Source organism: Nomascus leucogenys, chromosome 3 (genome assembly GCF_006542625.1).
Source record: "Nomascus leucogenys isolate Asia chromosome 3, Asia_NLE_v1, whole genome shotgun sequence".
NCBI lineage: Eukaryota > Metazoa > Chordata > Mammalia > Primates > Hylobatidae > Nomascus > Nomascus leucogenys.
The window spans coordinates 154,667,861-154,739,447 of record NC_044383.1 but is presented as its reverse complement, the minus strand read 5'-3'; the positions used below and the strand labels follow the sequence as shown (position 1 = coordinate 154,739,447).

The window sequence follows — 71,587 nt, the reverse complement described above, 5'->3', positions numbered from 1 at the left end:
GAAATGTTTAAAAAAAAACTCAGTACTTTAAAGATGGGACTCTATTGTCTTCTTATTTACTTTGACTGTTTCTTAGAGAAAAGTCTTGTCTTAGCTTTGTTCTTTTGTACAGAATGCATTTTTTCCCTGATTCCTTTTAAGATTTTACCACTCATTTTAGACAATTCAATTATTATGTACGTTGGTGTAGTTTTCTTAATTTTACTTATGATTAGGGTTGATTTGGCTTCATCAATATGTTGCATCGTAATGTTCAAATTGTGGACAGTTTTTGCATTATTGTTTTTTGGCCCCTTTGGAACTCCAATTATAGGTATATGTCTGCTTGAAGTTATCCTGTAGCTTGTTAATGCTGTTTATTTTTCTTAAATGCTTTGTTCTCCCTGTGTTTTCTTATGGATAGTGGCTGTTGCTAGGTTTCTAAGTTCACTAAACTTTCTGCAATGTCTAATCTACACACATGTATTTTTCATCTCACACATTGTAGTTTTCATCTCTAGAAATTCTACTTGGGTGTATGTGATATCTTCAATGTATGTACTTAACCTTTAAACACATGAAATACAGTTATAAAAACGTTTTAATGTCATTTTGTGCTAATTCTAAAATCTGTGTTAATTCTGAGGCAGTTTCACTGGACTGAATTTTCTTCTCATTTTACATTCTACATTCCAACATCATTGCACACTTGGTAATCTATGATTAGAAAACAAGATATTGTGAGTTTTGTGTTGTGGAATGCTGGATTTTTTAACCTCTCTATACATATTCTTGTATTTTATTTTAGGGTTCATCTAAACTACTTAAAAACAGTTTAATCCTTTCAGGTCTTGCTTTTAAGATTCATGAGGTGGAATGAGTGCAGCATATAGTTTAGGGCCAATTATTCCTCACGATAGCCAAGAGCTTTCCAAGTACTCTCCTCAATCCTTTGAAACATATAGCTTTTCACTCAGGCCAGTGAGGCAGGCACGACTCCAGGTGCTGTATGAGCATGAGGCACCCTCTCCTGCAGGGTGTGATCTGATGCTTCAGATCTCTGCGATTCTCTCTGCTCAGCTCTGTCTTCTAAAGACCTCTGTCCTGTGAGTCCTCACTTCTCCGTCTCCCCAGGCTCTCACTTTTGTCAGCGCAATGCAGGGAGCCCACTGGGATTTCCCTGCTGCCTTCCTGCTCTGGGACCTGGAGACAATCTCCAGCAGTCCGTTGGGTGATCACAGAGCCCAGCTCACTTATTCCTCATCGCTATGGCTTTACTCCCCTTAGTTGTTGATATCTAGTATCTGGAAATTTGTTTCTTTACATATTTTGTTTAATATATTTTATACAGTCTTTTTGGGGGATGGGGGGGCTTCAGGTGGAAGGGCAAATCTCATTGCTGCTATTTAGTCTTCTTCTCTGTATGTAAAAGAGACCCTCCTATTTGTTGGTTTTTCTATCAGTGATTGGCCTTTGTGGAAGAATGATACTTTTTCAGGCACTATCTTGTGGGTAAGGAAGAAATAGTTCTAAAAAGCAAGAATAAAAGGACAAAATGTTTTTGGTACATGTTTTTCTAATTCACTCTGGACTCAGAGGAGTTGGGATGTATAGCCAAGTGGCTTCACTATATGTTCTACCTCTTAGGAATTGCCTAGTGGTGACTGTTTTTATCCTATCCTGGAAATATGGGATGGAATTTTGCACAGATTTAAGAGGAACAAATCTATTAAGAAAATGATTTTTCTGCCTTATACAGTGTTATAAAGTTGAATGAGCTAATGATTATAAAGCACTTTGAAAGTCATTGAGTTGAACTCTGTAAAATATTTGAAGAAATTTATCCTGAGTCAAATATGAGTGAGCACAGCCTGTGACACAGCCCTCAGGAGGTCCTGAGAACATGTGCCCAAGGTGGTTGGTGTGCATCTTAGAGAGGCATGAGACATCAATCAAATACATTTAAGAAATACATTGGATAGGTCCAGAAAGGCAGGCCAACTTAAGCCCGGGGCTTCCAGACTACAGGTGAATTTAAACATTTTCTGGTTGAAAATTGGTTGAGTTTGTCTAAAGACCTGGTATAGAAAGGGAATGTTCAGGTTAAGATAAAGATTGTGGAGACCAAAATTCTTTTGAAGTCTTATAGTGACTGCCCTTAGAGACAATAGGTGACAAATGTTTCCTATTCAGATCTTAGTTAATCTCTTTAGAATTGGGAGGGTCTGGAAGAAAAAGATGCAGCTATGTTAATAGAGATTCTTTACAGATGCAAATTTTCCCCCACAAAGAACAGCTTTGCAGGGCCATTTCAGAATATGACAAAGAAACATGATTTGGGGTAAAATGTTTTGATTTTCTTCTTTGTCTCATGATATTATGCCAGAGTCACGTTGGAAAGTAAAACTCATCAGAGGGCATGACTCCCCAGTCCCCTTAGATAGGAATTTGGGCAAGAAAAAAACATCAGTTTAGTCCTCAGTGTCTTGTACAGACAAGTCTAATAAAAGTGAGATGTAGGCTGGTAAAGGCAGATAACATTTTCTTATTTGATTTACACATTAGCCTGCGTTATTCTATAATTTCCTATAAGACCTTGGCACATCATTCTGAGGAAGAGGCTCTGGACTGCTTCGGGGACAGCACAGATAAAACAGGGTTTAGACATACTAAATCTCTTGTCTCAGGGCCCATGGCCTGTAATGTTTGAATGAGGAACTGACTCACAGATTTTGCTTCCAATTTCATCTCTCTTACAACCACAGCAATTTCCAAATTTTAACTTCTTTTCTAAGTTCAGCTACTTATTCTGGGATTTCTCTGTTGCTGTCAACTCCCACATCACGAGCAGAAGGCTCTTTCCAACCTCTGCTCCAGCTGACGTTCTCTCGCCCAGCTTACTTCCCACTTATTATAGTAAACAGGGTCCAGAGCCCCACCTGCCTCCGTCATTGCAAAACAACTGAGCTGGAACATGCATGAGCAAATCTTGGAATTCACTTATTTTGTTAAATTTTATCTCTACTTTTATGGCAGGCAATGAAATGAACTTTACTCTCGGCAATGACAGCAACAAGGGTGCGTGGCTCCATGCAGGGTCTCGGCGATGACAGCAACAAGGGTGCGTGGCTCCATGCAGGGTCTCGGCGATGACAGCAACAAGGGTGCGTGGCTCCATGCAGGGTCTCGGCGATGACAGCAACAAGGGTGCGTGGCTCCATGCAGGGTCTCGGCGATGACAGCAACAAGGGTGCGTGGCTCCATGCAGGGTCTCGGCGATGACAGCAACAAGGGTGCGTGGCTCCATGCAGGGTCTCGGGGATGACAGCAACAAGGGTGCGTGGCTCCATGCAGGGTCTCGGGGATGACAGCAACAAGGGTGCGTGGCTCCATGCAGGGTCTCGGGGATGACAGCAACAAGGGTGCGTGGCTCCATGCAGGGTCTCGGCGATGACAGCAACAAGGGTGCGTGGCTCCATGCAGGGTCTCGGGGATGACAGCAACAAGGGTGCGTGGCTCAATGCAGGGTCTCGGGGATGACAGCAACAAGGGTGCGTGGCTCCATGCAGGGTCTCGGGGATGACAGCAACAAGGGTGCGTGGCTCCATGCAGGGTCTCGGGGATGACAGCAACAAGGGTGCGTGGCTCCATGCAGGGTCTCGGGGATGACAGCAACAAGGGTGCGTGGCTCCATGCAGGGTCTCGGGGATGACAGCAACAAGGGTGCGTGGCTCCATGCAGGGTCTCGGGGATGACAGCAACAAGGGTGCGTGGCTCCATGCAGGGTCTCGGCGATGACAGCAACAAGGGTGCGTGGCTCCATGCAGGGTCTCGGGGATGACAGCAACAAGGGTGCGTGGCTCCATGCAGGGTCTCGGGGATGACAGCAACAAGGGTGCGTGGCTCCATGCAGGGTCTCGGCGATGACAGCAACAAGGGTGCGTGGCTCCATGCAGGGTCTCGGCGATGACAGCAACAAGGGTGCGTGGCTCCATGCAGGGTCTCGGGGATGACAGCAACAAGGGTGCGTGGCTCCATGCAGGGTCTCAGCGATGACAGCAACAAGGGTCCATGCAGGGTCTCGGCAATGACAGCAACAAGGGTGCGTGGCTCCATGCAGGGTCTCAGCAATGACAGCAACAAGGGTCCGTGCAGGGTCTCAGCAATGACAGCAACAAGGATCCATGCAGGGTCTCGGTGATGACAGCAACAAGGGTGCGTGGCTCCATGCAGGGTCAGTATCCCACAACCCATCTCTTCCACCCTTGGTTCCTGCACCAGCAGTTCTTAGCCCTTGGTTTGAGGAGTTGAGCCTGGACTTGCAGCGAGAAAGGCAGCAAGATTCTGGCCTTCCGGGCTCATTTTGCAGAGGGTATTCAAAATCCCTGGGCTTCTGTGATTTATCTGCAGTTAATGATCTACTGTACAGGGCAGATACAAAGACCAGAATAAGAACGTCATGGGAAAACTCATTGCTGGTACTTAATGCCAGGCACTGTTCTAGGCCCTGGAAGAAAAGAGACTAAAATTCTATGTTCTCGTGGAGCTTTTGTTCTAATGCAGCAGTTCTTTATAAACGCCAAAGTTCCAAGTAACTATAGGCAGTAACATTTAATCCAATTAGACCCATGGGCCTCTCTGTAGTATCACTGAAATCCATAGACCTTCCCCCGAGAAAAACATCCACATATCCACACCTATATTTTCATTTAATCTCAGCAGTTTTAGTTGTTCGAACATTGATTCTACCCTAAAAGCCTCTTCACATCTAACTGCTCTTCTAAATGAGTGAAATAAAATACTAGACAATCAGAGAAATTTCCATCTTTTCCATTTTTCATGTCTTCAAAAATTAGAAGCCCACCAAAATGCATGTGATAGGAGGCACTTTCAGGATCAAAGATTTAAACTAAATGGGTTCCTTTTAAACCCCTCCTGCTATGGCTCATTTTTTATCCCCCCTCCCTTCCCTGAAGCTTTAAGGCAGTTGCTGGAGTAGTGAGTGTGTTCTTAATAAGTGTCATTGCATGGCTCATGACTGACCTGTGCTCACTGGGAAACTCCACTCAACAGAAGCCATCCGTTTGCTTTCTCTTCTTTTGGCTTTTAATTTTTGCTCATGTAAGATGTGAAGGTTAATTTTATGTGTCAACTTGACTGGGCCATGGGGTGCCCAGATATTTGGTTGAATGCTACTTCTGGGGTATCTGTGAGGATGCTCTGAATGAGATGAACTTTCGAATTGGAACACTGAGTAGAGCAGATGATCCTCCCCAGTGTGGGTGGGCCTTGTCCAATCAGCTGAAGGCCTGAACAGAACAAAAAGGCTGACCCTCCTCCAAATAAGAGAACTCCTGCCTGATTGCCTTTGAGCTGAGACATCAGCCTTTTTCCTTCTTTGGGGCTGGAATCAAAGTATTGGTTCCTCCAGGGTATTGAGCCTGTCAGCCTCCAGACAAGAACTACACCACAAGCTCCCCTGGGTCAACAGTTTGCTGACTGCAGATCTTAGGGTCTTGTCAGCCTCCCTAATCATGTGATCTGATTCTTCATACTAGATCCCTTTCTCTCTCTCTACACACACACACACACACCCACACCCACACCTACACACACATTCTATTGGTTCTGTTTCTCTGGAGAGCCCTGGGTAATACACAAGGTTTGCCAAGCACTTTTCAAAACCCTCCAAAACTGAGTAGAAACTGAAGGACCTGAGGCCTCTTTATGAGGTCATACACTTTAGGGAATCTTGCAAAATTTGGCCTCATCACTAACTTGCAATGACACTGAAAAGAAAGATACTCTAAACTCTTTCCATGATGGCCTTTTGCAAAAGGTTAAGCTTGCTCAATATTGGGAGTCATATTTACATCTGTCATGCTAGCTAGGGTATTTTATAATCACTGAAATTCTTCTGCCCTTTTTGACTAAATAATAAATTCCACAATAATAAGGCGCGCACATGCACACAGCAAGTGAGTGGTGAGCACACAGGCGATGGCAGAGCATCCTCAACTTCGTCTCCATGCTCAAATTCCTGCCTAATGACAAAAATATTGTGCAAATGTCAGTCACATGAATCTGTTTGTGAAAATGCCACGGCCATGTGTGCATCCTCCCAGGACACCACACAGAGGGTGACTCAGGACGAACATGTTTCCCTGCAGAAGACGAATATTGAGAAAACACCCCTGAAGTTAAGCAAATGAGGACAGAATCCTGCTGAAACGCGACATGAATGTTCATGCTTCTTAATCACATATGATGACAGGAAGTAGGTCCAACTGTGTCTAAAACAGCCATCCCCATTCCTAGATCTGGTTGGTGTGGCAGAACCTGTTTTTTTCTATATTATGACTAATAGGATGACAGCCTTTGGGATTTGTGAACAATAAAAGCACCAGGAATCTCTACCAAGTTAAACAAGATGAATGCATGCAAGTGGATCCTTGTTGAAGATGTGATGGAAACCCTTTCTTCTCACTGAACGAGGCTGCTGCTCTGCAGGTTCAATAGCCGATGAGACCTTATGAGTGTGAGCAGAGACCACCCAGCCCGGGTTCTGCAGGGAACAGAGATGGCTGCAGCCACCCCCAGAGGACCTCTCAACCGACCCCTGTGTATGGGAGTGACAGCACACCCCCTGCCCCACCCCCGGGGGCCCTGGGACACACGAGCTCCCACAGCGGAGAGAAGGGTATTGGCTTGTTCATAAGAGGAAGAGGTTTGCTCCCTTACTAACAACACGCACAGGATCCAGTCACGGGAAATGCCTTAATCTCTCTTCACTGTGGCTTATTCTTCCATCCCTGTGTTCCCTGTATTCTCCCAATTCAAGAACCTTCTAGAAATGGGGCCACCCCAAGCCCAGCCCTCCCCTTCTGCAAGGGTCCCTCCTGACCAGGCCGGATGTAGGTTTTCAGCCCAGCCCCAACACCTCCTGGTCCTGGGGCAATGCTTCTGCACACCCACAACTCCATGCATGAGCCCACCTTGGATTTTCTCTCTTGAACTTGGCATCCTCACTGAGCCTGGACCCTTTTAGAACCTCTGCTGGCTCCTGCAAGGCCCTGGCCCCCAGCCGGGCCTGTTTCTTACTCCCTTCGTCAGAGGAGCAGGATTGGATTCCTGGTCTCTCCCCAGATGTTGCTGCCAGGGCCCAGGTGACCTCAAGATTCTACTGTGGCCCCAACGTCCTCCATTGCACAGTAGCCTTGCAGAATTAAAGAACCCAACACCAGGGTTTGCCTCCAGGAAGCCTGTGTGCATTGGAGCCGGGTTGCCATGGGGTGTGGGCACCTGCCTTTCTGTCTCTATGGCCAGGCCAGTGTCTCCAGCTTCATCTGTTCAATTTCAGCTGCTTCTCCTCTCCCCCTCCTCCTGGTCTCCTTCTTCCATGGCCTGTTTAGCTGAGGCCTTGTGTGTGGCCCCTGAGCCCACACTGTTATGAGGCAACATCACAGAGTGACCACAGCTTAGAGATAGGAGGTGGGGAGCCAGGAGAGGCCCAGGTGGTGGGGAGACACTGCCCGGTGCCTTATGAGAACTCAGTCCTTCCCGAGGGCGCTGGCTGCTCCCCTGCTTCCGACAGACGAGCTAATCTTGAGAATCGCTCCCCTGTCCCTGCTGCTTTTCAACCCACTATCTGCATCCACGGGGCCACAGGCACCTGTCTGGGTTCCAAGACTCTTCCTTTGGGTGCCTTCACACTCTGCCCTAAATGCCATCCCAAGCCAGGATTAGCACCTCCCCTCACACGGGGGCTAATGCTATGTGTGTGGGCACTGCACCTAAAGTTCTGATTCCTGCCACTTCTTAGACGGGGGTTTCCCTGCACTTCCTTCCTCAAGTGCTTTCTCCGCCTCTATCTGGATCCTCTCCCGGAGCCCGATCCACTCTCGTGGCACTGACGTCTGCTTCTGTGGATGTTGCTATCAGTCAGCCCATCCTAATTGCAAAGCAGTTCCCCACTGCGCCCCCCGCCCCGCCTTTGTGCCAGCTTCAGCAGGAGGAGGAGGGCACATCAAGGGACCCCCACACCTTGAGGGAATGCACTGGGGGATCTCAGGGACACATTTGAAAATGGGCTTCTAGCCCTCCTATTTCCCCGAGGTCCATGCTGTGTTTTCCGCGGCATGCTGGGCCCTCAACCTGGCACCTTCACTAGTATTTCCAAGAACTCTGAGTATCCCAGTAATGTTTGGGGACAGGCACAGAGCTGGTGCAGGCCCAGCAGATGCCAGCAGGCTTTGCTGCCCTTGGCCTGAGCACATTACTTAGCTTCTTTGATTCTCAGTCTCTGTAAAATGCGGCCAATGATGCTCACTGCTTGTGAGGATCAGAGGAGATGCATTGAACGGAGGGTCCACACACGGCGGGCATTTATCCCTGTGGATGGCGTCTATCCCTGTGGATGGCGTCTATCCCTGTGGATGGCGTCCATCCCTGTGGATACAAAAAGTAGGTCCAGACCTACCCCTTCTCTTTTTGCTGTCAAGGACTCACCCACCAGCAGGCTGGGGTTCCCACCTGCATCCACCCCTCGGCCTCTGTTTGGGTACCTTGGATCCGTCTCTGACATTTCTCTTTCCTCTGAGCACCGACTGCTCCCTGCGTGCAGAGAGGCCTGGACCTGTGCTCCCGTGCCCATCCCTGTGAAACAACTCAGTGTTCACAGCACAGGACCAGGCCCTCTGCTCCCTCCGCCATCTTCAGAGCCCCTGCCCCGCTCTCTCCCACCATGCTGAGCAGCTGCCTTCTGGGGCCCACAAGGAGTGGGGATTCTGAACCTGTGACAGTGAAAGCTCTGCAGAGCCAGCAATGCTCACAGGAGATTTCCGGTAGCAGAAGCCGTCCTTCTCAATTCCAGAAAGTAGCTCAGCTCTGTTCCTTAGATTTGAGATTGACGTCTCAGATAAAGAACTCTGTAAGAAGCAGCCTCGAAACTCATCATTGCACTGCATTCTCCCTCCACAAAAGCAGGGTGCTGTGTGCTAGGTTCACAGCCGGCACCTGCTCAGGGTGCTGTGTGCTGCGTTCGCAGCCGGCGCCTGCTCAGGGTGCTGTGTGCTATGTTCGCAGCTAGTTCATGCTCATTGACTAGCAGAGACCTGGGTTTATGATATTTAGTAAATTTATGATTGACTTAACAAATGAACAAAGACATTCATTCATTCATTTCTGTGTGAAAACCAGAGTTTCTTCTCCTCTGAAGGCATGTGGTGAGCACCAGTCAGATTCTGGTCAGACCAGCTTGGCTACTTTCCATCTCTCTCAGCTAAACACCAACACCTGGGCTCACAGCCAAGCTCGGGCCCTTCCGCCAAGAGGCTCATGCCCTCAGCCAGTGTCCGTCGCTGGCTCTGTGCTGCGCTCTGCTCTGGGTGGGAGATGCAGGGCAACCGAGAGAGGAAGGTTGGGTGCTGGTCCCCGAGATTCTCTTCTAGAGGCGCTCATGCTGGTGGCAAGAAGCCGGATGTGTGTGGTAGATGGCCAGCAAGCTGACCTCAGAGACAGCCAGCTGACAGATGCTAAGGAAAAAGTGAAATGACCCAGAAAGGGACTGGGATGCAGGGTGGGGGATTTGGGGCCGGTGGTCAGAGAAGACCCTTGGAGGAGGATTTGGGCCTGGAGTCTGGGTGACTAAAGACCCAGCCTCTGAGGATGTGATGGGAGAAGGACAGTGAGCTCAAGGATGGCATCTGAGGCACAGAAAGGCAGCTGGGAGGGAGGGGAAGCCTGGAAGGGGCAGGGCCAGACTGTGGGAGGAAGCTGTGAGAGCTGGCTCTTACTAAGTGCACTGGGAGGCCCCTGGGGGCTTTTTCCAGTGGGGTGTCCGTCACAGATGTCCCTGTGGTTGCTATGTGGGGAAGGGCTGGCAGGAGGGTGGGTGCAGGGACGGAGGATTGGGATGTCTGGCACTAGTGAGCCACTGACCTCTCTCTGCTATTAGGCTGGGATCTGTTCTGAGCACTCTGTGGGACATGGCCTCAGCTCCCTAGGAGAGGGCCCCAGGCTCATCCCCATTTTACTATGATTGTGCTGGTCAGAAGGTGACTAGGTGGCTTCCTGGGGACCCTAAGTGAGGATGTCCACTGACCACTCACATGGCCAGGATCCAGAGGGAGTAGATGGTGGAAGCCTGGTTTTGCAGTAGTGGCTGCGGGGGCAGGAGGCTCGGAGGGGCCTGGTGGAACCCTGGCTTTGCAGTAGTGGCCATGGGTGCAGGAGGCTTGGAGGGGCCTTGTGGAACCCTGGATTTGCAGTAGTGGCTACAGGGGCAGGAGGCTTGGAGGGGCCTGGTGGAACCCTGGGTTTGCAGTAGTGGCTGGGGGTGCAGGAGGATTGGAGGGGCCTGGTGGAACCCTCGGTTTGCAGTAGTGGCCACGCATGCAGGAGGCTCGGAGAGGCCTGGTGGAGCCCTGGCTTTGCAGTAATGGCTGCGGGTGCAGGAGGTACAGAGGGGGCCTGGGCCAGGGCTGCGCTCTTGGGACTTGCAGGTGGATTGGACCCCAGTTCCAGGGAGGGATAAGAATCAGAGGTGACACAGAAGTCTTGCCTTGTGGAGCCTAGTGATCAGGACACTTGCTGGTTTGGGGAAGGTTGGGATGGGGCGGCCTCTGTTCCTGGGGAGCGGAGAGGAGTTTTACATCTGATGGGCGTATTTCAGTGGAAGCCAGATGGATGAGTCTAAAGCCTGGGCAATCCTTCGTTAGAGGTGATGTTTAAATCCATGGGCAGGAGACAGGTGAGTCCACTGGAAAGAGGGAGGCGGGGAGGGGCAGACGGAGCCCCAGGGCATGGACATCCGGCTGGAGCTGAACCACAGGTGTGGTGAGGGAGAGGGCTCCCTTCTGCCCCGGAAACTACTGCCCCTGAACCATGGTTTCCATTGTCTGATTGTGCATGGGCTGCGTCAGAAACAGCAAATCCTGGTGTGGCTCTGTCCCTTTCACAGTGACACGGGGAGGTTGAAAAGCAAGCGGACACATTGAATGTGCAGAGGCCTGAGCTGAAGAAAAGAGCACAGGCTGGGGACCAGGGCCAGGCACACTCGTCACAGCCCTTCTGACTCAGAGGTTTTTATATCACCTCCCCCTGCTCTTCTCTCTGGCCTGAACCTGCTTCCTAAGCACCCCAAGGTGATCTGGGGATACTCGCCGGATGGGCGCTGCTTGGTGCAAGAGGCCTAGCTTTCAGCCTGTCTCAGCTTTTGATACGCCTTCCTCACTAAGCTTAATCAGTTCTAGCTTTTGATTTGCAGTGAGAAATCAAACTCTCCCTTTCACTTGAACTCTCAGAGGCCATTGTAGGTTATTAATTGGCTTAATTTCAATATTGTTGCATCTCAGGGAACAGGGAGGCCTGAAGAGAGGGAGAGAGATGGAACGGCCGTTGGTGGGGAAGTGAGAGCACACACAATCCTCATGGATTTTGTTTGCCATCTTACATGGGTGCAACTGTTGATGGTCCCAAACAATTAAGGTAGTTAACACTGAAGTCACTGATCACAGATCACCAGCACAGACAGAATAATAATAAAAAATGTGAAATAGCATAAGAATTACAAAGCGTGACACAGAGCCACGAAGTGAGCACTTGTTGGAGAAATCACACCTGCAGACTTGCCACAGACCTTTAGTTTGTAAAGATGCAGTATCCATGCAGATTCATTGCCTGAAACTTCCATTATTCCAGAAGTTTCTAAAGGGGTCATGCAGTCCCAAGGATCCCCCGTTACAGTGGGAGTTGCTAAAAGAGATAGAACACTCTGAGCCCTGTGATTAGACAGGCTCTGAGTCCAGGGAGCAGATGCCTGCAGTGCTGATAACATAGGAAGGAGGGAAGGCAGGCAGAGGACAGTGATTTGAGAATGGTATGAGAAGGACTGTGGGCTGTGTGCACAGTCCTGGCCATGAGCATTCCCGTCAGCGACCAGTGCCGCAGAGGAGACAGCCAGCAAACTCGCATCTGTGGCAGCCCTGGAGGCAAGGTCAATGTGTGTGATGAAGGGGCAAAAGGTCTCAGCAGGTGGAAAAGGCAGCCCAAGCTAGTCGTCCAAATGGCCCATGCAGAACAGGAAGAAGCTTGCCTTCCAGGGGCACCAGACTGGGCCAGATCAAAGTCTCCACAATCTGGAAACCAAACTCCCCAAATGGAAGGCAGGTGAATGTAGGGGCTGAGAGGCAAAGAGGGGAAGTGAGGGAGACATTCAGTGTCGGGAACACCGGCACTTCCAGTCCAGCAGGGAAACAGGCATGATCCAGGAAATAAGGGGCTCTTGGGATAGGGAGGATGAATTGGGTGTCCAGAAGCTCAGTGCAAGAGGATGAAGTGACACACATCCACCTGCTCAAGCATGACCTCCACTCCAGGCATGATCTCCACTCCAGGGATGACCTCCCTCCACTCCAGGCATGACCTCCCTCCACTCCAGGCATGACCTCCCTCCACTCCAGGCATGACCTCCCTCCACTCCAGGCATGACCTCCCTCCACTCCAGGAATGACCTCCCTCCACTCCAGGCATGACCTCCCTCCATTCCAGGCATGACCTCCCTCCACTCCAGGCATGACCTCCCTCCATTCCAAGCATGACCTCCCTCCACTCCAGGCATGACCTCCCTCCACTCCAGGCATGACCTCCCTCCACTCCGGGCATGACCTCCCTCCACTCCGGGCATGACCTCCCTCCACTCCAGGCATGACCTCCCTCCACTCCAGGCATGACCTCCCTCCACTCCAGGGATGACCTCCACTCCAGGGCAGGGGATAGGGCGAGGGGGCTTGGGCTATGCCCACAGGAAGCCTGGGCCATGAACGCAGCCCCTGGGCCTCCTGATGTGGAGCGCATGGGCTCAGGTCCACGCTGGGTTTACAAGGGGAGTGATGGCTGGGCAGGTGAAGAAGGGGGTCACACAAATGTCCAAGAAGGCCCTGCCACTGCCTTGGAATGTTCGCACAACACCTGGGAAAGGGAATCTGTGGTTTCCAGGACATAATTAGAATTTATGCACAACAGAAATGAGCAGAAGATTCCTGCTCACCCCTTACGGCTGCCTGTGAGGCAGGAGGCTCCAGTCATACAAGACACAGAGCATCAGCTGGTGACCAGAGTTCCACGAGGCTTAGTGGGAATTCAATTAGGCAGCAGGCCGGGCTACATAGGAGCCCCAAAGGGCAGGGACCTGTTTATGCCTCATGTGTATACTGTGCTGTTTGTAGTGTCTGGGATGTGTTAGGTGCCACAGATGCTCAATGAGTATTTTTTGAATAAATGGTTGAGCAAACGGAGCCTTAAACAAATCGACAAACTGGCCCCCATTCCTTTTCCTGTGTATGCTCCAAGTCAGTGCAGCTTGGGTGGAATGAAAGCCAGAGGGACTGGCCTCAGTCCTGGCCCTGGGAATTCTGGGCCCCTTTCCAGGGAAGGATCCTGGTCCCGAGGACCCTAGGGGTTGACAAGGCAAGGCCAGGGCCAGGACCTTTGATTTCTCCTCTGTAGAATGGGTGTGACAACAAACCCATCCGAGGGTGGTGGCCAGGATAACAGTGCCCTGCTGAGTTCCCGTCACTAAAGTCTTGCTGCTCCAAGCGTGATCTTGGAGAGGGGAGCTTGTTCAAAACCCACCACCAGATTCCCCAACCCCACACCTACTGGGTCGGAATCTGCCTTTGGGCCAGGCCCAGTGTCCTGTGTGTGCATTTCAGCTGGAGAAGCCATGCAGGGGAAGTCTGTCTGCTTGCTCTTTTGATAATTTTAACAAGCTCCAAGCAGCGCCCATCCGGCAAGTATCCCCAGATCACCTTGGGGTGCTTAGGAAGCAGGTTCAGGCCAGAGAGAAGAGCAAGGGGAGGTGATATAAAAACCTCTGAGTCAGAAGGGCTGTGACGAGTGTGCCTGGTCCTGGTCCCCAGCCCGTGCTCTTTTCTTCAGCTCAGCCCTCTGCACATTCAATGTGTCCGCTTGCTTTTCAATCCCCTGCATCACTGTGAAAGGGACAGAGCCACACCAGGATTTGCTGTTTCTGATGCAGTCCATGCACAACACGACAACGGAAACCATGGTTCAGGAACAGGAGTTTCCGGGGCAGAAGGCAGCCCTCTCCCTCACCACACCTGTGGTTCAGCTCCAGCTGGAGGTCCATGCCCTGGGGCTCCGTCTGCCCCTCCCCGCCTCCCTCTTTCCAGTGGCCTCACCTGTCTCCTGCCTATGGATTTAAACATCATCTCTAGCCAGGGATCGCCCAGGCTTTAGACTCATCCATCTGGCTTCCACTGAAATACGCCCATCGGATGTAATACACACCATTGATAAGAAAGCAGAACAGCCTTATTGCTGATTGATAGGGAGAAAGTTTGAGTGTCCTGGAGAGAAAATCAAACCAGCCACTACATTCTCTGAAGCCAAAGCCTAATCTAAGCAAGGCTCTAACTCTCTTCAATTCTGTGAAGGCTGAGAGAGATGAGGAAGCTGCAGAAGAAAAGTTCGAAGCTGGCAGAGATTGGTTCATGAAGTTTAGGGAAGAAGCCATCTCTGTAAGACAAAAGTGCAAGGTGAAGCAGCAAGTGCTGATGGAGAAGCTGCAGCAAGTGACCCAAAAGATCTAGCTAAAATCATTGTGGAAGTGGCCACACTCAACAGCCGATTTTCAATGAAGATGAAACAGCCTTGTATTAGAAGAGGCCATCTCCAACTGTCATAGCTACAGAGGAGAAGTCAATGGCCTTCAAAAATTCAAAGGCCAGGCTGTCTCTTTAATTAGAGGCTAATGCAGTTGATGACTTCAAGTTGAAGCCTGTGCTCATTTACCAATCTGAAAATCTTCAGCCCTTAAGAGCTATGCTAAAGGTATTATTCTTATGCTCTTTAAATGGAACAACAAAGCCTAGATGACAGCAAATCTATTCTCAGCATGGCTGACTAAATATTTGAAGCCCACTGTTGAGACCTACTGCTCAAAAAATGATCTATTTTAGAATATTACTGCTCTTGGTCAATGCACCTGGTCACCCAAGAACTCTGATGGAGATGCTCAATGAGATGAATGTTGCTTTCATGCTTACTAACACAACATCCACTCTGCAGCCCATTGGTCAAGGAGTCATTTGGACTTTCAAGTCTTACTATTTAAGAAATACATTTCATGAGGCTATAGCTGCCATAGAGAGTGATTCCTCTGAAGAATCTGGGCAAAGTCAACTGAAAACCTTCTGGAAAGGATTCACCATTCTAGATGCCACTAGGACATTCATGATTCATGGGAGAAGGAAAAATATAAACACTGACAGGAGTTTGGAAGAAGCTGATTCTTCCAAATCCCACCATGAGGGATGACCCTGAGGGTTCAAGGCTTCAGTGGAGGAAGTCACTGAAGATGTGATGGAATGAGCAAGAGAGGTAGGGTTTGAAGCTGGGCCTGAGGATGGGACTGAATTGCTGTACTCTCATGATAAAACTTGAATGGATCAGGAGTTATTTCTTGTGGATGAGAAAAGAAAATGATTTTTTCAGATGAAATGTACTCCCAGTGAAGATGTTGTGAAATGCTTCACTCCTGGGGAAGATGTTGAGATGGCAACAAATAATTTAGAATATTACATAAGCTTAGTTGAAAAAACAGCAGCAGCATTTCAGAGAATGGACATCAATTTTGAAACAAGTTATTGTGTGAGTAAACTGCTATCAAAAACCATGACATGCTACAGAGAAACGTTTTATAAAAGAGTCAATAGATGCAGCAAACTTCATTGTGGTCTTACTCTAAGGACATGCTACAGACACTCCAACCTTCAATAACCACCACCCTGATCAGTCAGCAGCCACCAGCATTGAGGCAAGACTCTCCACCAGCATTGAGGTAAGACTCTCCACCAGCAAAAACATGACGACTCATTGAAAGCTCAAATGATGGTTAGTAGTTTTGAGCAATGAAATGTTTTAGAATTAAGATATGCACATTGTTCTCTTAGACATAATGCTACTGCACCCTTAATAGACAATAGTGGAGTGTAAACATCCCTTTTATATGCACTGGGAGAGCACAAATCTATGCAACTCACTTTATTGCAGAGGTGTGGAACTGAGCCTGTGGTATCTCCAAGGCGTGTCTGTGTTAGTTCCCTGGGCCTGCTGCGATGAAGTATCACAAACAACACATATGTATTGTCCCATGGTTCTGGAGTCCAACAGTTTTAAATGCAGCATGTGGCAGGGCTTCACTTCCTCGGAATGTTCTGGCAGAGGCCCCTTCCCTGTCTCCCACAGTTCTGGTGTTTCTGGCAGCCCTTGGTGACCTTGGCTAGTGGTTGCATCACTGTGGTCTCTGCCTCCTTTATCAAGCAGAGCTCGCCCTGTGTCTCCGTCTTCATTTTCTCTATTCTTATTAGAACACTAGCCATTAGATTTGGAGCCTGCCCTACATCAGTTCGACGACATCGGCACTTGATTTCATCCACAAACACTGTGGTATTTCCAGTAAGCTCATTCACAGGTTTGGGGTGGACGTGAACTTGGGAGGACATGATTCCACCTGCTGCGTGTCTGCCCCTCGTCCTCCCGCGCTCACACGTGATGATGCTTCCCTCAGCATCGCTGGCTTTCCCGCCGAGGCCTCTGACTGCTTTTTGTTTCATCCTCACATCTCCCTTCCTCCTCACCCCCAGGGGGCCGAGGGAAGATGCTGACCAGGGGCTGTCCCCTCTACTCTTCCTCTGGCCCCCTGCACGTGGGACTGTGAAGTCCCGCCTCACCCTGCCAGGAACCTCTCTGTGACTTCCACCGTCTATGAAGCCCATTCCATGCACGGGCCTGGGCGCTGCACCAGGAACCTGCCGTTCTCTACACCATGAACACCTACCCACTCTCTCTGCCTGAAATACTTTCTCAACCGGGGACACCTCATTCACGGCCCGTGTTCCAATCGGCTTACCTTCTGTCTCCTCTAACCAGACTTCCCTGATTCTGGGCTGCCAGATTTTACAGAAGGAGGCCCATCTTCTCTGCACCCACCCATCGGCACGTGGAGGGTCATTACTACATTCCTTCCTCCTCCCCGGTGAGTGTCACGGTCTTCACCACATGCTCCTGAAGTGCTGAGCAGCAGAGCTGCGTGTCTTCAGCTTTAATCAGGAAACACTCATTCTGTGGACCGAGGAACAGGGGAGGCCGTGGCACGCGGAGTAGGGGATGCCGCCCTCCATGTTCTGGCCCCAGGAAAAACTAACCTGGAGGCAGAAAAACTCAAACTGATGAATGGATAATTATCCACTGAAAATTCTTTACGGGGAACTGGGTTATACTTTTTTTGAATTTGAGATAACATCAATCTATTTAAACTACTTTTTAATTCAAATGATGACTTTGTCCCCAACAGCTTAAAAAGCAAAATAACGTACCTTAAACATGACACATACACTCTTGGAGGCTTTTGTCTGTGCATGGGTCGGAAACTGATGTTTGCCAAGTGATAAATAAGCAGGTGCCATTAGGAAAAACAGAGGCTTTCACAAATGAAAGCTCCTTCCCTCTCCCACACCCGCTCGCATATCCTCTCTGAAGACAGAGGCCAGGAAGTGAGGCTTGCTCTTCATGGTGCCTGCCGACCTCTGCGGCGCTGGACCCCTGTGGGGAAATTCCGGAGGCTTAAGAGACACTCCCCTGCCACAGACACAGTAAGGGCTGTGTCCACAGAAATTCGCTTTAATGTTCTCTAACTAAGACTTGACGGGTCCATGGCCAGGCTGACAACTCCACACAAATGTGAAGGAACCCGACAGGCAGGTGCCGACATGAAGCAGGTGTAGGTGGCTCCAAGCAAAGCAGCAGCTCCCCAGTCACCATCCACCCCACCTGGGGAAGTAGCACCTCCCCTATCCAAGGTCCACCCCAACCCGGGAGAAGCAGCAGCTCCCCTGTCTGCCATTAACCCTGACCTGGGAGAAACAACACACCCCCAGCCACCTTTCACACTGACCTGGGAGAAACAGCCCCTCCACCATCCACCTTTCACACTGGCCTGGGAGAAGTGGCACCTCCCCCATCCACTGTCCAGCCCAACTTGGGAGAAGCAGCCCCTCCCCCATGTACCATCAACCCCCACCTTAGAGCAGCAGCTTCCCTTTCCATTGTGTACTCTGGCCTGGGAGAAGCAGCCCCTCCCCATCCATCATCCACCCTGACCTCTGAGAAGCGGCGCCCCCCACCCCCATGCAGAGTGCACCCTGATTGCGGGTGATGCCTGAGGTGTGGGAGGGGCGGGGGTTAGCTGCTGCCACTGCTTCTGGTTCTCTGGAGTCCTTGCTCTGTGCCGCCGCACGTCAGGCTGCTCCTGTGATGGGGCCATGTGAAAGTGTGCACCAAGGGGACTTGGCCAGGTACTGCACATCCACTGGGACACACCCTTCTATGGGTGCTGCACATCCACCGGGACACGCCCTTCTATGCACATCCACGGGGAGACGTCCTTCTAGGGAATCCTCACTGAGCAAATGAAGCAGAATTTGGGTTAAAATGAATTTTCCCAAAGCTGCAGTACAGTTTTTCAGTCCTCTAACTGCCTGAGATAAATGTTGGCAGCTTCCTTTTACACTAAGTTTCATTTTTGTCACATAATAAACTTGATTATTGACCATAATAACTTTATTAATATACAGACTGATTATTGATACTCACCGATGTATTTTATGTGTTATTGAGAGTCACTCATTTGGTTTAGAAAGACCAATATCACGTTGAGTAATTCGAAACATATTTAAGGCATAGAACTTGCATTTTTTTCTCTTAAGCAAAATGAGGAGTTCTAGCCAATCTTGCTAGTGTTATTTATAGCATCTTATTTCCTGAGAGAAGACAGGAAAAGTGAGTCCCTGCCTTCCCTCTCTCTGTCTGGCTCCTCCCAGGCCTGTCTGGCAGGGGCCGGGGTGCAGGAGGAGGAGGCGGCCTCCAGTACAGAGGGGCTGGACTTGGACCCCTGCAGCAGGTACTCGGAGCAAATGGTGAGATCAGAAGGGGGATGATGTCATTCCTTCGAAGGAATGAATTAAACGTGCTTCCTCATGTGTCTGATTGACAGCCCTGCACAGGAGAAGCGGCATATAAAGCCGCGCTGCCCGGGAGCCGCTCGGCCACGTCCACCGGAGCGTCCTGCACTGCGGGGCCGGTCTCTCACTCCAGCAGAGCCTGAGCCTTTCTGACTCGGTCCGGAACACTGAAACCAGTCATTACTGCATCTTTTTGGCAAACCAGGTACGATTATTTCTTAAACTCAATCGATTATTTCATCGTGCTCTAATTTTAAGAAATTAGAGTTCTCCAACTCTAAGAAGCGGACAAGAAAAAAGAGCAATTTAGATTCTTAACTAAAGGTGAGTGGTGTATCTATTAACACTAAACGGCAAGTGTTTCTTCACGTGGTGTTTTTACTGCCCACTTGAAGAGCAAGGCACGTGGCCGCTCCTAAGCTTTTCCTCCGTGGCTGTGCTTTCACCAGCCGGGCACCCTTTCTTCTCTGAGGGTTGTGGTTGCTGCTATTTTAATGCATATACCTGCCTGGGAACCCGGGTAAATGCTTTATGTTTTCAGCTTCAGAATAAGAAGATTCCACGTGAGCGTTTGTTATTGAGGAGGGAATTAGAAACGACTCCCGGAATATCTGAATAGTAACCGGAGATTAGAGAGAGGCTCTGATTGTTACCATCATTATTAGTAGATTAGAGAGAAACTCTGATCCTTAACATTATTAGTAGATTAGAGAGAGACTCTGATTGTTAACATTATGAGTAGCTGAAAAGTGGTTTTGAACGTAACCAGAGAGTATTTGTGGTAAGTCTATGGAAAATCCTGTGACTGCCGGGACACGCAGCGACTTTTAACAGTCTTGGGGAAGTTTGCATATGAAAAGCGAGCTGGCAGGTTGCCTGGCTACCACTTAAGGAAGGTAGGCTTGGCTGCCCAGGACTGGGGGCTGAGCACCCAGGAGTCTGGTGTGTAATCAGACTGCTGTGGGTGGCGGCCGGCCGGTAAACAATTAGCTCTCTGCAAAGCTATCTTTTACTTTGATTGTTCATATGAAAAGAGTTTTAAAAGACCTTTGCAAATTCAAACTACATTCTGCTGCAGACAGGCACTGAAATCTTTCTTTTGGAAAAACACAAGCATAAACATGGATGTGTGGCGTGCAGAGGCTGGGGCACGGGTGAGCAGCACTGGCTCATCCGTGGCTCCATCCCTGCCCGGTGTCCCTGGATGGGCTGAGGCCAGGTAGCCTGGCTGCTCATCCTTCCTGTGGGATGGAGCCTCACTGTCCTTTGACAATCCGCAGCAGGGGATGCTTTGTTAGCCTCCTGCTCTTGTGAGAATCCACCTCAAGGCAGAGACAGTCGGATCTGGTTTCGTCAAAGGAGTTTGATTTACTTTTTCTAACCTGTCTTTATGAAGCTGGGCATCCAGAACTTTCACATTTACCATCCTGCTCTTGGCTGGCCTCTGCAGGGCCAGCGCCACACAGCTGTCCTTAGGGGACTGCGATGTGCCGGCAGCGTGGGCTGATGAGGTGGAGAGGTGGGAAGAGCCTGCCAAGGCTGTACCTGACCTGCGTATTCTAACACCGCTCTGTGGTGCTTACTGCATGCAGGTACTGTTCTAAGCTCATGGCCAAGTGTTCACTCCTGCCATTAAACCCTCTTCAGAGCTCCATAGAAAGGCCCTATCAGCACCACCATTATTCCTGCGGCTGCATCAGGCAGTTAGAGTAGAAAGCGCCCCAGAGCCAGAGGCACATTCTGCTCCTGTAACTCATGCCTGTGGCTCGCTGGGCTAAGTCAGCCCCTGGTGAAGTTTCATTTGCCGAATTCATCTCTCATAACAACCCGATGAGGTGGGCATTTTGCATGATGCTATGTTTCATTCTGCAGATGAGGAAACTGAGGCAGGGAAGTTGAGTAGGTTTCCCTAGGTTGCACAGCTGGTGCTCAGCACTGCTCAGCCTGGTGCTGGCTCTGGCCGCGGGCCGTGCTGCTTCCGGAGCCAGGACAGATGAAACAATCACCAAGGACCCCGGGGGCGGCCCTGGGGGGAGCAGATGGTTGGGGGGGTCCCAGGAGCAGATGGGTGGGGGTCTGGAGTTGCTGCCAAGCATTTCTCTTCTTCTGAGGAACGTTTCTCTGTTCCTGGAAGGTGAGGACTTCCAGGTTACCAAATGTTGTTTCTGGAGAGGGAGAGTCCTTGGATTAACAATGAGAAGTTAACGGCCTTTGATATTCTAAATATGGGAAGAACTGGGGTCTCAGTCTTCCCTTCAGCCTAGAGCAGGGTGTGACCAATTGCTGGAAGGGACCTGGGGAGACCTGGGACCCACAGGCTCGTGCTCGCCCGGGAGAGGCGAAGCTGAGATCCACAGGGTTAATCGCGCAGCCGGGCTTTGGACCACATCTCCTGACTTCGGGGCCAGCCTCCACTGAGCTGTGCCAACTTAAAATCCCCAAGAATGGAAAAAACAGGCCTGCAGGAAAATAAAGAGGCAGGGTCAAAATGATGGCTAAGTCGAGTGTTCTGTTTTTTTGTAAGTATAATTCACCAAATTAAGTTTATTTCTAACTTTTTTTACAGTTGATATTCATTCTATTTGATTAGGTTATGCATTACTGGTTTTTTCCCTGGATATTTACACAAAATGCATTCACAGATTATTTTTGTCAGGCTGGATATTTTTCTAAATTCAAACTTTCTAGATCTAAGTCCTGTCTATGAGTTGTATGAACAGAATTACGCCAGGCAAGCTCTGAACTTGCCCATCTTCCATTTGCTCATCTGTAAAATGCGGACAATTAGAGCACCACTTACCTCCCAGGCTATCATGAAGACGAAATAATAGGAATATTTAGAACATGATGAGCACAGTGCTTGCTGGCAAATGCTGGCCCAACAAATCTTAGTTATAGTTAGAAGAATCCTGCCTGAAGAGTAAATTTCCTCCTTTGCTCTTAGTTTGCCACAAATCCAGTTGGTGCTGAGTTTTATATGCAAACTGTTTTTCAATGGTCATGTGAGTCACTGGGCCAGTCTCGCTCACAGGCAGGATTGCAGCTGTGGACTCATCACTAACAAGGGTTTCCTGTATTCCCAGGAGCTAAGCTGCAGGAGGCAGGATGGTCTGGAGGCTGGTCCTGCTGGCTCTGTGGGTGTGGCCCAGCACGCAAGGTGAGTGTCCTCAGAGCCTGTGGTCTCTCTCGGGCTTGGGAGATGTGGCTTAGCTGCAAGGGGAGAGATGACAAAATAAAGTGTGTGGTTGGACAATCTTACCCGTGAGGACCTTCTAGCTCCTTTATAAATAAAATAGTAACTTACTTCTGAGCCAATATGACAAGAGATAATTTATCTTTGGAAAATTCAGGTGTTAGAGAAAAATGCCATTCCACCTAGAGTTGTACAGTTTATCCTTTTTTCTATAGAGAATTTTCACAACACTGCAGGTATTTGGTGTTTGTTGAATTCTTTTTGCTCCACTTTCTTCCTTCTTTAAATATTTTCCCATGTGTTTACTTTTCTATAGTATGATTTTTAATGACCACATAATATTTCATCACAGATAAAGCCTGATCTTTTTCAATCAATTCCCACTTAGATTGGTTTATTTTCATTAGCATAAATGATGACACAAAAAATATTGACGTGGATAAATCTTAAGCAGCATTTGTGATTATATCCTTTGGATAGGTTACAAAATTAGAATTGCTGAATCAAAGCTTTTAATTCTTGCCAAGTAACTCTATGGAAAGTGGTCCAATGCCCACTTCTGTCAGCAACCCTGTGTATTATACTGTTCTAATTTGCTAAATATTAGATGAAAAGGAAGGCTTTGTTTAAACTTTCCGTTCAGTGTATTACTTTTTTTTTTGGGACGGAGTCCTGCTCTGTCACCCAGGCTGGAGTGCAGTGGCATGATCTGGGCTCACTGCAAGCTCCACCTCCCGGGGTTCACGCCATTCTCCTGCCTCAGCCTCCCGGGTAGCTGGGACTACAGGCTCCCGCCACCACGCCTGGCTAATTTTTTGTATTTTTAGTAGAGACGGGGTTTCGCTGTGCTAGCCGTGATGGTCTCGATCTCCTGACCTCGTGATCCGCCTGCCTCGGCCTCCCAAAGTGCTCGGATTACAGGTGTGAGCCACCGTGCCCAGCTTTGAATTATTTAAACTGTTATGATTTTGGTGAGATCTGATCACTTTTCTTGCCGATAGCTTAGGTGGTGACTTAAAACCATTTGTTTCTATACTTGACACTGACCACTCTTTCAGATCCTTACCCACAGGGTGCATTAAGAGTTGGAGAATACATTTTTACAAAATAACAACCTGCTGACATGACTGGTTTTAGGCAGTTGATCTCAACAAGAAAGCAACATACGATTTAGCTGCTTTCTGACATTCTATCAATAGCAAGGCTCAAGATCCATGTCTTTCCCAGTTTATTCATTTATTCGGTTTTTTCCTGAGCAATCAACTGGTAGACAGGACGGCTGCTTTTCAGCCTCAGATGTGAGGTAGAAGAGCCAGACAGAGTGACCTGAGACGTGTGCCAGAATGTCAATCAAGGCCAGGATTCCCTCACCAAGGAGGTCGGGCTATGCGAAGGGCCAGCTGAACAGACAGGGCGCTGCCTGGCTCCACCGATTAACCTTCTGGCACACGCTCCTCGACCAGCCAGGGACAGAAACTGATGCCACAGACCCGCAGCTGCGTTGGGACCACACTCTGAGGAGCGGCCCTGGCACGGAGGATAGTGGCTTTTCATCAGAGATGGCTCTAGCGTTCCTATAAAAAAGGGAGAGAAGCTGCGGCACATTGGGAGGCCTCGTCAATTTCCTTACACGCGAGGTTCTGGTTTGTCACCCTGGGTCAGGCCAACCTCGCCCTCTTCCCCTACGTCACCCTTCTCCACTGCGGTTCCTTTTGCAGCTGGTCACCAGGACAAAGACATGACCTTCGACCTTTTCAGTATCAGCAACATCAACCGCAAGACCATTGGCGCCAAGCAGTTCCGCGGGCCCGACCCCGGCGTGCCGGCCTACCGCTTTGTGCGTTTTGATTACATCCCACCCGTGAACGCAGATGATCTCAGCAAGATCACCAAGATCATGCGGCAGAAGGAGGGCTTCTTCCTCACGGCCCAGCTCAAGCAGGACGGCAAGTCCAGGGGCACGCTGCTGGCTCTGGAGGGCCCCGGTCTCTCCCAGAGGCAGTTCGAGATCGTCTCCAACGGCCCCGCGGACACGCTGGATCTCACCTACTGGATCGACGGCACCCGGCATGTGGTCTCCCTGGAGGACGTCGGCTTGGCTGACTCGCAGTGGAAGAACGTCACCGTGCAGGTGGCTGGCGAGACCTACAGCTTGCACGTGGGCTGCGACCTCATAGACAGCTTCGCTCTGGACGAGCCCTTCTACGAGCACCTGCAGGCGGAAAAGAGCCGGATGTACGTGGCCAAAGGCTCTGCCAGAGAGAGTCACTTCAGGGTACGCTCTGCAGGGAGGTGGCCGCCGTGAGGGAGGAAAGAGCTTTGCTGGGAACTGATCCGCTAGTGCATCTGGTGATGGGATGCTTGAGCAGGCAGAGCCTGGCCTTAGAGAAGCACACTGCACATCCACACACGTGCTCACACACATGCATGCACACACCACATGCACACACTGCACACCACACATAGCCACAGGCATGTGCACACATGCACACACACACCACACCCACACAAACACACATGCACACAAACACATGAACACACATCCAAAGACATCTACACAAACACTGCATATGCATTCACACTCGCATATGTATATACATCACACATGTACACACACCATGCAACACATGCACAGACATGTACACACACACCTCACCACATACACATGCATGTGAACACACCCTCACATATGCATGCCCATGTGCACACAGACACTATACATGGGCATACACATGCAGACACACATAGACACCATTCATACACTCATGTGCACACATGCACACCACAGACATACATGTGAACACACACATGCACACACGAGCACACACCATACATGGGCACCCATGCACATACACAAATAAACACCGTGCATACACTCACATTCACAGACGTGTGCACATGCCACACATGCACACACACCACACACATACATGTGAACACATGCATGCACATGTGCACACAACCATATGTAAGCACTTATACATATGTGTGCACAAAACAGGTGTGCACACACCACGCACAGCCATGCAATGCACACACACCACACACATGTGAACACACATACATGTGCACAAAAGTACCACACAGTCACACACATCACATGCACATACCTACACACATAAACACCATACATACACTCACACTCACATCCCCCCACACAAACATCATATAGATTCACACACAGAACCACACATGTACACACACATACACGTGCACACATGCACACACACTTACATATACATACACACAAACACCTCATGCAAACTCATGCATGCACATACGTCCATCACACATGGGTACACAAACAGGCACACGTGCACACACAATGCATGCAGAACCACAGGCAGTTGTCAGCACATACATACTTTCACACACGCACTCACCCTTTCACATGCAAACACCACACACAAGCGCACACACACACACACACACACAACAATGCATGCCTAAGCCACGATTAATCAGCGAGGGTTGCCCCAGGTGTGCTTCCCTAACTGCACTAATTATCATCAGTTGAGATTGAGGCTGGTTTGATGATCAAGGAATCAACCCTATTCAAATGTTTCTGGCAATCCCAGACTCTTTTGATCACAACCGAAACCGCTCCTAAATGTTTGCTTTAGTAGCGAAATGATGGGAGAGCAAAGTAGCAGGTGCCCTTTTCCAAGGGAAAGGGCTAGTGATTTATGAGGGAATGGTTTCATGTCCATTTTGGTTCAAATATGTTTGGAAATGAATCTTAAACTGCAGGTCTTTAGAATTGCAATGGTGTGTGGTACATTGCTCCCTCCCGGACGTGTAGGGCCTTGGAAGTAAGTACATGGTTAAACTCAGTAATTCCAGTAAAAGGCCTAGAGATGCATAGCTTGTTGTTGAGTCAATTTCTCATGGGTGTCCAGGAGTTCCATACCATATAGGATTGGCCCAGCCCCGTCGTAACTCAGCTGCGGAAGGCGCTCCTGCAGGTCCAGGGTCTGTGTCTCTGAGTGGACCAGTGGGCCTCTGTGGGCCCCTTAGCCCAATGCAGAAACTCGCTAATCATGAGTGACTTGCAAGGAACGAATGGCCTTGAACGTCCATGGGAACATGCCCAGAACACACAGCAGGCCACACCTCTCCAAGGGCCATCTCACTCTTATTTATGAAACATTTCCTTCTTCTAGGTAGATTTCTTACATTACACTCCCATTTCTTGTGTCATGCTCAAAAACAAAATTTCAAAAGTACTATATACAGAAAAACCGATTATAAAGAGATTGCAAACCTGCTACGTAGAAGGAAATACTCTCACTACTTGAAGATTCCAACTTGTATTTTTAGAATGTCGGTTAGCTTGGCATCAAACGTCAGATGCTCTATTTTTCTGCTTGTGTGTATTTACAGGGTTTGCTTCAGAACGTCCACCTAGTGTTTGAAAACTCTGTGGAAGATATTCTAAGCAAGAAGGGTTGCCAGCAAGGCCAGGGAGGTAGGTGTCTTTTGAAAAATGCATTTTATATACTGGCTTGGATGGGTTTCTATTGTGACATGGGGTGTGTGTGTGTGTGTGTGTGTATGTGTGTGCATGCATGCTTGTAAAAATTTAAGTAAAAATATTTGGGTAACTACCACTATTGTCTTTGAGTGACTTAGCTGGTCAACTTAGACATGTTGATATCTGAAAATCATAAATTGATTAAACAGTTAATTTTAAGTAGATTTTAATAATCCAAACAATTTTATTATAGAAGACAAAATATAAATAGCTGGTACTTTAATATGAGTTGAAATATAGACAACTTTTCCAGTATATTAATGTGTGATGCTCGTCTGCCTAAGGAAAGTCATAGATATTTGTCGAACCTGAATTTTATAGAAGTTTTCTTTTTTCTTTTGAGCCAGAGTCTCACTCTGTCGCCCAGGCTAGAGTGCTGTGGTGCGAACTGGGCTCACTGCAAGCTCCACCTCCCGGGTTCACGCCATTCTCCTGCCTCAGCCTCCCTAGTAGCTGTGACTACAGGCACCCGCCACCACACCCGGCTAATTTTTTGTATTTTGAGTAGAGACAGGGTTTCACCGTGTTAGCCAGGATGGTCTCCATCTCCTGACCTCATGATCCGCCCACCTTGGCCTCCCAAAGTGCTGGGATTACAGGTGTGAGCCACCTGGAAGTTTTCTTATACTGTTCATAGTTGTTGACTCCATCATATGATGGAAATCTATGCTACTTAAATCATTGACAGATGATCTCACCTTTTCTTTTAGTTACAATTGTGAATCATATTTCCAAGCATACTTTCCAATATTTTCTTGAGCATTTAATTCTGAAGGTCACTATGACAGGTTCATTAAATGTCGTACATCATTTAATCTTCAGAATGACTACGTGAGATGGGCACTTTCACTTTATTCATTTTACAAAGATGAAGGCTGGCGCCCAAGGGGGTGCTGTGTGGCTGCTGCGTCGAGCTCCCCATTGAGCAGGGAGCAGGGCTGCTGCCTGGGTCTGACAGCCTCAAAGCGGAGCTCGCGTCTGCCACACGGTGTGGCTGTGTGCGCCTGAAGGCCAGGCCATTTCAATTCCAAATTATGACAAGTGTAAACTGTTATGTCATGAATCTATACATCAGGAATATGTGGGATTTGGTATCTTTGATGCACAATGACTCTGATCCCACCGCCTACTTCGGAACCGGGGTGCGTAGCCCACTCTTCAGTTACACTTTGCAGGTCCTGGTCATTGTGCATGTCCTGTGAGGACAGAGAACAAGGAGACATTTGATCATCAATGCAGGGAGAAGGGTGTTCTAAGACCAACCCTCATTTCAGCTCCAACTGTCACCCCACCATGACCCTTGCTGTGCCTGTTACCTGAGGGGTGATTTGCAGCACAGGCGGCGTTATCTTGGCTCCAGCACTCTGCGTGCCAGGGCCTCAGCTTCATGAGGCAGTGCTCTTCCGGGGGTTCCTGGGGTGCAGTTGGCTGTGGGGCGTTTGGGTACTTTTTGTTGCAATAATGTTTTTTCAGTCTGATATATTTATATGTATACGTGTGTGTGTGTGTGTGTATTTTCACCAATATAGAAAAATATTGTCTTTATAAACAAAACATATATGCAAATATTCTTTGTATGAAAGAAAATATACCCTTTGCGGTGTTCCTAATCACGTTTGTACTATAATTTCATGTGGGTTCAGTTAAACTAGAGCTAAGGTTGTCCATGGCATGTTGAGTCAGTTGTCATAATGGTTAGTGAGTAAAACTAACCTACCATGACAAACATGACTTACACCTCTATGTGAGCAAACACCTTGTGTGTGTGTGTGTGTGTGTGTGTGTGTGTGTTACCAGCATACACCCTAGTAGGTGCAGCCTCCTTCACCAGGTATTTCCTAGGCTCACAGGTACAAGTCAATAATCCCTGGAACTATTAAAAGCAAAGCTTTAAAACTTATGGGAAACTCTTAGATCTTCCAAAAAAAAACAAAACAGCCTTACAGAGAAATCTAGATCTGTTATCTCCAGACGTAGAATAAGTATGAATTTATATACATATATCTACCTATATACATATACATATATCTACCATATGTGGCAATCACCCATGAGTTAGTCTACTCAAAGCCAGGTGGATGCCAATGTCCCATTTGGAGATCTTTGCCAACAAAGACTTCTTCTTCTTCACTGGTTATGTCAGACTTAAGGAAAATTGGTCTTACAGAAACAGCTAGTTGATGGATTGGTGCTTGGTAACGAAATCCCCTTTTTCACTGTTTGTTAAAAGTGAGAATAACCTTGTGAAGAGGCTGAGCCATTATTATTTTACAACTGAGCATATTGGCAGAAGCCTGGAGAAATGCAAGTTAGCTGGAAGGTTTTACTACCAGGTAAAACTACATTCCTGTCAGAGCCAGAGCAGAAGCAAAGATATATGTGGTCTTTTGTTTAACTTTTAAAGGAATGAAAAACAAATACCCTAGGTTAGTTAAAGATCAGTGTGCTGGGTGAAATCCACTCAGGGTGGTTTCTTTGTCTCCATTAATATGTTGATATTGACCTGATTGTACATGGTTATGAGCATCATGAATCCGAGGGGAAGCTTCTGAGCTTAGTGTGAATTGCAGCACAGTTTATAACCAAGTGATACAAACTCGATCATGGAATGCCTGACAGCGCTGCAAAATGTCTAAGTCATTCCTCAATAATGGACTGTCTGAGAGAAGTCAGGCGTTTCAAAGATGGGATCCTCACCCCTGAGAAGGAGCGGGGTCCTAGATGGGGGTGAGGTGTGCTCCGGCCTTGAGCCTGGGCCCCAGCTGCATCCACACAGGCCCCGCTGACCTGAGGACTGGACCCCGCCTCCGTCCCTGACTCGCCTCAGGTCAATTTGTAAATTACATGCGGTACCCCCCCAGGTCCCAAGATCTAGGGCTTCAGAGGGAGCGGTGGGAAGGGGGGAAGGGGGGAAGGAGGGAAGGGAGGAAGGTGGGGAGGTGGGAAGGGGGGGAAGGGGGAAGGTGGGAGTGGTGGGAAGGGGGGGAGGGGGGAAGGGGGGAAGGTGGAAAGGGGGGAAGGGGAAGGGGGAGTGGTGGGAAGGGGGAAGGGGGAGTGGTGGGAAGGGGGGAAGGGGGGAGGTGGAAAGGGGGGAAGGGGGGAACGGGGGAAGGGGGGAAAGGGGAAGGGGGAAGGGGGAAGGGGGAAGGTGGGGAGGTGGAGCGGTGGGAAGGGGGAAGGGGGGAAGGGGAAGGGGGAAGGTGGGGAGGTGGGAAGGGGGAAGGGGGAAGGGGGGAAGGTGGGGAGGGGGGAAGGGGGGAAGAGGGGAAGGTGGGAGTGGTGGGAAGGGGGGAAGGGGGGAAGGGGGGAGTGGTGGGAAGGTGGCAGCCGTGTGAAGGCGGGAAGGTGAGAAGGCCAGGACGAGCAAGGCACAGTCTCGAGGGGATCGGCTATTTGAGCAAGAGGATGAGTGAATTTTCTTTAAAGCAGAGCAAGGAGCCATAAGAAAGGGTGTTTGGGGATGAAAAAAAAAGGATGAAGAGTCGAGAGGAGCCGTCAGAACATATGGGGGATGTGTTGTTCCAGAAGCAGATTTGTGGTCAGACGCTTTGGAAAGAGGGGACCTGGGTCTGAGTGACACGCGTGGCCGCTGCTGCTTCTGCATTTGGACTGTGCGGGCCTCTGCTGTACTGATGCGTCTCCCACTCCTGAGCTAACCGCTGCTCTGCTCCTTCTGTGAGGTGCGGCAGCGTGGGAAACAGCCGCTGTCCCTGCCGTTCCTGGTGTCGCCCAGCACCAGGCCGCTCTGGGAGCCAGGGCGGGTCGTCCTCCCTGTGTTCCCGGCCTCTGCTGCCGGCCCTGTCCTCCGTGATGCTCACGGCCCTTCTGTGCTTCCCCCCAGCTGAGATCAACGCCATCAGTGAGAACACGGAGACGCTGCGCCTGGGTCCGCACGTCACCACCGAGTACGTGGGCCCCAGCGCGGAGAGGAGGCCGGAGGTGTGCGAACGCTCCTGCGAGGAGCTGGGAAACATGGTCCAGGAGCTCTCGGGGCTCCACGTCCTCGTGAACCAGCTCAGCGAGAACCTCAAGAGAGTGGTGGGTACCCACGCGGGGGCTGCGGGGCTCACAGGGCGTGGGCAGCTCCGCCGCTGGCCCATCTCGGCAGGTCTCAACATTCCCTGGCCTGGCAGCGCCTGGTGCTCGATGTGAAACCCACAGTTCACAAGGGAGGTGTCTGCCAGGCTCCTCGGGATGCGTGCTCAATATTCAGCATTCTTAGAGGGAAGTCGGGTAGATCTTGGGAAATATTCCCAAGGAAAACGGTCCCGGGCACAGTCTCCAAAATAAATTCTTAATTTTGGGAAATGTACCTCCTCGGTAAATCTCTAGGTACGAGTGTACACACACACACACACACACACCCCTGCGGAGGAAAATACTTTTATTTAAAGGACTGTATGTTGCAATAGCTGAAGAGGCAGGATGGGAAGTTCCTGTGAGGCTGGCAGGAGTGAAATGGGTTTGAGCAGCACAGTGTGGCCAGGAAGAGAGGGGAATGCCTGCAGGGCTCAGGACGGGCAGCTTGCAGTTTAGAGAAAGGGATTGAACATAACGAGGTGCTCTGGGCCATGGTGCCCCACGATGTCCACATGGCTAACCAGGGCGCAGTGACGCTGACTGTCACTCGTACCCAGAGGACATGAAGTAAATGATGCCAGGAGATGGAGCCCGGGGCAGGGAGGGCGGCGAGGGCAGGAGCCCGGGGCAGGGAGGGCGGCGAGGGCAGGAACTTGGCTGTATCCCTGTCTGTCGTTATGGCTGCTGCCTGGGGACCTTGTTCCCACCCCAGTCCCACCTGGTGTCCCCAGTCGAAGAAGCCCCAGCGTTGCTCTGCAGTGGCCCAGGTGTGATGTGAGCCGCGCGATTCCCGCTCCCCGGGAAGGCAGGTGGATGGGGAGCCCCAGAAGCCCAGGCAGTGACGAAGCTGTGGCTCAGAAAGCCCCGTGAGGATGGAGGGCAGCTTCCGGAACTTCCTCCCAGGGATGAGTCAAGTCTTACTTGACTTTAGAGCTTTTTAATGGAGGAGGAACTTTTTCACCCACAAGCATGATGATGAAATACGTTGTATTATTGTCTATACTTAAATGTTTCACTTGATTTTCTAGTCGAATGATAACCAGTTTCTCTGGGAGCTCGTTGGTGGCCCTCCTAAGACAAGGAACATGTCAGCTTGCTGGCAGGATGGCCGGTTCTTTGCGGAAAATGAAACGTGGGTGGTGGACAGCTGCACCACGTGTACCTGCAAGGTGAGGCCCCAGAACACGGCTCTTGGGGGAAGGGGCCACCACTGGACACTCGGCAGAGCTTGACTGCCTGGAAATGCCAGCGTTCAGTGCTCTGTGAAACCTGTTCAGCTATGTGAGGAAATTTCAGTGTAAGAATCACAGAAGGGTCAGGAACCATATTTATGACTTGAATCCACCTCTTTGTTTGCACATAAAGAACCAGAGCCCAGAGAGGGGAAGCAACCTGGCCAGCGTCACCAGTTGGTTAGAAACAGGAGGAACAGAGAAGCCAGACATGGCCCTGGACTCTGCATTTAATTCCATCCAGTTCCGACAGAGCCTGAGGCTCAGCAGAAACATTTGGGGAAAATACAAGCCACTGCCTAAAGTCTTACAGACAGACAATTTAGCTTGTAATGTTACTCTATTTCTGCTGACAATGGCCTCAGCATTACCTTAGATAACAGGAGTTCCTGCTGCCCGTCTTCTCTTCCCTCTTTCCAGGAAGCATGGAGCTCTCTGTTGCATCCTTGCTGCTCAGTGAAGGGAGAAAGGAATGGAATGGATGCAAAGAGCCATCTGGGGGCCCGTTCTTGTTAGGCTCTCAGCACTAATGGGAGAAAAAGATGCCCTTATTTTCACATCTCTGTAACGTATGGTCCGTAGGATGGAAAACATTCAGCCATTCTGTCGACTCCTTCTAGTCTCAGCCCTTGTACCAATGTCCCCTCCTTTTAAATGAGTGTTCCATGCATGCCTTTCTTCACTTGTAGAAATTTAAAACCATTTGCCACCAAATCACCTGCCCGCCTGCAACCTGCGCCAGCCCGTCCTTCGTGGAAGGCGAATGCTGCCCTTCCTGCCTCCACTGTGAGTACTGCCAGCCGGCGAGCGCATCCTGCATTTTTAGGAATTCCATGCTTGTTTGTTTATTTATTCATTGGTTGGTTTTGGTGGAGAAGAGCGAAGTTCAGCCCCCTGAGTACAGGTGAGAGAATCAGAGGGCCACCCCACGCCACTGGTCATCCACTGAGGACTGACTCGTGGCCAGAAAAGAGTGTGGAAGCCCTAGGAACGCGGGGGTGGGAAGGCCAGTCCTGATGCTTCTCAGATGAGGAAGCTGAGCCCAGTGGTCACGCAGGTGAGCCCAGAGCAGACCCCGACGGAGCCCCCGCTGAGCGTCAGAGAACACACGTGGATCACTGTACACACACGCCTGGAAGAGAACAATAGAAAATGAGACAAACAAAAACCAAAGACTGTTACCCGAAGAATATGTTCTAAGTGATAGAAATACATTCCAAGGAACAGAACCTGAGATGGAGAGGAACCACGTGTGGACACCCTGGGGGCTCCCGGGCCACCCTGGAAACTCAGTGCACGTTCAGAGACTGAGTTGGCCCCAACGCTGCCCTCGGGTCTCTGTGCTGCCTCCCACCCCTGCCCCGAGTTCCCTTCCCAAGTTAGCTCTGCTGACCCCACCCAGAGCTCCTGAGCCATCCGTGGCTCCCCAGTGCCATGCCACTGGCAAGGTGCTTCAGGCCCACACCCCGAGTTGCTGCTGCACTAAGATCAGGCAACGCTTCTCCCAAACTAAACTAGTCACCATCCCCCAAACATTCCCAGAATGTCCCTGTTGCCCCAGAGCTGTGTCATCATCAGGACACCTTAACCTCTCATGTGGACAGAGAATGAAGGGACTCAGAGCTCACGCTCTGCCACTCTGTGATTTTGAATAAAATGGGGTTTTTCTGAGTTTCAAATTTATTGCCTGTAAAATGCAGAGAATGTATCCCCTATACAGTTAGTCTTATAATTAAAACCAACAATTCAATATGTGTAAAAGTGCCTGTTAGGTATTCACAAAGTCAGATTGCTCCTGGCAAAGCATAAAAATATAATCTTGATAATCAAAGGGCCCACATTAGACTAGAAGGAGACATTTTATGTTATCAGGAGCATCATGACCAGGAAAAGACCTCCTTGGCCATTTTTCTTTTCTTTCATTTCCCTGCTTTCCAGAACACTGAGTCATGGCGCATTCGCTGGGCTTCTCTCCTTACGGGAATGGTTTCTTGCGTCAGGTTGCTCTTTCCTCCCATTTAGGGGCTGTAATTACCTATGAAGAATTTCTTTACAGGGAATCTCCTTTCTATTAGCTTGTTTCAGTTTACTTGGAAATAAGTGACCTGTAATTTTCACCAATAATTGAAATGCTTCACTACATCATGTAAATCAGCAAACAGAGGTTAAATGGAAATCCGTTAAATCTTTGTAACTTTAATGAAACCTCATGTAGAAAAGATTCAACACTGTCTTTGGCAAGCTATTTTATCAAATCAATTAAAAGGCTTTCCTGGACACACATGGATTTAGCTCCCCTCAACACCCAACAGTAGACCCAGAAATGCGTTTTTGCTCTTCTCTTGAAAGGCAGTCCCTGAACTCCTGTGCAGGTCACAAACTTGGGTCCCACGGAGCCACGGCCCAGCCACTGGGATGTCCACCTGCCCCAGCCAGGCAGTGGCTCCTCAGACTTCTGGATGCATGAACTGTGGCCCCACGCCAGCTGCCCTGTGCCTGTTCTGTTCTGTGGCACATCTGTGAGGCAGGGCCTGATGCCACTGTGTTTGCTTCCTCTGGCAGCGGTGGACGGTGAGGAGGGCTGGTCTCCGTGGGCGGAGTGGACCGAGTGCTCTGTGACGTGTGGCTCTGGGACCCAGCAGAGAGGCCGGTCCTGTGACGTCACCAGCAACACCTGCTTGGGGCCCTCCATCCAGACACGGGCTTGCAGCCTGAGCAAGTGTGACACCCGCAGTGAGTGTCTGGCATGTGACACCTGCATGCCTGTGGGGGTGGGGCCGGGTTTCTCTCAGCTATCGGGACCTTGGCAAGGGACAGAGCTGCCCTCAGGAGGTGCTGGGCCTGTGCAAGGGACAGAGCTGCCTCAGGAGGTGCTGGGCCTGTGCAAGGGACAGAGCTGCCCTCAGGAGGTGCTGGGCCTGTGCAAGGGACAGAGCTGCCCTCAGGAGGTGCTGGGCCTGTGCAAGGGACAGAGCTGCCCTCAGGAGGTGCTGGGCCTGTGCAAGGGACAGAGCTGCCCTCAGGAGGTGCTGGGCCTGTGCAAGGGACAGAGCTGCCCTCAGGAGGTGCTGGGCCTGTGCAAGGGACAGAGCTGCCCTCAGGAGGTGCTGGGCCTGTGCAAGGATTCTGGCCAGGTGAGGCTCTTTCTCCCGGCTGGTGGGAGGAGTTCTCCTTCCCTCTCCTCAGCAGCTGTGAGATGCTCCTCAGTTAATAAGGCACACGGCTTACAGGCAAATGCTCCTCTAGGCGGCACAGCCTGATCTCTCTGTGCTTCTTGTGTTAGTCCGGCAGGACGGCGGCTGGAGCCACTGGTCACCTTGGTCTTCATGCTCTGTGACCTGTGGAGTTGGCAATATCACACGCATCCGTCTCTGCAACTCCCCAGTGCCCCAGATGGGGGGCAAGAATTGCAAAGGGAGTGGCCGGGAGACCAAAGCCTGCCAGGGCGCCCCATGCCCAAGTAAGTACGGTGAAGGCGGGGCCCTGGGTGGGTGGGTTCGCAGGCGGCTCACAGTGGGCAACCACAGCTGGAGCCGGGATCTGGGGTGTCGGGGCCTGTTCCAGCCCAGCCCAGCCGAGCAGCAAAGGGGGCTGCCATCCCGGGCCTAGCTCGGTAATTAACCCATCCTTTGTGATTAATTCTGCTCACCTGTGCTCAGCTCAAACCTCCTCTGAGATAGCCCCGTTTCATTCCGGTTCAGGACAGACTGTAATTAAAGGAAGAATGAGCCAGCACTGCAGCTCTGTCATGGGAGTGAGTGTGGATGGGGAGTGAGTGTGGACCGGGAGTGAGTGTGGATGGAGAGTGAGTGTGGATGGAGAATGAGTGTGGATGGGAATGAGTGTGGATGGAGTGTGAATGGGGAGTGTGAATGGGGAGTGAATGGATGGGGAGTGAGTGTGGACCAGGGAGTGAGTGTGAATGGGGAGTAAATGTGGATGGGGAGTAAATGTGGATGGGGAGTGAGTGTGGACGGGAGTGAGTGTGGATGGGAGAGTGAGTGTGGATGGGGAGTGAGTGTGGATGGGGAGTAAGTGTGGACCAGGGAGTGAGTGTGGATGGGAGAGTGAGTGTGGATGGGGAGTGAGTGTGGATGGGGAGTAAATGTGGATGGGAGAGTGAGTGTGGACCAGGGAGTGAGTGTGGATGGTGAGTGAGTGTGAATGGGCAGTGAGTGCGGATGGAAGTGAGTGAGTGTGGATGGAGTGAGTGTGGATGGGGAGTGAGTGTGGGTGGAAGTGAGTGAGTGTCGATGGAGTGAGTGTGGATGGGGAGTGAGTGTGGGTGTACAGTGAGTGTGGACGTACAGTGAGTGTGGACGGGGGAGTGAGTGTGGATGGGGAGTAAGTGTGGACGGGGAGTGAGTTTGGACTGAGTAGTGAGTGTGGACAGAGGATGCCGCAGATGCACAGAACTGTGTTTCTCTGAAATAGCGTTTCCCTGCATCTGTGCAGACTAGGGTGTGAGTTACAGAGCACTTGGCCCAAAGCATCGAGGGCTTCCCCAGGGAGGCCTGGCTCAGGAAGTGCATGGACGTCCTGAGAAAAAGAGGGTGTGCAGGGATTGCCTTCAGCCGTGCTCACGCCTCATGGAAACTGCTTATGAGGACATCTGGTGTCACACCAGGCTTCTGAGTTGAGGCCACCCTGCATGGCAGAGGGACACTTGGTGAGGAGCTCTGAGCTTCTCGGTGTAAATGGTGGTGTGGGGCCGGGCACAGTGGCTCACGCCTGTAATCCCAGCACTGTGGGAGGCTGAGGCAGGAGGATTGGTGAGGCCAGGAGTTTGAGAGCAGCCTGGGCAACATAGTGAGACCCTCTGTATTAAAAAATTATTCTATTAAAAAGAAGAGGTGGTATGATTTGTCTTCTGGAGGCCAAGAGATCGCAGCAAAGCCATTGGAAACACTGTCATCTGCACCACTCCCGGAATCCACCATTGCAGCAGGCGTAGTGGTGCAATCACGCTCTGACCTGAAGTCAGCCAACCTGGGGAGAAACCAGTATGTGGGGCTGCATAGGGAACACCACGTCCCACTTGCTCTTCCCTCTCACTCGGCCAACTCACATTCTCCACCCTGGGCCTTGCTCTGAGCTCCCCCCGGTTGGCTTTCCCCACAGTCGACGGCCGCTGGAGCCCCTGGTCCCCGTGGTCGGCCTGCACTGTCACCTGTGCCGGTGGGATCCGGGAGCGCACCCGGGTCTGCAACAGCCCTGAGCCTCAGTACGGAGGGAAGGCCTGCGTGGGGGATGTGCAGGAGCGCCAGATGTGCAACAAGAGGAGCTGCCCCGTGGGTGAGTGAGGGGTGGAAGCGGGGGCGCTGAAACCCGGGCTTCCATTCTGATGAAAACACAAACACTTTGGGAAACTAGATGAAAAACACAGAAAAGAAAAATCAATTTTAGTTGCACATGCAAAGATAACTGCTTTTAACATCTGTGTTTCAGTCCTCCTGTATTTCTAATGTAAAAACAAAAAAGATGCCATGTGGTGTGGCCTGTAGAATGTGGGTAGTTGTGTGGTGTGGAATGTGGTGTGTGGGTAATTGTGTGGTGTGGCCTGTGGAATGTGGGTAGTTGTGTTGCGTGGCCTGTGGAATGTGGGTAGTTGGGTGGTGTGGCCTGTGGAATGTGGGCAGTTGTGTGGTGTGGACTGTGGCATGTGGGTAGTTGTGTGGCTGGGAACGTAGCATGTAGATAGTTATGTGGTATGGAACATGGTGTGTGGGTAGTTGTGTAGTGTGGAAGGTGGCGCATGGGTAGTCGTGTGGTCTGGAACGTCGTACATAGGTAGTTGTGCGGTGTGGCACCTGGGGTGTAGTTGTGTGTTGTGGAAGGTGGTGCATGGGCAGTTGTGTGGTCTGGAACATGGTGTGTAGGTAGTTGTGTGGTGTGGAAGGTGGCATGTGGGTAGTTGTGTCGTCTGGAACGTGGCGTGTAGGTAGGTTTGTGGTGTGGCACCTAGCATGTAGTCGTGTGTTGTGGAACATGGCACGTAGGCAGTTGTGTGTTCTGGGAGGTGGCGTGTGGGTAGTTGTGTGGTGTGGCCCGTGGCTGTAGTCATCACGTGCACATGCTTCTGCAACCCGCTGCACTGCGTCCACCTGAGCAGTGCAATCTTGGAGGTGATGCCTCTTGATGATCATCCAGAATCGCAGCAGAGTATTCCTGATGACAGAATTTGATGACAAAGACATCCCAGAGTGTCTGACGGCACACAGGGCGGGCTTCCTTCTGTGCTGCGCAGGGTGGGCGGTGAACTCTGCTCCGCCTTCTCCCACCCAGACGGCTGTTTATCCAACCCCTGCTTCCCGGGAGCCCAGTGCAGCAGCTTCCCCGATGGGTCCTGGTCATGCGGCTCCTGCCCCGTGGGCTTTTTGGGCAATGGCACCCACTGTGAGGACCTGGACGAGGTGGGTGACCCCGCGCTGGGCTGTGGGTGCCCTGGAGGTCGGGAGCGGCCTCTCATGTCTGCTTGTCCCCGCAGTGTGCCCTGGTCCCCGACGTCTGCTTCTCCACCAGCAAGGTGCCTCGCTGTGTCAACACTCAGCCGGGCTTCCACTGCCTGCCCTGCCCGCCCCGATACAGAGGGAGCCAGCCCGTCGGGGTCGGCCTGGAAGCAGCCAAGACGGAAAAGCAAGTACGCGAGGCCGGCCTTCCCTGTGTGTTGCGCGAGGCTTTGGAAAAATCAGATGAGTTCAGAAAAGAAGCAGGAGAAAGGAGAGGAAGGGGTGGCGTGGCCCAGGAGAGACCTGGGAGGAGCTGGCCCGGGGAAGCTGAGCACCTGCACGGCTCGGCCGCTCCTCTCCGCGCGGGGTGCGGGGCTGTGCTCAGGCGGGGCCTGTGAGGGTCAGGCGGCAACCTCTCCGCTGTTAGCGGCATCCCTTGGTGAGCTGCAGCCGAGGCTCAGAAACGATGGCTGAGTCACTCACAGAGCCTCAGGAACGAACGTCACCTAAGAGCTCGTCCAGAAAGCCCTTCCCACTTCAGGACTTGGGTCTGCTTGGGACCGGACCTGCTGGGGGCTGCGGTGCCCAACGCCCCGCCTCGACGCCTCCGGAGCCATCGTCCTGCCTGTCGCTAACCACGCAGCCCTTCTCCCCGTAGGTGTGTGAGCCCGAAAACCCATGCAAGGACAAGACACACAACTGCCACAAGCACGCGGAGTGCATCTACCTGGGCCACTTCAGCGACCCCATGTACAAGTGCGAGTGCCAGACAGGCTACGCGGGCGACGGGCTCATCTGTGGGGAGGACTCGGACCTGGATGGCTGGCCCAACCTCAACCTGGTCTGCGCCACCAACGCCACCTACCACTGCATCAAGGTGAGACGCGGGGCTCGCGGGGCACACAGGGCCACGGCGGTCAGCCCTCCTCCTGGCGCCGGGGACGCTACGTCGACGGGGGGCAGGGGGAGCACAGGGAATTTGGAAGCACGGCAAATTTGGAGGGAGCGTCTCTCAGGCCTCTTGCCTCATCACCAGGTTGAATGCATCCCCCCGGTCCCCTTTCTGGGGGTCCTTAGTGGACACAGCCACACTCTGGCGCCGCCCACTGCTGGGCACAGAGAACCGCAGGCGCGTCGGCCCGTATTTGCAATTGCGCGCATCGTAACACCTGAAACTGAGCAGAGGGAGGATGCCGGCTCCACGCTCGGCTCCAGGCTGTGCAGAGGCCATTGTGTCTCAGGCAGGTCTGGCCAGGCTATGTCACTTGGAAAGAGTTAGGACATGGTTTTCTTCCCAAAGCCCAAGCGTGTTGCAGTATAAGGAGCTGCTCAGCTGGCTGGAAGAAGGAGCTCCTTCGGGGCCCATCACAGGCTGGACCGCTTTCCTGTGGCCGCTGGAACGAACACCACGGCCCGGGAGGCTCAGAACAACAAAAATCTGTTATGTCACAGCTCTGGAGGCCGGAAACACAACGTCAAGGTGCTAGCGGGGCCATGCTCCCTGTGCTTCTCCCAGCTTCTCTGGCTCAGGCGTCGCTGGGCTTCTGGCGCTGGTGGCTGCATCACCCTGACCTCTGGTCTGCTTCCACCACTTTCTCCAGTGCCTTTCTCTCCCGAAACTTCCTCTGCCTCTGTTTGATAAGAACACCTGTGGTTGTATTTAGGGCCCACCCAGATAATCCAGGATGAGCCTCTCTGTTCAAGGTCCTTAATCTAATTACACTTGTTACCATATAAGATGAAATTCACTTCAGCCATATCAGGTGACATCCCCGGGCTCCAGACACTAGGACGCGGACATCCATTGTGGGGACCACCACTCAGTCCACCGCACATGGTGCCCCAAAATGTTTTAGTGCAGTTTTATGCCTTAAGAAAGTCAGACATGGAAATGCCACAAACTGACACAAAATATCATTTGAAAATATAAATATATTCATTTATTTAATGTTTAATCATTCCTGTGAATTTTGTGTTAATTTTCTCTTTCAGTCCCTCTTGAATAAAGATGGCAAATACTGACTGAAACAAAATATAAATATGTTTTAAAATCAATGAGGCACTGATCCCAACCTGTGTTACACCCCTTGGTTACCCAGCCTACCCTTCCTGAAGCCCCTGATTTCAGAAGGTCAGCTGCAGCTGAGTCCGTGCTGCTAGAAGATATCCTGATTATTCTTTCCATCATTGTGGAATTTTAGATGGAAATTTAATAACTTTGAAAATGGTACATAATTTACAAAGTTATACACACACACACACACACAAAAAGGATTTAAAAGTGAGACTTGACAAGGGACCCCTGTGCCCGTTCCTATATTAACCGGACACACAGGTGCTGGATCTTCCCCATTGCCAGGGGTCCCCATTTGGGATCCGTGTCCTCTATGACAAGCAACATGCTCTCCTTTCTTAATCTGTAAGTGCTGAAACTCTGGCTCCAGCACAAGACCCCAGGTTCTGTCTTCTGATTCAACGAGTGATGCACTTTGAGCCACGGGGAGGACACACCCCTTGGGGCTCTTGTACACGTGTTCATGAAACTGAAACGGATGCTCTACTCTCTACCTTTTACTGGATTTCCAATTCCCTTGAGTTGTTAGTGTCTGCACAGCTCAGCTTTAACTGATGGTATAATTGGACTGAAATGAAAGGAGTTTTTTACCCAAATACATGCATTACCCACTCACCGTGAAGAGCTGAGTTAGCAGATAATTTCAAGTTCTCAGCACTGGTTTCTGAACATATCACATACATATTTGAAAGACTCTTTTCTTTGAGATCTTTTGGCTGGTGAGGGTTAAACGTTTATAAGCTTCGACATTTTGATTTATGAGCTGAAGTCTGTGGGAAGGAAAGCACCACTAAAGCCTCTTTTCTCTCCCATGTTCTCTCAGAGCAATACCTTGTCATTCTCTTCTTGTTTCTGCAGTTGTTTGGCAACCTCACTGGGATTCTGGGCTCCGAACACAAGTTTCTTTTGTCTCCCTCGTGAGTAGTGGTGACCTAATTTCCAGGGCAGGAGTTGAGAAGAAATTCATGCGCCTCTGGCCTCCTGGCTCCTCTCTGAGCTCCCGCTTGAGATCGAGGACAGACGGGGCATGCTTCCTTCCTCAGCGCCAAGCCGGTTTCATTTCACCTGCATTCCTGAAAGAGGCGCTTTCCTAAATGTTTTTCCAAGTATTCTTCCTTCTCTAATTGCAGGATAACTGTCCCCATCTGCCAAATTCTGGGCAGGAAGACTTTGACAAGGACGGGATTGGCGATGCCTGTGATGATGACGATGACAATGACGGTGTGACCGATGAGAAGGTAGGAGCGGCTTGTGCCACGCACCTGCCCTGGGTTCCAGGAGCAGCGAGGTCCACAGGAGGTCGCTTTATACCAAACAGCCCTTGTCAACATAACTGCCATTGTCCTGCAAGCGTTTGTGCATAAGCAGTTCCCAAAGGTCACTATAAAGTTAGTCGTTTGCAAAAGCGGATTTTACCTCAGTGCATGGGGCTGCCCAGGGTGTGCTGCCGGAAATGTTTTGAATAATCTTTTCTATTTTAACTGCACAAAAATAGAAGACCTCCTGTCCCTCTGCTGAGGCGCCAGCGATGGGCAAGGCTGACACCACCATGAGTGACAGACTTGCCTTTACGGCAACATTTAAAATATTACCATTTTTCTGAGAAAATTGCTGCAAACACAAATGGTTTAACGTATTTGTACACAAAATAGCTCTAGCAAGAATAGATCAAGTTTTTACTCACTGCTTTCTTACATCTGACTTTGATGGGAGACTGACTCACTAATCCATTCATTTATTTGATATTTACATATCTCTCCTCACCATGAAGTGTATGATGTACCATTTTTGCCTTAGCAATCTCCAAATTTTCAACAAAAGACAGATGCATAAATAATGATAAAATGATTTGATATTGAAAAAGTGGCAAGGGCTTTTTTTTTTGTCGCCCAGGCCGGAGTGCAATGGCATGATCTTGGCTCACTGCAATCTCCACCTTCCGGGTTCAAGCAATTCTCCTGCCTCAGTCTCCTGAGTAACTGGGATTACAGGCGCACACCACCATGCCTGGCTCATATTTGTATTTTTAGTAGAGATGGGGTTTCATCATGTTGGCCAGGCAGGTCTCGAACTCCTGACCTCAGGTGATCCGGCTGCCTCGGCCTCTCAAAGTGCTGGGACTAAAGATGTGAGCCACTGTGCCTGGCCCTAACTGGCTTTTTAAAGTACTGGGATTAAAGGTGTGAGCCACTGCACCCGGCCCTGGTCTTGAACTCCTGACCTCAGGTGATCTGCCTGCCTCAGCCTCCCATAGTGGTGGGATTAAAGGTGTGAGCCCCCTCGCCCGGCCCTAACTGGCTTTTTGAAATGCTGGGATTACAGGTGTGAGCCCCGGCCCAGCTGGGATTACAGGTGTGAGCCACAGCACCCAGCTGTGGTTAAAGGTGTGAGTCACCGTCCAGCCCTAACTGGCTTTTGTGTTTGTTTGATTTCTATATTGATTTTCATCAACTTTGAGTACATAACTTACAAGTGCTAAACGGCCCAACACACATTCCTATGATCTTTGTTAAAGGCTTCCCTTTCTTGGTTTTCCAGGACAACTGCCAGCTCCTCTTCAATCCCCGCCAGGCTGACTATGACAAGGATGAGGTTGGGGACCGCTGTGACAACTGCCCTTACGTGCACAACCCTGCCCAGATCGACACAGACAACAACGGAGAGGGTGACGCCTGCTCCGTGGACATTGACGGGGACGGTGGGTGCTTCTGCTCCTTCTGACGCATGCACTTTTTTTTTTGTTTTGAGATGGAGTTTCACTCTTGTTGCCCAGGCTGGAGTGCAATAGCACCATCTTGGCTCACTGCAATCTCCACTTTCTGGGTTCAAGCGATTCTCCTGCTTCAGCCTCCTGAGTAGCTGGGATCACAGGCGTGCACCACCACACCTAGCTAATTTTGTATTTTTAGTAGAGACAGGGTTTCACCATGTTGGCCAGGCTGTTCTCAAACTCCTGACCTCAAGTGATACGCCTGCCTTGGCTTCCCAAAGTGCAGTGATTATAGGCGTGAGCCACCGCGCCTGGCCCAATGCATGCGTTTTAAGGGTCACAAATGGAAGGATTTGCAAGCTTCATGTTTTATTCTGAATTTTGATAAGCTCCTTTCATTTTTATACTACTATAAGATTAAATGATTCATTCAGTTATTCCCATAGGGGCCCATGCTCATTCTGCCTTGCTTTTTTGCTTTTTCCTGAGAGTCAGGGGACACCGGCCACAGGACCGCCCTAGAGAAAGCTATGCATTTGGTATCCTCCTCTTTCTGACGCCAGCCTTGCAGTCCTGGGCCTCGTGCTTCTTCATGGTGTCTTTTCTAATGTTCACCCTTCATTCAAAAATTTCAAGAAGCCATTACATGTTTTCATCAAACTGAGCTTCTAGGAGCCGTGGATCTCTCCTGTGCCCTCGTCCTGGGACAACTGCCTCTGCGCCCTTATTTTTAATTATGTATTAGAAAGCTCCTCCCACAGGGCTCAGTTAGAATAATGTGGGTGTATTGTGGTTACCTCTTCCACTGCTCCCGGTTGATGCTTTACCCGGAGAGTTCGCTGGCCTTGGTAAGCGAGCTCTGCAACCCAATGCCACCGTCACCGCACGGCTGTCCCTTCTCTCGGGGTGCCTGGAGACCAGGCAAGTGCTTCTGTAGAACCAGCAGGAGCTGGGGGGCAGGCTCACATCCACGCTGGAGCTCGGCCCCAGCTCCTCCACACTGTGCCTCATGGGGTCCTCTTCCCAGCCCGGCGCCAGCCACCCCCCTTCTGAGCCACCCCAACCTGCTGTTCTGTCTCACAGTGGGTTTCTCAATCTAATCTTTTCCACTGATTTCTGCCTCCACCCTCGTCTCGGTCTCTGGGAATGTGGTGGGTTGCTGTCTGAGGGCTCGTGGTGGCCAGGGGGCTCCTCGGCTCCTCATCCAAGGTGGCGTCTGTGATGTACTGGATGCAGATCTCAAGCTCTAGTCCCTTCCATTTTTATTTTTTAGGGGCTCCTTACTTTCCTTCTCCAGACCTCACCTGACCAAAGCAAGGCGAGCATCTCAGCTCAGTTCTGGCTCCTCCTGTGGACTCGCTGCTGTGTAACATTTTGCTCTGTCATTTGTGACACTGTCACTGATGGTATTGTTTAGTTCAGTGCTAGTCTATATTTTTATAACTTCAATATCAATGCAACTCATCATTTTCAGATTTCTTAAAATAAGATATGACATCTAAAAACCCTGCCAATCTCTGCCATTGTTTTTTTCCTACTCATGTGCATGGATGATAAGCTCCTAGGAACTCAACCCATACTTTCTGAGTGGGTATTAGGGAGAAATAAGCAATTTGGCAAGCTGAGATTTACATGGCAACAGCACATGCAACTACCCCTCCTGCAACATTACCCAGAAATCTCCAAAAGTTGGTTCTATTTCAAATGAAAGGAATTTGAATTGTAATGAAATATGTCATATGTTCTTCTAAAATCTAATAGTCTTTATATTTTACTATATTCTTAGGCGTCTTTTTATTATAATTAAAGTGTGACTGTAAGCAATTTCGTGTGACAGGAAAAACAATGTGCTTTTTCTAAACTCACCTGTCCTTCAGGTTTGTTTTTGTTTTCTTCCCCCTTTAAATACCAACAGATGTCTTCAATGAACGAGACAACTGTCCCTATGTCTACAACACTGATCAGAGGGACACGGACGGTGACGGTGTGGGGGATCACTGTGACAACTGCCCCCTGGTGCACAACCCCGACCAGGTGAGGGCAGCTGTGGGCAGGTGGGGTTGGGGGTCCTCACCGGAGGGACGTGGATGGTGGTGGTATGGGGGTCACTATGACAACTGCCCCTGGTGCACAACCCTGACCAGGTGAGGGCAGCTGTGGGCAGGCGGAGTTGGGGGTCCTCACCAGAGGGACGTGGATGGTGGCAGTGTGGGGTATCACTATGACAACTGCCCCTGGTGCACAACCCTGACCAGGTGAGGGCAGCTGCGGGCAGGTGAGTCTCAGGTCCTCATCAGTCCCCTCCATGGGGCCTTGGGAGTTTTCCATGAGCTCCGCAAAGACAGGATACCATGGAGTTTTCAGTGATTTCAATTGAAAACATTTACTCAACTCAAATCTCAGCACTATTCTTGTATCTCAGTGGCCACAGGCCAAATGAATAGACGCCTTCACCTCATCAGCTGGAGCGAGGTTGTGTCTTTACAGAATTCTCTCCCCATTTTCCTGATGCCAACATAGGAATTGGCTTCATTTCCAGGTTTGCGTTTGAAAGAGACAAGGGAGGTCAGCTATCTTGTTGCAGCTCATAGGATGCATTATAGCAAATGGTGTAAAAAAGAGACATAATTACTTGGTAATTCATGCTATTCCAGTGAAGAAGCGCGTCTTCCTTTAGTGAAGTGAGTTACTGTGGAGAGGTGGCAGAGGGCGGAGAGATTCCTGGACCAAGGGGCCTGGCTCCAGTGCTGGTCCTGACGTCAGGGTCAGTGTGACCTCGGGCCAGCCGCCCCTGCATGGCCCTGGGGCTTGTGCTGCAGGACGAGGAGGCTGGCTCTCAGGCTCGTGTGCTGCTGGCTCCTCTCCACCTCCTCAAACTGACGCTCCTCTGCTGTTTCTCTCACACCCCATCCCCTAGACCGACGTGGACAACGACCTTGTCGGGGACCAGTGTGACAACAACGAGGACATAGATGACGACGGCCACCAGAACAACCAGGACAACTGCCCCTACATTTCCAACGCCAACCAGGCTGACCACGACAGAGACGGCCAGGGCGACGCCTGTGACCCTGATGATGACAACGATGGAATCCCCGATGACAGGGACAACTGCCGGCTTGTGTTCAACCCAGACCAGGAGGACTTGGACGGTAGGTGCTCTCTCAGCTCATGGGCGTGGAGGAAAACGGCTTCTGAGCAACCTGCCAGGGCAGAGATATGTATGCACGGAGATCGTCTTAAATCTGCTGCTGGAAAAAGGGCAATGACTTTGGGCCTCTTAAAGCTGTGGGTCCATGCAATATGAGTTTCTTCTGCCCTGACGCTCAACACATTCTTGGCTGTGTGTGTGCCCTTCAACAGGTGTGCTGCCTCAAGTGTGTGTGCACGTCGGGAGGAGGAGAAATCCCTGCCTCCATATAACTTCCAGATTGCTGATGATCTCCTAGAGAGAATGCGGGTTACAAACGTAGGATGAATTGGGAATTTGGTGTATGGGGCCAGGCAGGGGACAGGGAGGATTTTTCTGAAAGCAAAGCCAACAGAAGTGGCATGAGTGTGAATCATGAGAGGAAGAGCTGCTTTGCTCAGCAGTAAGCATGAATAGGTGGCCCATAGCCACGGGGGCCTGAGGAAGGAGCTGGATGGGCTACAGTCCTCTAAGTCAGCGTCCCTGAGTAATAAGGGCACAGCTGTGCTCTGGGGCTTCCAGGGAGGCTGTGAGAAAGTGGCCCTCACTTGGAGTGGGGCCTGGCTGACACAGGCTCTCTTTGGAAGCCGCGTCCTTGACAGATGGAGATAAGGACTTGAGGGGCATCTGAGACAGCATGACTCAGAAGTACATGGGAGATGCTGGGATCAGAAGGGCAGCTCCTGGGTTCTCCCCGAGCAGCATGAAGGGATAGAGTGGGCACAGCAAGCCTCATCTGGACTCTGTGTTCAGGCATGCAGGGGCTTGCTCCCCAGGCAGCCTTTCCCCAGGGAAGGACTGGGACAGAGAGAAGCTGACAGGCAGAGCAGCCTTTCAGTATTTCAGAATGCCCTGATACCAACTACATGCCTGCCACGTGGTAGGTGGAGTATGTTCTTGAACAGAACGGAAACTAGTTGAAGAATATTACGAGATATTCAATCCAACTTGCCTTTCCTCCTTCTAAAACAGCAGGCCATATGATAGCTAATTCAGTACATTGCAATCTGCCTGTCAGGTTATCGTCATTGCCGTAGACTGATAGACTGGACACATGTGGCAAATTCATGGTCCCCCTGTTTGCACCAGGCCCACCTCATCCCCACTCCCACCATGCCACAACCCCGCTGAAAACTTGACAAGGACCCACTAAACAGCGGAAGTCCATGTCTCCCTAGGAAAAACCATCTTAGTGTGAGTTCCGCCTTAATGCCAGATAGACTACAAACAGCAAGGATGACTAAGAAAAGTAATAACAGACATTCAGGAAACTATCCAAACACAAAGCTGGAAATGCAGGTTGATATTACTTGACAGCCATTCAGGTTTTATACCTGCAGCATTTAGTTTGGAACACAGTGAGAAATGGCTTTATGTGAATTTGCTGTGCTGGCCTTTGCTGTGTATTTATCACAAAAATTTTGTGAAAAGAGTTGAGGCTCCTGTGAAGTCAAATGTTTTGGAGATTGTAGAGCATGAATCCACAAAACACCACAAAGCACTCAGTCTTAGATGTTCTGGGAAAGATGCACTCATGTTTCTCAGACATAGAAAAGCAAATGGCAAACCACCGACTTTGCTTCTTTGTTTTTTGTGTTTTTTATTTTTTTTCTTTTTTGCTGGTTCTTTGTGCATAGGTGATGGACGGGGTGATATTTGTAAAGATGATTTTGACAATGACAACGTCCCAGATATTGATGATGTGTGTCCTGAAAACAATGCCATCAGTGAGACAGACTTCAGGAACTTCCAGATGGTCCCCTTGGATCCCAAAGGGACCACCCAAATTGATCCCAACTGGGTCATTCGCCATCAAGGCAAGGAGCTGGTTCAGACGGCCAACTCGGACCCTGGCATCGCTGTAGGTGAGTCTCTGAGACATGGCGGTGGTGCCAGCATTGCTCCGGGGGAGGAGCCCATAGAGGATGCAGGCTGCGCTTTAAGATCATGCAGGCGGGATGCCCTGTGGTCTTTCTGGAAGCCCCCATCCTTCCATGGTCTGTGAAACTGTCTGCCTAAATAACCTTGACAGGTACATGCACCTGTCACTCTGAAGTCTCTGAAACTTCAGTAAACCATTTTATTTTATAGACTTGGTCCATGCAATGGGACCTCATAATCTTCTCAGAACTCTTGTAAGTTGGATCTAAAAAAATCTCTTCAATTCCACTAATCTCATGGTAAAAGAGCCCAGTGGGATGAAGGGGGGAGTCCGCCCTGCCCGCTGGGCATCCACTGTCAGATGGTCACAGGGCCAAGCTGGGGATTGCCTGAAACCTGTTTCTTTTTTTCTTTTCTTTTCTTTTTTTTTTTTTTTTGAGATGGAGTCTTGCTCTTGTCACCCAGGCTGGAGTATAGTGGTACAATCTCAGCTCACTGCAAACTTCGTTCCCGGGTTCAAGTGATTCTTCTGCCTCAGCCTCCTGAGTAGCTGGGATTACAAGTGCCCACCACCATGCCCAGCTAATTTTTGTATTGTTAGTAGAGACGAGGTTTCGCCATGTTGGTCAGACCAGTCTCAAACTCTTGACCTCAGGTGATCTGCCCACTTCGGCCTCTCAAAGTGCTGGGATTACAGGCATGAGTCACCACTCCCGGCCACCTGAAAGGTGTTTCTAATGAAACCTTATGGCGTTGCATCCAGGTTTTGACGAGTTTGGGTCCGTGGACTTCAGTGGCACATTCTACGTAAACACTGACCGGGACGACGACTATGCTGGCTTCGTCTTTGGCTACCAGTCAAGCAGCCGCTTCTATGTGGTGATGTGGAAGCAGGTGACGCAGACCTACTGGGAGGACCAGCCCACGCGGGCCTATGGCTACTCCGGCGTGTCCCTCAAGGTGGTGAACTCCACCACAGGGACGGGCGAGCACCTGAGGAATGCGCTGTGGCACACGGGGAACACACCGGGGCAGGTGAGGTTGGCTGGCCAGGCCCATGCATCTCCTCTGCGCCACTGCGGTTGCGGGGTGTTTCAGCAGGACTAGCCCAATCCAGAGACCCCACTTTTGTTTTTATTAATTTTAACTCCAGGCACAGTTATTTTAATAATCTTACTTTATTATAGACGCTGTGCCTGGGGTTACAACTCAACACAGTTGATAATTACCAGTTAAATACAGTTGCTAATCCTTTTACAAATTAAACCTCTTTTACCCTCTTCTGGAGATAGGGAGTGAGCATACAACATAATGATCAAAGATATAATATGAAAAAAATGTTTTAAAAATTGAAGCTAGGGAGAATTGAACATGAAAACTTTAAGTATTTTGCCCAACATCCCATATCAAGGAAAGAGAAGATCCAGACATGAACCCAGGAATCTGAGGGTCAGGTGCCTGGGCTCTTCAATCCAGGAATCTGAGGGTCGGGTGCCTGGGCTCTCAGCCCTGAGCCACACTCTCTGTCCATGGGCTTCAATCCACAGTAGAGATTTGGATGATAAACACATCAGAGAGATATGGAACACCATGAGCCTTAAGCATGAACTTACAAAGTCATGTTTTTGCTTCCTGCTTGGTGTTACGAAGCTGTGGTTAAGGCCCTGGGTGCCCATAGCACTCAAGAGTGCTATGTTCTCTCTCAGGTGCGAACCTTATGGCACGACCCCAGGAACATTGGCTGGAAGGACTACACGGCCTACAGGTGGCACCTGACTCACAGGCCCAAGACCGGCTACATCAGGTGAGGGCAGGTCAGCACAGCTGCATTTCTTCCAAGGGCTTCCCATTGGACAGCACGTTTGAACATTAATAGACAAGCTCGAGTGAATTCTAACTTTTTGTTTTACTCTGGATTCTTCAGCATTAACTGCCTTCTCTTTTCTATCCTGCATCTCTACTACATATTAAGTATTTTTAAAAAATGGTTGAAGAGGAGAATATACAATCTGCTTTGTTTTGGGATGGGAACCGTAGTTTCTCCTAATGAATACCCCAGGCAGGGGAGAACACCTGCGATTAAAATAACTGCATCTTTGCAAAATTAGCATGTGCTTTATTGGAGACTAGATTTGTACCTGTTTCTGATGATGTAAATGGCTGAATTTAAAACACGGTTGTATGAAGTTTTGACACGGTTAGCCCAACAGAATCTTTTCCCTTGGCTTAACAGCATTTATAATTGATTTTTATTCAAACAAAATGTGGTCAATTTAAAATCAAGGTGTTTTTGTTTTTTCAAAGTTAATAAGCACCAAGATTAGGCCGGACTCTGTACAGATGCCAGGAGTGTGTAAGTCCCTGGCAATAGTGGGCAGATCTGTGTGGGTGAACTGCAGGCTTGTGGTCTGGCTGGAACGTTTCCCTAGGGGGCCTCCTCTTTATTCACATTTATGCCCCATCCTCCTGTCGGGGGCTTGGTGTATCCAGTCCTGTTCCCACGCAGCTTCCACAGTGGGGAGGAGAGCTGGTGAGCTCATGGTTTTAGCACAAGGTGAAGTAAGGAGAGTCCGGTGTGTCTTCCCAGGAAGTGGGAAGTTTCCTCCTCACCCCACCAAAGGTAGAGTCTCCTCTAAAGCCCTTGCCCAGGTGACTGTAAGTGAACTCACAGATTGTGACAATGGTGTGGTTGCAAGAAGGAAGGCGTGCCCTGGATCAGTGCTGCACCAGGGGTGGCTGGAGCTCCAAAGGAGAAAGCCAGCGATGCCCCCTGGGGCACTGAAGCCCTGGACAGAGCATCCACAGCTTGTGTCTGGAGCCGACCTTCCACCACTGGTGAATGCTTCACAGAGTTCATGTTCTCTTTCTTTCTTCTTTTTAAACACCATTTTTAGAGTCTTAGTGCATGAAGGAAAACAGGTCATGGCAGACTCAGGACCTATCTATGACCAAACCTACGCTGGCGGGCGGCTGGGTCTATTTGTCTTCTCTCAAGAAATGGTCTATTTCTCAGACCTCAAGTACGAATGCAGAGGTGAGTGTGAGCACTTCAGGTTAGTGGGGAAGGCATGTGGCACCCAGAAAAGGAAAGGGGTATACAATGCGCTCTTCCACTTACAAAAGCTGTACATCAGGGCAATAAACCTAATGCACAATACCACACATGAGCCCCCTGCACATTCCAAGCAGCCATTTCATTTGGTCAGCTTGGATTGTTTTGTTTTTAATTGCATTTGGATGCCTCTGGTAGAACACTTTCCAATTATTTGCAGGTCCCACCCATCCTCATTGTGCCATATCCTAGAGTTTCCTAGATTTCCTCCACTTCCAGGCTCCTGATGCCATTTTAGATGGGTACCCTTGCATTAGCAATGGCAGGCAGGCAGGAAGGAAAGAAGGAAGGAAGGGGTTTCTCTATAGTTATCTGGCTACAAGTATATTTGAATCAAAATATTATAGACCTGGAAGATAACTTGAATCCCATCTGCTCTAATTCCATGCCTTCAAATGCTTATTACCCTTCCACAGATGCAGTAAATAAGGCTCAGGATGCTTCTTAAGAATCACACATTGAAAATCATGTGTTTAGCTGGGGGCAGTGGCTCATGCCTGTACTCCTAGCCCTTTGGGAGGCCAAGGCGGGTGGATCCCCTGAGGTCAGGAGTTCGAGACCAGCCTGGGCCACAGGGCAAAACCCTGTTGGGGTTGATTTCTCTGCTTGCTTCTGTGGAGGTTTTCTTCTCCTTATGTTAGGATGTCTTTCAAGGCATATCATTTCCTCCCATCCATCCATATCATTCATCCACCCACCCATATATCTCATCCATCCACCCATCCATCCATCCATCCCCTCCATTCACCCAACCATCCATCTCATCCATGCATCCACCCACCCACACACCCACCCATCTCATCCATCCATCCATCCACCCATCCACCCACCCATCTCATCCATCTATCCACCCACCCATCCACCTATCCATCTAATACATCCACTCACCCACCCACCCATCCATTTCATCCATCCACCACCCACCCACCCAAACATTCACCCCACACCATCTATCCATTCATTCATCCCCACTCACCCATCTCATCCATCCACCCATCTCATCCATCCATCTCATCCACCCACCCATCAATCCATCCATCTCATCCACCCACCCACTCATCCATCCATCCATCCACTCATCTCATCCACTTACCCACCCACTCATCATCCATCCATCCACCCAGCACTTATCTATCCATCTTATCCATCCATCCATTTATTCATCCATCCATCCATCTCACCACCCACCCACCCACTCATCCATCCATCCAATCCACCAACCCACTCATCCTCCATCCACCCACCCATCCATCCATCCATCTCATCCACCCACCATCTCATCCATCCATCCATCCGTCTCATCCACCCACCCATCTGTCTCATCCATTACCACCCCCATCCATCTCATCCATCCATTCATTTATCCATCCACCCACCCACACACCCACCCATCTCATCCATCCATCCACCCACCCATCCATCCACCTAGTCCATCCACCCACCCATCCACCCATCCATTTCATCCACCCCACCCACTCATCTATCCCTCCATCCATCCATCTCATCCACTCACTCACCTACTTATCCATCCATCCACCCACCCATCTCATCCATCCACCCACCCACCCATCTCATCCATCTATCCACCCATCCATTTCATCCACCCCCACCCACTCATCTATCCCATCCATCCATCCATCTCATCCACTCACCCACCTACTTATCCATCCATCCACCCACCCACCTACCCATCCATCCATCTGTCTCAGCCACCCACCCATCCACTCACACATCCACTCATCCATCCACCCATCTAGCCACCCATCCATCTCATCCACCCACCCATCTATCTCATCCATCCATCCATTCATCTCATCCACTTACCCACCCACTCATCATCCATTCACCCACCACTCATCCATCCATCTTATCCATCCTTCCATCTATCCATCCATCCATCCATCTCCTCCACCAACCCACCCATCCCATCCATCCATCCACCCACCCACCATTTCATCCACCATCCATTTCATCCACCCACCCACCCATCTCATCCATCCATCCATATGGTAGATCTCATCTTTAATTAAAGTAATTGTATTTCAGGTTCTAGGTAAAACAAAATAAAACACTACCCATGGCCCAGTTATGCTAATTCTGTTTATCGCTTTTTTTTCTTTTTGTAGATATTTAAACAAGATTTGCTGCATTTCTGGCAATGCCCTGTGCATGCCATGGTCCCTAGACACCTCAGTTCATTGTGGTCCTTGCGGCTTCTCTCTCCAGCAGCACCTCCTGTCCCTTGACCTTAATTCATGGTTCTTCACCTCCTGCCAGCAACCCCAAACCCAAGTGCCTTCAGAGGATAAATTTCAATGGAACTCAGAGATGAACATCTAACCCACTAGAGGAAACCAGTTTGGTGATATATGAGACTTTAAGTGGAGTGAAAATTGGGCATGCCATTACACTGCTTTTTCTTGTTTGTTTAAAAAGAATGACGTTTACATATAAAATGTAATTACTTATTGTATTTATGTGTATATGGAGTTGAAAGGAATATTGTGCATAAGCCATTATGATAAATTAAGCATGAAAAATATTGCTGAACTACTTTTGGTGCTTAAAGTTGTCACTATTCTTGAATTAGAGTTGCTCTACAATGACACACAAATCCCATTAAATAAATTGTAAAGAAGGTTCAATTCAAATTTGAAGTAATGTTTTAGTAAGGAGAGATTAGAAGACAGGCATAGCAAATGACATAAGCTACCGATTAACTAATTGGAACATGTCAAACAAACAGTTACAAAAATAAACAAACTCTCCTCTTGTCCTACAATGAAAGCCCTCATGTGCAGTAGAGATGCAGTTTCATCAAAGAACAAACATCCTTGCAAAATGGGTGTGACGCGGTTCCAGATGTGGATTTGGCAAAACCTCATTTAAGTAAAAGGTTAGCAGAGCAAAGTGCTGTGCTTCAGCTGCTGCTTGTGCCACTGTGGCGTCGGGGAGGCTCCTGCCTGAGCTTCCTTCCCCAGCTTTGCTGCCTGAGAGGAGTCAGAGCAGACGCACAGGCCGGAAAAGGCGCATCTAACTCGTATCTAGGCTTTGGTAACTGCAGACAAGTTGCTTTTACCTGATTTGATAATACATTTCATTAAGGTTCCAGTTATAAATGTTTTGTTAATATTTATTAAATGAATATAGAATGCAGCTCCATTTACCAATAACTTATTTTAAATATGCCTAGTAACACATATGTAGTATAATTTCTAGAAACAAACATCTAACAAGTATATAATCCTGTGAAAATATGAGGCTTTATAATATTAAGTTGTCATGAGGAAGCATGCTAGAAGCTGTAACAGAATACATAGAGAATAATGAGGAGTTTATGATGGAACCTTAATATATAATGTTGCCAGCGATTTTAGTTCAATATTTGTTACTGTTATCTATCTGCTGTATATGGAATTCTTTTAATTCAAACGCTGAAAACGAATCAGTATTTAGTCTTGCCAGGCACACCCAATAATCAGTCATGTGTAATATGCACAAGTTTGTTTTTGTTTTTGTTTTTTTGTTGGTTTGTTTTTTTGCTTTAAGTTGCATGATCTTTCTGCAGGAAATAGTCGCTCATCTCACTCCACATAAGGGGTTTAGTAAGAGAAGTCTGTCTGTCTGATAGGGGGCAAATCTTTTTCCCCTTTCTGTTAATAGTCATCACATTTCTATGCCAAATAGGAACGATCCATAACTTTAGTCTTAATGTACACATTGCATTTTGATAAAATTATTTTTGTTTCCTTTGAGGTTGATCGTTGTGTTGTTGTTTTGCTGCACTTTTTACTTTTTTGTGTGGAGCTGTATTCCCAAGACCAACGAAGTGTTGGGAGACTTCATTAAATGTAGCGACTGTCAACAGCGTGCAGGTTTTTCTGTTTCCGTGTTGTGGGGTCAACCGTACAACGGTGTGGGAATGATGATGATGTGAATATTTAGAATGTACCATATTTTTTGTAAATTATTTATGTTTTTCTAAACAAATTTATCGTATAGGTTGATGAAACGTCATGTGTTTTGCCAAAGACTGTAAATATTTATTTATGTGTTCACATGGTCAAAATTTCATCACTGAAACCCTGCACTTAGCTAGAACCTCATTTTTAAAGATTAACAACAGGAAATAAATTGTAAAAAAGGTTTTCTATACATGATCTCTCTCCCTTTTTTAAAAAGAACTAGCAGGGTTTCTACCGGGGGGAAAGGGGTAGAAGGAATTGGCATTTTGCCTCCTGTAATGTAAGCAGGCCTGTGGTGTGATCATGGGCTATCTCCTCGCAAGTCACAGGTTAAAATGCAGGCTGAAGGGCCTGGTGGAGAAGGAAGCCCTGCTTGACACAGGTCTCTGTTCTGCTGAGCCTTCCAGCACGGTGTGGGATACAACCATTTAGCAATTCATCTCTCCTGCCTCTGCTCATTGTCAAACGAGGGAACAGAACTTTGTAAGGAATTTGGCAAACATGATTGAAATGATTCAGAAAAAGGCAACAGCACAAGGGACCCTCTCCCTAATACGAGCTGTTCTTCCCTCTTGACTCATTCTTCTGAGTCAGGCAGAGGGAAGCAGCGGACCCCAGAGGAAGGGCCCATTTCCAAACACAGCACTGCCTAAAAATGGGCCGATTGGGCTCACCAGTTGGAGGAGGCAAGGGCAGCAGCACAGGACTCTGGGGTTTCTTTACTAGCTCCAGCTGCTCCTGTTGGGATTTCTGCATATTATGGAGCCAGACACAGAGAAGAAAAACAGGCGGAGAGGGAGAGAGGGCATCCAGAGAGAAAGGGGAAGAGAGGGAGGGATGGGGGAGAGAGAAAGAGACAAAGAGACAGAGGGAAAGAGGGGGAATTGGGGGAGGGAGGAAAAGAGAGCAAGATGAATAAAAACAAGTATATTTGGCTGAAACAAGCTGGAGTGAGTCAGACAGTGAAGCAATAAGATATAGGAAAGGCCGTCTGAGGCAACGGGCTGTGAACTGAAGGCCCTGGCTTTGAGCTGTGAAATGAGTGAGTTTTATTTTATCAATATGGAGGAAAAAGCTAGACCTACACGTGTAAACGAAAAGTTTAGAAACAAAATAATGATGGCAGTGATAGTGGCTGGTCTATGGACAGCTATTGGAGGAAGCTCAATGCACATTTTACTCATGAAACAAAAAATACATATAATATGTTAAATAAGGATGCTTAGAAGTCAGGCATTAAAATGAGATACACTTCTCGTGCATTCAGGTTTTGTCATTTATCAAAAAGTTGAGGTTTCCTGAAAACCATGTTTTGGCCTTAGCCACATCAGAATGGTTGTCTCCAAGGATTAACGTGTGGTGCCTTTGTGAACTGACCTGGGAGGAAGGTGTCCCCGGACCTCGATGACTCCGTGCGAGGATCTGCCCTGTGTCCCTCCATCTCCCTTCTGCGAACGGCTGCCAGCACACCACGGGAGCTCCGCATCTTCCACCGTGGACGGGGAGGGCCGTCGTTCTAGACGCTGATGCTGCTACTCACAGGGAAAGGTTCGGCCCAGGCCCACGCTCTGAGAGTTGTCCGTACAAGGCTCAACCAACTCGCCCTCAGGGCAGGCACAGGCCTTGGTCATGCGGAACGAGTCGGTGGGTGAAATATCACATCTTCATTTCCAAGTATCCAAGCTTGGGATCTGTGATTGCCGGGAGGAGAGAAGCCTTCATACCATGACCAACTCACTGGCTGCTGCGTGTCCCAGCTATAGGCTACATGGGGGCAGGGGGCTCCTTCCGTCATTCCTGGAGGACCAAAATCTTAGGCCAGCTTTGCTCAGTCTGCATTTCACAAAGTGATGCTTTTGACCATGGAGCAAGTAGTGCCTAGGCCTTAAGGAACGCTGGTGTGGGGTGATCCGGGAGCTGCCACTCAACAGCTCCACGGCCACAGCCCTGTGGGCTGCCAATGCCCAAATGGGAGGGCCCTGCTGAGGGCTGAGATCACCCACATGAGGCCCTTAGCCCAGGGCAGGTACCTGCACTGATGCTTCCCACCCTCTTAGGAAAGTCCTTCTGGAGCCACCAGCCTGGGGGCCCAGGGGAGGGGGTGAAGCAAGCTGGGACACTCCTGCTTTGCCCGGGTGTCAGCCCTGTGCCCAGGGGAGTGAGCTGCGGGCCCAGAGCAGCTTGCGGCCCACGCAGCCGGCGTTAGCCTTGGGGACCACGGGGGCATTTGTGCCGAGAGAGGTCCGGGCCCGAGCCCCCCCGCCCCGTGCAGTCCCACAGGGGCCCCTGACTCACCCTTCCCCAGTCCTCGCTCAGGGGTCCGGCCCCTCTGGCTCCCCTGAGTCTGCGCTTGGCCCCTTGCGGGTGGGGTGGGCGCGGAGCCTCGGCTGTCCCTGCCGCGTGGCCCACCCAGGGCGCCCGCCGCCCCTACAGCAGTAGCAGGACCTACTGCCAGCTTCTCAGTTCCGGTCTCGGCCATTTTCAGGCCCTTGAAGACTTTTGCCACTTTTCTGACATTTTTTACCACATAAGGGCTTTTTCAACCCCAAAGCACGTCAGATGCAGGATAGGAAGTGATATTCGACTTTCCGGCTGCCAGCGCACACCCCCGACGCGCGCGAACTGCATGGCTTGGGTCGGGGAGTCCCCAGGAAGCTGAGTGCGTTCAGCCCCTGCGAGCCCCGCCGTGCGCGTCCCCGAGAGCCGGAGGCCCCGCCGAGCGCATGCCCAGCCCTCCCTGCGCGCTTGCGCCCTCCCTGCGCCCTCCCTGCGCCCTCTCCTGGGCCCTGACTGTGCTTGAATGACAGCTTCACTGCAGGGTAACCGGGAACCTTCAAAAGGTCGAATCTTTTGAAAACAAACAAAATGGTGTAGAAAGAGGAAGGAAGTATTAGTGCAACAAAACTCAATTGCGTTTCGTTTTATGTACGATTTATTTACTTTTAAAATATTTATTATTTTTTCCGTTTTTATTTTTCTACTGAAAAACTGTTATCTTGAGGTGGGACAGAATTCTTCATTTGACTTTTCCCATTTAAAAATGTAATTATTTTTAAATATGGCTTTGGGAATAAATTACAGTTGTTAAAATGGAGATATGTATTATTTATATTTATGTATTGATTATTGAATGGTATATACGCAAGCAACATACACGTGACTATACATATGCATCATGAATACACAAACCTTCTCCCTTGTCTCAGGCCATACTTATTCTGGATTTTAAAGAAGTAGAAAAGTTGGCAAAGTGTCAGAGAACAAAATCAACACATAGAAATCAGTTGTGCGTCTGTATACCAGACAGAAACAATTTAAAACGCAAGTTAAAAGTACAGTGCCGTTTGCAATAACATACAAAACAATAAAATACCTCGTAATAAATGTAACTTGGGAGGCAGAAGACTTGTACTATGAAAACAGAAAAACAATGCCAAAATAAATTAAAGAAAACTTATATAAATAGAAAGACACCCCCGTGTATAGTTTGGAAGATTTAATTCTAATTGATTATAATATCTGTAATATTCTTGGGTTATATGTGACATTTTGATATCTGTTTAAAATGTGTAGTGATAAAGTTAGGGTAATCAGGATACCCATGACCTCATACATTTTTTTATTCTTTGTATTGAGAACATTACAATTCTTCTAGCTATTTTGATATGTACAATAAACTATTAAGTGTAATTTTCCTACTATACTGCATGTGATAGCTCATTCCTTCTGACTGTATTTTTGTACGCCTTAACCACCTCCCCTTCATCTTCCTCTCCACCATTCCACCCCAGCATCTGGCATCCACCATCCTGCTCTCAACATCCACAAGACCCACTTTTTTAGCTCCCATATATGAATGAGAACATGCAATATTTGTCTTTCTGTGTCGTGCTTATTTTACATAACAAAATGATCTTCAGATCTATCCATCCTGCTGCACATGACAGGATTTAATTCCTTTTTATGGCTGACTAGTATTCCACTGTGTACATATATAATATTTTCTTTGTCCTTTCACCTATTGATGAACACTTAGGTTGATTTGATGTCTTGGCTATTGTGAGTAGTGTTGTAATAAACATGAGAGGGCCGATGTCTCTTTGATATACTGATTTCCTTTCTGTCAGCTGGATACCCAGCAGTAAGATTGCTGGACCATACCAAACGTAGTTCTAGTTTAGTTTTTTGAGGAACCCCCATACTGTTTTCCCTAGTGGGTGTACTACTTTACACCCCTACCAACAGTGTATGAGTGTTCCTTTTTTTCCACCTTCTCATCAGCATTTGCTATTTTTTGTCTTTGTGATAATTCTAAATGAGGTCAGATAATATCTTCTTGTAGTTTTGAATTGCATTTCCATAATGACTAGTGATGTTGAGCCTTTTTTCATGTAAGTGTTGGCCATTCTTTTGAGAAATGTCTATTAGGTCTTTTGCCCAGTTTTTAATTGGGTTGTTTGAGTTTCTCATATATTCTGGTTACTAATCCCTTGTTGGATGGGTAGTCTGCAAATATTTTCTCCCATTCTGTGGGTTGTCTCTTCACTTTGTTGATAGTTTCCTTTGCTGTGTAGAAGCTTTCTGGTTAGATATAATACTATTTTTCTATTTTTGTTATAGTTGTCTGTAATGTTGAGGTCTTACCAAAAAATCTTAACCCAGATCAATGTCCTGGAATGTTTCTCCTTATTATTTTTTAGTAGTAGTTCTATCATTTTGGGTCTTGCATTGAAGTCTTTAATCCATTTTGATTTGATGTATGTATATGGTAAAAGGGGGGGGTCTCGATTCATTTTTTTCTGCATGTCTAACTTTCCCGGCAGTATTTATCAAAGAGACTGTCCATTCCCCAATGTATGTTCTTGATGTCTTTGCCAAAAATGAGTTCGCTGTAAGTGCATGGATTTATTTCTGAATTCATCATTTTATTCCATTGGTCCACATGTCTGTTTTAGTGTCGGTACCGTGCTGTTCTGGTTAGTATAGATTTGTAACAAAATTTGAAATCAGGCAGTGTGATGTCTTCAGCTTTGTTCTTTTTTCTCAGGATAGCTTTAGCTATTTGGAGTCTTTTGTGGTTTCCTACACTTTTAGGAATGCTTTTTTCTGTTTCTGTGAAGAACGTCATTGGTATTTTGCTAGAGATTACATTGAATCTATTGATCACTTTGGGTGATTTACAGTATTCATTCTTCTAATCCATGAGCATAGGATATCTTTCCATTTGTGTCTGTGTACCCCCTTCTTCTCTTTCATCAGTGTTTTATAGTTTTCCTTTTAGAGATCTTTTACTTCTTTGGTTAAACGTATTCCTAGGTATGTCTTTGTACCTACTGTAAATGAGATTGCTTTCTTGATTTCCTTTTGAGATTGATCTTTGTTAATGTATATAAATGCTACTGATTTTTGTATGATCATTTTTTATTCTGAAACTTTATTAAGTTAATTTATTGGTTCTGATTTGTGTGTGTGTGTGTGTGTGTGTGTGTGTGTGTGTGTGTGTGTGTAGTCTTTAGGTTTCTCTAACTGCAAACAAGGATAATCTGATGTCTTCCTTTTCCAGTGTGGATACACTTACTTTCTTTCTCTTGTCTAATTGTTCTGGCCGGGACTTTGAGTACTATATTGAATAAAAGTGGTGAAAATGGACATCCTTGCCTTGCTCCGATCTTAGTCAAAAGCCTTTCCATTTTTCCTTTAGTTTGATATTAAATGTGGGTGTGTCATATATGGACTTCCTTGTGTTGAAGTACATTCCTTCTATACCTTATTTGTTGAGAGTTTTTTTAAAAATCAAGAATGGATGTTGAATTTTATTAAATACCTTTCAACATCTATTGAAATGATCCTATGGTTTTTGTCCTCAATTCTGTTGATGTGCTATGTCATGCATATTGATTGGCACATGTTGAACCATCCTTCCATCCCTGGAATGAATCCCACTTTATTACAGTGAATGATCTTTTTAATGTGTTGTTAAATTCAGTTTGCTAGTATTTTGTTGAGAATTTTTGCATCCATGTGTATTAGGGTTATTGGCCTATAGTGTGTGTGTGTGTGTGTTCTTGTCTGATTCTGGCATCAGGGTAATGCTGGCCTTATAGAATGAGTTTGAAAGCATTTCCTTCTCTTCAGTTTTTTGAAATAGTTTGAGTAGAATTAGTATTACTTCCTATTTAAGTGTTTGACGAATTGAGCAGTGAATCCATCAAGTCTTGAGGTTTTTTTTTTTTTTTTTTTGATGGGAGATTTTTCATTAGTGCTTTAATGCTATTACTTACTATTGGTGATTTCTTCATGGTTCAATATTTGTGGGTTGTATGTGGGTAGAAATTTATTCACTTCTTACCATTGTTTTCCAATTTGTTGGCATGTAGTTGTTTAGTTTCTAATTATCTTTAGAATTTCTGTGGAATAAATTGTGATGTTTCCTTTTTTATCTCTGCTTTTATTTATTTGGGTTTCTCTCTTTTTCACTGGGTCTGGCTAAGGGTGTTGATTTTGTATATCTTTTCAAAAAACCAACATTTTGTTTTGTTGATATTTTGTATTTTTTAGTTTCAATTTTATTTATTTCTCTTCTGTACTTCATTATATCTTTCTTTCTATTAATTTTGCTTTTGGTTTATTCTTACTTTTCTAGTTCCTGCAGTGCATTGTTAAGTTGTTTCTTTGAAGTCTTTCTACTTTTCTGATATAGATATTTATTGCTATGAAGTTCCCTCTTGAAAGTATCTCATAGCTTTTGATGTGGTGTATTTCCACTTTTGTTTTAATAAATTTTGTAATTTCTTTCTTAATTTCCTTATTGATCCATTAGTCATTCATGAGCATGTTGTTTAATTTCCACATATTTGTACAGTTTTGAAAGTTCCTGTTATTGATTTCTAGCTTTATTCCTTGTGGTCAGAAAAGATACTTGATATGATTTCAATTGTTTTAAATTTCCTGAGACTTGTTTTATTGCCTAACATGTGGTCTATCCTGAAGAATGTTCCATATGCTGAGGAGAAGAATATAAGTTCTGCAGCAATTGGATAAAATATTCTGTAATAGTCTGTTAGGTCCACTTGATCTAGAGTGTAATTTAACTCCAGTGTTTCTTCATTGGTTTTCTGCCTGGATTTGTCCCCTGTTGAAAGTGGGTGTTGAACTATCCTACTATTATTATATTGCAATCTATGTCTCCCTTTAGTTCTATTGGTATTTGCTTTATATATTTGCATGCTGTGGTGTTGAGTGCTTATTTATTTATTTCCTCTTGCTGAATTGATAAATTCCATTTATCATAATTTTCTTTGTCTCTTTCTACAGTTTTTGACTTAGATCTATTTTATCTGATATGAGTATAGTTACTCCTGCCCTTTTTTTGGTTTGCATTTGCATGAAATATCTTTTTTATTCTTTCACTCACAGTCAATGTGTGACTTTATATATATAATGAGTTTCTTGCAGGCAGCACATAGTTGATTCTTCTTTTGAAAAAAAGTCATTCAGCCACTCTGTGTCTTTGAATTGGATATTATTCCATTTACATTCAATCTTATTATTCATAGGTAAGGACTTTCAACTACCATTTTGTTACTTGTTTTCTAGTTGTTTTGTAACTCTTCTTTTCCTTTCTTCCTTTTTTTTCTGCCTTCCTTTGTGGTTAAGTGGTTTCTTCTGGTTGTATGTTTTAATTCATTGAATTTTATTTTTAGTGTACCTATTATAGGCTTTGGCTTTGTGGTTACCATGATTCTTACAAAAAGCATTCTATAATTATAAATAGTTATTTAAAATTTATACCAACTTAACTTTGATCACAAATGAAAAGAAAGAAATAACCAGGAAAACCTGTATACATTAACTCCCTTCTCCCACTACATTTTAAATCTTGATGTCACAATTTGTATTCTTAATATTGTCAGTTTCTTATTGTTGTATTAATTTTTACTTCAATTGCTTTTCCTTTTAGTCTTCTTAGTAAATACACAAATGGTTTACACACCATGATTACCATATTAGTGTAGCAGTCACATTAGCATTATTTTCCTTCAGTTTTAAAAACCCCCTCTAGCATTTCCTATAGAACATGTTTGGTAGCAATAAATTTTCTCAGCTTTTGTTTTTCTGGTCAAGTTTTTATCTCCCCTTCATTTTTAAAGAGCATATTTGCTGGTGTAGTATTCCTGGTTGGCAGTATTTCTTCTTCAGCACTCTGAATATATTGTCTCATTCCCTTCCTACCTGTAAAGTTTCTGCTAAAAAGTCTGCTGCTAGGCATATTGGATCTTCCTTATATGCCATTTCCTACTCTTCTCTCACACTTCTCTCACTTTCAAGAGCTTATCTTTGTTTTTGACCTTGGAGTGTACTTGTAGCATGTTTTGGAGTATTTTTAATTTGGTGGAACCTGACTGGTGACTTTTGACCTTCCTATACCTGGATATTCATATCTTTCTCCAGATATGGAAAGTTTTCTATTGTTATTAATAATTAATAATGATAATTTTAAGACAGGATCTCACTGTTGCCTAGGCTGGAGTACAGTGGAGAGATCCTGGCTTACTGCAGCCTTACTCTCCCAGGTTCAAGGGATCTTTCCACCTCAGCTTCCCGAATAGCTGGAAGTACAGGCATAAACTGTCATGCCTGGCTAATTTTTTAAAAAGTTATTGGAGATACAAGAACTCACTTGTGTTGTCTAAGGTGGCCTCAAACTCCCGGGCTTAAGTGATTTTCCTGCCTCAGCCTTGCAAAGTCTTGGGATTATAGTCATGAGTGACTGCACCAGCCGTACGTTTTTGCATAAGGTTTCTACCCTTTTTTATTTTCAGTTTTCTCTTTATCTTCAATAACCTGAATATTTGATTTTTGCATGTCATCCCATAGAACCTATAAAGCTTTCTTCATTCCTTTTCACCTTTTCCTTCTCTTTTCTTTCCTTTTTTTTCCTCAAACTGTTAGTCTTCAAGCCCACCGATTCTTTCTTCTCTTTGGTCAATTTCTGTTATTGATACTGTTTATTTCATTTCTCGTATTATTCATTGTTATTTTCTGCACAGGATTTCTGTTTGATTTTTCCTAAAATTTATTTCAATCTCTCTGTTAAATTTCGCTGATAAATTTCTGAATTAATACTTTGTGTTTTCTTGAAGTTCATTGAACTTTCTTAAAACTACTATTTTTACTTAATTGTCTGAGAGATTACACATCTCCATCATTTTAGGGTTGATCTCTGGCAACTTAATCTGTCAGTTTGGTGAAGTCACATTTTTCCGAATGTCCTTAATGCTTATGTATATGTGGTAATGTCAGCACATTGAAAGATTACGTATATATTTTAGTCTTCACAGTCTATCTTTGTTTGAGCCTGTCCTTCTTCTAAGTAGAAGTATATTCTAAGTAGATTGACTGTTGAGTTCCCTGAGCCTGTGACCATTGCAGCCATATTTGCACTAGAAGACACTCTAAGTCTAGGCTTGCTGCAAGTGTCGTAAAGACTCTGAGGTTGACATGGCTTCCCACCTGAGATTAACTTGGGGAAGACCCAGGGAAGGTACTTGGGCTGTGTGGGAGTGCTGGCCAGAAAGCTGAGTCCAGAAGGCTGTGTCAATGGCCCAGATGGATGTGCCACCCAACAGGTCTCTGCAGAGTTGGGCTGGGTTCCCAAGTGCAGCAAGAGTGGCTGAAATTGAGACTGGGTCCCCTAGAAATCTACTGTTGGAAGAAGGCTTATGGGTCTTTCACATTGGCTCAGGTGGGTATATATCTCCCAGGCAGTTCTTGCACAGATAAAATCATTCCATAACTGCAGCAGAAGGGGCTGGAGCTGGGACTGAGCCCCTTTGGAATCTGCTGTGGCACAGAGGTTGGAGAGCCTGATCTTGGTTTAGAGTGATGCATGTTGCCTAGCAAGTTCCTGCATCAATGAGATAGTTCACCAACTATAGCAGGAGGGGCCAGAGCTGAGCCTGGGCCCCCTGAGGATCTGCTGTGGAATGCAAGCTGGAGAGTCTGGTCTCATTGCCCCAGAAGGGTGCAAATCTCCCTGCAGGTCTCAGTATAGATGGGATAGTTCTCTGATTGTAGTAGAAGGGGCCAGAGCTGAGACCGGGTCACCTAAGGATCTGCTGTGGGAGAGAGGTTGGCAATCCTATCAGGCAGTCTCAGACACCTGGGCTATAGATGGGTGAATCTCTCTCTGGGTCCTTGTGCAAGCAGCTCTGAGCTGGCACCTCAGCGTGGGGACCCTGGGACTGAACCATAGGGAAACTGTCAGGTTCACCACTGAGACTGATGTTAGCAGGCAGATGAGCCCTTCTGCCAAGGCCCTAGTGTGTGTGATTCCTTCCAGATCCCTTGGCAGGTGGTTTGGATTGCAGCCTCAAGGCCAAAATGGGGCTGTAGCCAAACCCCTTGGAAGACTGAGTCATTTCTGGGTTTGAGCCTGGGAGCAAGCTCAGCAGACCAGCAACACGAGTGCGGGTCTGAACTCTTAAAATGACCCTCCACAGTGTTGGGCTCCGAACTCCTACCTGAATCCTGAGGTTCCAGCAGAGACTTGACTGTGGATGCATGCAGAATTCTTATTGTTGTGGGAGGATATGAGCTAGTTACCTTCTATTTTGCCTTATTGGTGACATCACCTACTTAATATTGTAAAGATGGTAATACTGCCTCACAGTAATCCACAGATTCAGTACAATTGCTATCAAATTCTGATGTTTGGGTGGTTTTCGGCAGTATTAGAAAAAATAATACTCAGATTCATATGTAATTACGATGTCTTCTAAAAATTCAAAACAAGATTGAAAAAGAAGAACAAAGTTGGATAATTTACATTTCTTGATTTCAAAACTTACTACAAAGCTACAGTAATCAAATAGTGTAGCATGGACATACAGATAAACATATAGACCAGTGGAGCATAACTGAGAGTCCAGAAAGAAACACATATATGTATAATGAATTGATTTCAACAGAGTCTTAAGACCATTGAATGAGGAAAGAGCAGGCTCTTCCACAGGTGGCCCTGGGACAACTGGATCTCTACATACAAAAGAAAGAAATGGTTCCTACCTCACATTATATACACAAAAATTGGTGACCTACTGTAAGGGCTAATACTATAAAACTCTTAGATAAAACATAGGGGTAAATTTTCAAGACCTTAGATTTAGCAATGTATTCTTAGATATGCCACTGAAAGCATGAGCAACAACAAACAAAACTAGATAAATTGGTCTCTATTAAAATAAAATTAAAACCTTTTGTGTAATCTCATAAGTAAGCTATTTACTTATGAAAGTAAAAAGATGTATGACTCAATGGGATGAATATTTGCAAATTATACATTTTATAAGTGTCTAGTGTCTCAACAATTAAAAGACAAAGAACTCAACTCAAAAATAGTCAGTGGATTTGAATAGACATTTCCCCAAAGAAGTTATATAAACGGCCAAAAATAACATGAAAAAACCCTCGACCTCATCAATCATTAGGAAAATGAAAATGGTAACCACATTGGGGTGCCACCTGCCACTCACTGGGATGGTGATAATAATAATTAAAAAGGGAAGTATCAGTGAGAAATTGGAACCCCCATATATCACTGTTGGTGGGAATGTAAAATGGTGCAAGCTGCCCTGGAAAACAGCTTCACATTTCCTCAAAAAGTTAAGTGTGGAATTACCACATGATCCCAAAGTTTCACTCTTAGGGATATATAGCCAAAATAATTGAAAATAGATCTACAGACATAGTTTCATACCTGCATGTCCATAGCAGCATTATTCACAGTAGCCCAAACATGTAAACAACCCAAATGTTCATCCATGGATAAATGGCTAAGCACGATGTGACATGTACATACAGCAACATTTTGCTCATCTGTAAAAAGTAATTCAATACTGATACAGCTACAACATGGATAATCCCCTAAAACATTGTGCGAAGTGAAAGAAGCCAAACACAAAGGTGACAATAGATACGATTCTGTTTATATGAAATATACAGAAAATGTAAATCCATAGAGACAGAATGCTGATTGGCATTAGCTGGGGCTGGGGGCAGGGGAAAATGAGGGTGACTGCTAATTGGGTGCAAGATTTTCTTCTGGGGTAATGAATATGCTTGGTGATAGTTTAACAACATTGTGAATGTACTAAGTGCCATTGAATTGCATACTTTAAAATTGTTAATTTCATATTATGTGAATTTCACCTTAATAAGAAAAAAAGAGGCTGGTGTGGTGGCTCATGCCTGTAATCCCAGCACTTTGGGGAGCCAAGTTGGGTGGATCACCTGAGGTCAGGAGTTTGAGACCAGCCTGTCCAACATGGTGAAACACCATGTCTACTAAAAATACAAAAAAATTAGTCAGGTCTGGTGGCAGATGCCTGTAATCCCAGCTACTCAGGAGGCTGAGGCAGGATAATTGCTTGAACTCGGGAGGTGGAGGTTGCAGTGAGCCAAGATTGCGCCACTGCATTCCAGACTGGGCGACGGAGTGAGACTCCATCTCAAAAAAAAAAAAAAAAAAAAAAGAAAGAAAAAAATGGGAAGAAATCGTAACTATAGTAAACACTCAGTAAATGAAATTGTCAGACTAATAAACTGACCTTAAGACATTTTTTTTCTTTGAGCAAAGGCCTAAGTCTTTAAGCCTAAACATGTATCATCTTATACATATAAAATTAACAATTTCTGAGAACCTAGTGTACAGAACAGTGACTACATCTCATACTAATATATAATGTATTGAATACTTACAATTTGCTGAGGGCAGATCTTGTATTCTCACCACATGCATGCACACGCACACAGTAACTATGTAAGGTGATGAACACATTAAGCAGCTGGACTGGGGTCCACATCTCACAGTGTATACGTATATCGAACCATCACACTGTACACCTTGAATGCAAACAATTTTCATTTACCAATGGATATGGTTTGGATCTGTGTCCCCACCCAAATCTCATGTCGAATTGTAATCCTCAGTGTTGGAGGTGGGGCCTGGTGAGAGGTGAATGGGTCATGGGGGTGGAGCCCTCATGAATGGGTTAGTGCCAGCCCCTGGGTGCTGTTTTTGTGATAGTGAGTTCTCGTGAGATCTGGTTGTTTAAAAGTGTGTGACACCTCCCTTTCCCTCCTTCCTCCTCCTCCAGCCATGTACCATGTGCTGGCTTCCCCTTCGCCTTCTGTCGTAATTGTAAGTTTCCTGAGGCCTCCCAGGAAGCTGAGCAGGATCATGCTTCCTGCAGAGCCTGCAGAACCGTGAGCCAATGCAACCTCTTCTTTATAAACTACCCAGTCTCAAGCATTTCTTTATAGCAGTGTGAGATCAGCCTCAACACCAACTATCCCTCAACACAGCTGAGAAACCAAGGTAAGCATGTGGACCACGGCAGACCCGGCCGTGAGGAGTCCTGAGTCTCCCTGCTCCCCCAGGTCCACCTGCTCTCACGCCTGCTGCTCTCCAGTGGTGACGCGGACGTGGAGGGAAGAATACACTCTGGAGTGGGGCATCCGTGTGTGATGTCAGCTTCACCACGCCAGCCACACTGTAACTTATGTTCACTGAGCCTCACCGCTCCCATCTCTAAGATGGGAACACACTGTCTGCCTCCCTGAGTTTCCACGAGGTCAAATGAGGCTGTGTATTTAATGCACACGTGTGCACGGCACAGTTTCCCACACGTATGTGTTCTTTTCCCTCCACTCTGCTTTTGTGCACAGACAAGTTTCAAGAGGCAGAGGAGAAGCAGTGGCGGGAGGCCTGCGCTGGAGGCGGAAGAGTGCAGGTGGCTGCCTGAGTCTGCTGCCTCTGTTTGCGAAGGAAGCGCTAGAAAAGTAGCTAAGGAGAAAACTGTAGGCTGAGGATCTTCATTCTGAGTGATGTTGGACCTCCTGTGGCCTCCCCTAAATTTTCCCAGGGCCCCCTCTGCTAGGCCCTCTGCGGTTCCCATCGGGGGTCTGCGCCGTGTGACTAAAGGTATCAACTCGTCACATTCTTAGGGGGATTCTCCACCCGCTGCCAGGCTCCCCGAATGCTCCTTACTGGATTATTATATACTCAGTGCCTTTTGTTTTTCTGGCTGGTGATTCCATTGCTTTCGTTGTTTCTTGAAGGGGTCATGATCTTAAAATTTCTAAAAACTGTTGTATTGGACAGAACGTTTCTTGACATACCATAGCGCTTCGTGTGTGTATGTGTGTGTACGTATATTCAGTGACTGAAGCCTGTGTGTCCAGCCCTGAGATAGATGCTACATGCCCATTACATTTTTAAATCATTCCTGTGTTCACTACCTATTTCTGGGTCTCACATGAGGAAGCTGGGGCTCAGAATCGTGGAGGCCCTGTCTGAGGTCCCTCAGCCCGTGCCCGGCTGTGACAGCACAGGGATTCTGGACCTCACAGCCCACAGGGATTCTGGACCTCACAGCCCACAGGGATTCTGGACCTCACAGCCCACAGGGATTCTGCACCTCACAGCCCACAGGGATTCTGGACCTCACAGCCCACAGGGATTCTGGACCTCACAGCCCACAGGGATTCTGGACCTCACAGCCCACAGGGATTCTGGACCTCACAGCCCACAGGGATTCTGGACCTCACAGCCCACAGGGATTCTGGACCTCACAGCCCACAGGGATTCTGGACCTCACAGCTCACAGGGATTCTGGACCTTGCCCTGGGTGCTGTGCTGTGTGTCTCATCCAATAGCGCAGACCAGATGGTGCTGAGGACGTTCTGCTGGAGAGCAAGCTCAGGGGCATCTGGAGTTTTCTTATGAGGAATTCCACCGCCTTGCCAGTTTGGATTTTGGGAAGCTGCTCTTTCCTGCCAGAGTGATCATGCTTTCTTTTGATGAGGAATGAGGGTGGGAACTTCCAAGCTGGCCTTTGGGATGGATGGTGTTGTTGGCTGGGGCTCCTGGGCTGTGTCCAGAGGGCTGTTTGATGGCTTCACCATCTGCCCGTCTCCTTCCTGGCCTCTCAGGAGCGGAGTGGGGCTTCGTGGCTTCACTGGAGGAGAACGTGCTTGCCCCACCTGGAATCCTGGCATGTCTAAACGTTAGTGCATCTTATACCACCCAAAGCTTAGCTCGGTTCAATTGTCGCCTGGATAGGTAATGATTATACAACCTCTGTGTACCTGGGGAGGCTGATGGCACGAGGGTAGGACTCCTGCCCAAGGTAGGGATGTGTAAATTCCAGCATGTCCGCTGCCTGGCTTTCAGGTGCCTCCGGGTTCCCATGTGTGGAGTGAGTATGCCCATTTCAGCACCTGATTGAGTGTTTTGATGCCAGAATGACGGGACATGGGTGAAGCTCTTTGCAGATTCCCTGACACATAATATGCAGTCAGTGAAATTTCATTATTATTTTTTATTTGCAGAGAAGTATGTTATTGACCTCACATTTGAGGAAATGTGAAGCTTTTTGGGAGCGTGTATTGGGTTGAGGCTGGTGAGCACAGGGGGCCATGTCCCTCAGTCTGGCTCAGCCATTGACTGCCTGCGTGTCCCTGGGAAAGTGACTAGCTTCCCCTGAGCTTCAATTTCCTCATCTGTGATACGGCAGAAATAACATATTCCTCACGGGGCTATTGTAAGAATTAAATTAATGAATAGAAGAAACAAAATGGCTAATTTGAGGTGTTTTGAAGTAGCTATTAGATGAATAATAAAATGGCTAGCGGGAGCTAGAGGGTGGGCAGAGGGGTTTGGGGGTGGGAGCTGTGCATAGCGCCCCCCTTGGAGAGGGCGATGGAGAGTGGGGGCAGGAAAGCACCCACCCAGGGGAGAGTTGCATTGAAGACACAAGGCAGGGTCCAGCTATGGGGAGTTGGAAAAATGCTTCCCAGAGGAATGGGAACCAACACAGAGTCACGTGTGCCGGGAGCTTGGGCCCTACTCACGCTTGCCCGTAACTCAGTCCATCAACCGTGTATAGAGCCTGGGATCTCAGCCTGCAGGTAATGAGCAGGTAAAGATGCTTCCCTCAGAAGAAGTGATGGTGCAGGAGGAAGAGATGGCTGCACTGACCGGGCTGTCTATGGGGACTTCTACCCCTGGTGTCCCCTCTCACCAGCATCGGGAGGCAGGTCTGGTGCAACCTGCCCCAGGGTGATTCTAAGGGTGGAGATGA

The 71,587-nt window shown here is 48.1% G+C and overlaps 1 protein-coding gene and 1 long non-coding RNA gene across 2 annotated transcripts; one reads left to right on the top strand and one right to left on the bottom strand.

Moving 5' to 3' along the window:
* The first annotated feature begins 21,640 nt into the window (after window positions 1-21,640).
* On the top strand, window positions 21,641-51,679 carry THBS2 (thrombospondin 2). The gene is made up of 21 exons (XM_030804748.1): window positions 21,641-22,179; window positions 23,934-24,490; window positions 26,599-26,683; window positions 30,591-30,787; window positions 31,858-31,998; window positions 32,751-32,847; window positions 34,624-34,794; window positions 35,345-35,521; window positions 37,183-37,356; window positions 38,347-38,474; window positions 38,549-38,701; window positions 39,169-39,387; window positions 41,715-41,822; window positions 43,123-43,282; window positions 45,210-45,328; window positions 46,212-46,446; window positions 48,122-48,349; window positions 49,129-49,400; window positions 50,072-50,169; window positions 51,260-51,458; window positions 51,638-51,679. Exons 1-21 carry the CDS (start codon window positions 22,128-22,130, stop codon window positions 51,677-51,679), a joined length of 3,612 nt encoding a protein of 1,203 aa, XP_030660608.1. The 5' UTR covers window positions 21,641-22,127.
* Window positions 51,680-53,491: 1,812 nt separating this feature from the next.
* On the bottom strand, window positions 53,492-58,123 carry LOC115834480. The gene is made up of 3 exons (XR_004029428.1): window positions 57,738-58,123; window positions 56,820-57,133; window positions 53,492-56,192 (listed from the first exon to the last, which is right to left on the bottom strand). It is a non-coding gene; the product is annotated as an uncharacterized LOC115834480 (long non-coding RNA).
* Window positions 58,124-71,587: the final 13,464 nt, after the last annotated feature.

Bases quoted from the DNA above. Each gene is read 5' to 3' on its own strand.
- THBS2 (XM_030804748.1), top strand. From the start codon at position 22,128: ATGGTCTGGAGGCTGGTCCTGCTGGCTCTGTGGGTGTGGCCCAGCACG. The intron at 22,180-23,933 runs GTGAGTGTCCTC...TTCCTTTTGCAG, and splicing joins GGTGTGGCCCAGCACGCAAG to CTGGTCACCAGGACAAAGAC. The intron at 45,329-46,211 runs GTGAGGGCAGCT...CCCATCCCCTAG, and splicing joins TGGTGCACAACCCCGACCAG to ACCGACGTGGACAACGACCT.